This window comes from Bidens hawaiensis, unplaced genomic scaffold, assembly GCF_021521415.1.
Source record: "Bidens hawaiensis isolate Kalapana, Puna unplaced genomic scaffold, B.hawaiensis_p1.1 tig00013755_1, whole genome shotgun sequence".
NCBI classification, from domain to species: Eukaryota; Viridiplantae; Streptophyta; class Magnoliopsida; order Asterales; family Asteraceae; genus Bidens; species Bidens hawaiensis.
In genome coordinates this window covers 584,054-656,142 of record NW_027492173.1, presented here as the reverse complement: position 1 = coordinate 656,142, position 72,089 = coordinate 584,054, and the positions used below count along the sequence as shown (strand labels likewise).

Here is a 72,089-nt window from a genome sequence, read left to right as displayed (position 1 = left end):
CCTAGCACTCTTAACCTAAAATTGGGATGAATGGCAAGCAAAAGCACTGCATATTTTTATCTACTTTTTAAAAATTGAAAAGGATGTTTATTCACAAATGTGTATATATAGTAAGCTTAGGTTTATTATTGTCAAGAAAATTTTTAGATTTATTATACGGTATGCTAGGCTGCGTTCAATTTCAATCTTCATAAATATTTTAACAATCACAATTGAAATAACGGATCTTATTTATTTCATTTATTTTTTATTTTTGTTCATTTCTTTCGAATAACAGACGTTATTTATTTTTATCATTTGACAAATCCCGTGTAATACACGGGTTCAAAAGCTAGTTATATGATAAAACAAATAGACATTATACATAGAACGTTGAGTGAAATGCGGTTTCATCCCTCGGTTTCCTTTATGGGGTTTGTCTAAATTTATGGTTTTATTACAATAGTTTTAAATTTGTGATTTTCATCTCTATGGTTTCATTTCACTTGAAATTAAACCCGATCCCACTAACCTTGTAAGTCAGGTCATTAAACACATTAGCGTGTCCTTCATACGAGGTGCAATTTTGTCTTTTTTCCCCCAAATACACCCCAGCCCCTCACGTGAGGGGCTTGCGAATTAGGGCTATGGTTTATTGGTGAGAAAAATGACAAAACTGCCCCTCACATAATGGGTTTAACAACCAGACTTAATGGGGTTAGAGGGGTCGGGTTTAGTTGCAAGTTATATAAAACCACATGGACTAAAATCACAAATTTGAAATATTAGACTAAAACCGCATATTTAGACAAACCACGTGGATGAAAATCGCAGTTTACTCTAGAACGTTTAGTCAACCATTCGACGGGAAGTTCACTTAATAAACGAGCGAACATATTCAAACTTTTTTATCCATTTAGTTAAATGAATAAAGATGAGCATACGGCTTCGTTCATTCTATGTTCATAAGCATTTGTTTACGAGTGTCACATTCATTTATATATTTGCTTTTTTTAATTACCATTATAATGCAATTTAGCTTAAAAAATTAAAATACCACTCATTACGATTAAGTTTTTTTTTTTGGTAGGTTGGTTTCCCAGAGATTGGGCTAATAACAAATTTATTGATTGGTAAAATAAGCATGTGTATCGGTTTTTATTAATTTCAATTATTATTTTTTTTGTTGCTGTTGTTCTTAACTAATGAATTAGCTAACAATGATCCCACGTTTTATCATATTTGTTGCCAATAGTCAGTCAACTAACAGAATCCTAACTTCGTTAGTTGCAGGTCACTGGAAAAAAGTTTTTGGCCTGAAAACTCATATTTTTTTTCCAGAAAACTCAACATTTTCGTCCAAAACATCTTTGTAACCTTGGATCGGATCTTTAGGAACTTCTTTCTAGTAAAAGCCTCAATTATTGAGGTCACCGAACCCCTAGAACCATCGTCGAAATCGGTTGGTGGTGCTCAAGCGGTGGTGGTTGGTTGGCGATGAGTCAGTTGATGGTGGTGGTGGCGCTGTTCAGGTTGAGTTTTGCTGCAAAAAATGTGACTTTTCTGGCAAAAAGCCTTTTTCCGGTGACCTGCAGGTCACGCCGTTAAGATTCTGTTAGTTGTGGACCGTTGGGAACGAATACGTTAAAAAATAGAACCGTTAGAAATCAATTTATTACTTGGGACCCACATCGACTAAAAGATGATAGTTGGGAATAATAAAAACCAATATACCAAAAAATTATACAGAAGAGTCCAAATTAGTCATCGTATGGACACCCAAAATCTTCAAGACCGACACCTAAATGCATCTAAGATATTTAAAATAGTCGTGAGAAAATAACATATATATATATATATATATGTGTGTAAAAAACGAAAGCACGACCCATATGAGTAGCTTAGGGTTTTGGTTCATGTCCACCTATATGCGAACCTTTATTGTGGCCCCAAGTATCCCGGCACACCTCCTCCACTTTTTTTCCCTGACTAGGGTAAGTATACGTTTTCCTAAAAGATTTTGAGCGCACACAACTGCTTGTTTATGAGAACTTTTATATGTATTAACTTTGACTTTTTCGTTTAAGCTTTGCTACTTACTTTGTACGGATTATAAAAAGAGAAAATATCATAGAATAGTAACCAACTTTTAAAAGTATTCCAATTAGGTCACTGATGCATATGTTTCCAGATTGGGTCACTAAATCTTCAAATCAAGTCTCACTTATTTTTTTGTGTGTCAAGAAAGAAATGGAGGATAAGATGGTCGGAATTTGCAATATATATAGTAAAATTTAAAAAATTTTAAAATACGCTAATTATATTAAAATTTAAAAATAAAAAATAAAATTTACGTTGACACTCGGTACCAACTTCTAAAAGAAGATAAAAAGATTTCCTATGTAAAATAAAAAAGAAAAAGACTAAAAAAACGTGTTAAAACATTTAATTTAATCAAACATGAAAGTTAAGTGACTTAATTAGAGCATCTTTGAAAATCGAGTCCTAATTAGAACTTGGTTACTACTATAAAATTGAGTGGCTCTAATTAGAACACTTAATTGATCGGAACACCTCATAGCTTCCTTATAAAAATGCTCCTTGGTAACCAGGTTTAGGGATGAGCTCGGTACCGACGGTACCGAATATCCCGATCCCGAAAATCGTAAATTTTTGGTAACGGTACCGGTACCAAAATGTTCAGTTCGGTACAGTACCAGTACGGTACCGGTCCCGAAAACTCTAAACCTAACGGTACAAAATCGGTACCGATTTTGGTACCGGTACCAATCAATACCATACCTATTTTTGCTCATCTATCTCGTAGGAGAAAAGAAGGCCGCATTAGCGTTGGCGTCCGTTTAATCTAATCTAATCTAATCTAATCTAATCTAATCTTTCTTCCACTCGGCTTGGGTTTGGTTTGGTTTGGTTTGGTTCTGCCGTCATTTTTCACAAAAGCATCGATCGATTCCCGCCAACAGCAACCGCCTCAATTCTCTCCGTTAACTTTGTGTATTACTCAGGTTAACACTTTTGCAATTCTCACTCACTTTTAGTATTTCCATCTTAAATCATACATGTGTGTGTTTAATCACTAAGTTTAATAGTAGTACATTAAACAGGTCTGTGACTAATAAATAGTCTATGTATAAACAACAACTATCATAAATAAAAAGAGAAAACCTCTGTTCCCTCTACTCTAGTGTATGCTCTGTTGTTTAAGAAAATAATAATAATAATAATAATAATAATAATAATAATAATAATAATAATAATAGTCTAAGTGAGCGGAACTTGATCCATGGTTGGTTCGGCGGTTTGTGTATATGAATATGCGTAAAATGTAACAAGGTTATATATGTTTTTATAAATGATATCATCAAATGATATCATCTGATGATATCTTTTGATTTCATGACAACAATTAAAGTTCTAAATGATACATTAAAATAAATCGACGTTATACATAGAAAATTATACACGTAAATGCAAACGAATTAAGCCCGTCTATAGAAAGACACACAATCGTTGTTTGCTTCGCCTTTTCTTCAATTTTGGTGGTTGTAAAACAACTCTGATGGCAGCATCAAATACAGCCTTAACATTCTGCAATTCGACATAACAAATATCAGAAAAATATTTTATAAAAATTAGATCAAGTTTTATAAAAATAATTCCAAACCAGCTGAGTCTTGGAGCTGCACTCAATGTAAACTGCTGCACCAATAGTCTTCTTCAGTTCTTCACCCTGCTCAAATTTATTAAAATTTTTAATCATTAACCGTTGAAACCGGCTGTAACCTAAAAGTCATACAAGATCTAGACAAATATATTGTTAACAGGGTTAAAGATATCATATTTTTGACAGATTTCTTGTGGTTCTAAAAAATTATGGCTTAGGTTATTCATACACCAAGGAGGCTATTCATACACTAAGGAGGCTATTCACACACCAGGAGGGTCTATAAGAGTCATATAGGGCCTGGCCTATACGACTCGTATAGGTGTAGTGTTAAATCATTTTCGGTTAGGAGTGTCAGTTTTCATTTATTTGCATCATATAGCCCCTATACGAGCCGTATAGGGCTATACGACTCGTATAGAGTCTGTTTGACTCGTATAGTATTTTGTTTTAGATTTTTTTAAAATTACAAAATATTAAAAATAACATCCGAGTTGTTTACAAAATAGAAACACGTAATTTAAAAGTAAATATTTTGCTATATACATAAAAACATACGAACAACATGAGCGTTTTGGGTAACGACTTTTTATATGTGGTCATGCATTCCATTTTGGTTGATACCCATGTAAGTTATCTAAGCTTTTGAAATATAATTGCCATAAAAATAATTACGTTTGGAGCAAGAAAAACTAATACCTGGCCTGTACGGGTCGTATACCATCTATACGGCTCGTATAGACCATAAAATAATTATAAATATCTGGCCAAAGTACAGCTGACATGCTGTCTATATGAATCGTATAGACCCTATACGGCTCATATAGGATCTATACGAACAAGAATATCTATACGACTCGTATAGGGTCTATACTGCTCGTATAGACTGCAAAAAGCTGACACACTGTCACCTCCGTACGCATGTTAATAAGTTAGGCCTATACGACTCGTATAGGCCCTATACGAGCCGTATTGCCTTATTCACATACCATGAGGATGGTGTTTGTATTTAACAACCCAGAATTATAGGGGTGATGAAGGAGTTACCTGAGAAGTTGTGATCGGTGTAACATTCGGATGATCACTCAAATATTGTTTGTCTTCGCGCAGATCTAACACATTTCAAAAGCAAAACAAATGGTTATTTACTTGCAATATTACTTGAATCCAACAAATTACGCATGTTGAACGGGTCATGTTGGCGGGTTAAAGAGTCTTAACATGAAATTTGTTAATTCTTTTACATATTAAAACCCGAAATTTACAATTTAAAAAACAAACAAACAAAAGTGCACAAGACAATTATGTTTAAACTACCAAACCTATGAAAATCTCTCATTTTAACATAATTTTTTCAACACAAAATACCCACCCACTTTGAGCTATGGCATAAAGCACATTTTAAAAAATGTAGTAAAATTAAAGGATTAAATAGACTAAACCCGCCAGGTCAACTGACCAGGCCCGCTTAATTAAAGGTATTCACTGGTTCGACTCGAAGCTGACTTGAACCTGTTTGGATTAAACTCATAGATGCAAATTTCATGTCTAGCTCTTGCTAGGTGTGTAAAGTGTAAACGAGCCAAGTCGCTCGTGAGCAACTCAAGATCGGCTCGTTAAAACTTGAATCGAGTCTAGCTTAAACGAGTCCGGGCCCTAGCTCAAGCTTTTATCTATATAATTTTTATTTTGATATATTTTTATAATAACTATAATTTGATAAATAAATTATTATATATATAAAATATACAACAAAATAATTATATAAATAATAAATATAAAACGAGGTGAGTCCAAGCCAAGCTCGAGCTTGACTAACTACTCAGTGGACGAGAGCTCAAGCTTTAGAAATGAGGCGTGTTCGATCAAACGATCCAAGGCTCAACACCCATAGTTGATGCTAATAAAAAGAAAGTGATCATGGCCGGCATTAATATTAAGTTTGATCAAGAATAATAAAAGAAATGATGTTGGTTACCTAGTTTAGTTCCCACCAGCACAATGGGCACAGTTGGGGCATAGTGCCTTAGCTCTGAGATCCACTGAGCCACAAATGAAAAGTCAAAACCGCATTTGAGCATTCAGTGAAAGAAAGTGAAAAGGAAAGTACCTTCTTGGAGATATTTTCATAGCTGGGCCTGCTAATTAAAGAAAACGCCAATAAAAACACATCTGCACCTCTGTAACTCAGCGGCCTCAGTCTGTTATAATCCTCTTGGCCTGATCATCATAGAACTATAATATTATTTGACTCACTTAAAATGATAATTAGTTGAACAATAAGTTACCAGCAGTATCCCAAAGGCCGAGATTAACAGTGCTCTCTCCGACCACCACATTGGCACTGAAGTTATCGAATACCGTCGGCACATAATCCTACACAGAAATCAAGCATCCGTGAATGCAATGATATCATTCAAAATCAAATCAAATCATACGCTGGGGAAGGTGTTGCTGGTGTAGGAGATGAGCATGCAAGTTTTGCCGACCGCGCCATCGCCTACGGTCACACATTTAATAAATCTTGGGGCAGCCATTTCAATTATTTTTGTGGCTTCTTGGAAACGAGGGATGATGATAATAAGGGAAAGAAAGAATTGTGGGAAAAGGCTTTTAAATTTGAATTCAAATGGAGGGGATTATATTTTTAAAAAGAAAAGAATTAAGTATTTGTGAACAGGGTCAATGAAATGTTTATAAATATTAAAGTGATATTGTATTTGCTTGCTTTAATTTCCCTTTTTTCCTACTTTAGTTGACTTTGTAATCATTAGAAGGTGGATATAATGTTGCTTTAAGTGGAAGGACAGATTTTGAAGATTGTGGTGTTTTGGTGTTGGGTGTGATGATAGATGATGATGGTGGCATTCGTCATTTGTTAATTAAAAATTATCCATAGTTATAAATTATCCTATATATTAAAGAAGAAAGGCTACTATAGTGTTAGAGGAGTGTAGGTCCAATCGTGGCAGCCACAAACTTTCTTTTTTTTTTTAATATTTCGGAATCTGTTATGTTATTAGAGCATTCTCATCCCATCCCATCCCTTATCCCCATCCCTATAATTTAGCTAAAAACTTATATTCCTTAAATTTATTTCTCACTTTTAAAAAACCTTCCATCTCCAATCCCCCATTTCCTATCTCTATATTATTTTTTTATTATTTGTTTCTTCTTTTTTCATTCACAACCTTAACCACTATCTATTTTGTCTTATTGTCTATTTTGTCAAACAATCAAACCCATGAAACCGACTTGCGCTACTCATAAAAAAAAAGATATTAGAGCATTCTCATCCCACCCTCTATCCCTAAACTAAAAATTACACTAAAACTCATTACATTTTCTCTCTCTATTTTAATTAAATAATACTTTTAATACCTTTTATTATTACCTTTTCTCTTTCCTTCACTCACAACCACTCTCAAAATATATTAAAAAATTATATGGGATGAACAGTAACTTTTCAGATATACAGAAAAATCACTACTTTCCCTAAAATATAAACACTTTTCACTCACAACACCCTGAATCACCCTCTAAATTATAAAAACACCCCTCACATAAAATGAGGGGTGGGATGAGAATGCTCTTATACTTGCTATTAAAATTTCTATATAAATAGGAAAACGGATCATTGAAAGGCTAATCATTCAAAACCATACAATTAAAGTAAAACTATATCACAGAACGCAAACAATTAGATCATAACAAAGCATTAATACTCAAAAACTTAAATTCGACAACATATTATAACTTCACCAAAAGAAAGACTGCCTTTTTAACTTACGGTTATCTAAATTCGTCAACATCGATTAACGCTTCACTTGATGACGCTTAAAAAAACCACCAAAAAATAGTTAGCATCAAGTAATTACTAAACATTCAAAAAATAGTCTTCGGTCTTCAAAGTTGATTATCTAAATCATGGTGATGCCTCATTATGATTTCCCTTTGAAGTCCCTCAAAATATAATCGTTGAATTTTAGACATGACACTCACATCCATCATCATAATTCTTTGATCTGAATCCTTCTTTGCAAGCTCCGCTTTCTCAGCTTCAATCCTCAACTTTTCTTTCTTTAACTTCAACCTTCCATCTTCAAGATGTAACTTTTTTTGCTCATTTGCGTTGTCATGCTCCATCTTCTCAGCCTTAAGACGATAATACTCTTTCTCTTGAGCACTCGACTCCTCTAAAAGGGTATACTTCATCTTTCTAAGTTGGATTATTTCCTCCGATTGAATGCTTTGGGCCTTTCGTTTTGCTTTTTCAGCTTTCCTACCCATTGGTCGGTCCAACTCGATAACATTCTCTGTGGGGGATGAGGTTGTGGTCGGGGTCGGGGATGGTACCGTCGTCTTCTTTTTAATTGTGTCATCTTTTGTGGTATATGAAATCCACTTAGGTTGGTCCTTTAATAGGTGCCAACAATGCTCGAACGGATAGATTTTTTTACGTATTGATTGGTACATAATCTTTGCCCTGTCAAACTTTCATTTAAACCAATAAAATTCATGTCAGAAAAAACAAAATATAAATTAAAATACTCTCAACACAAGTAAGAACGAAATTTCTACCTTATCATGGTCAGTCAAGCCACTTTGATTTAACCGTTCAACTTGATCTAGGTACGAACAAAAGTAATTTGTGGCCTTTTGAATACATGACCATCGATGTGTTAAAGACTTCAATGACCGCTCGGTTGTTGTTTTTTTATATTGGTCAAAGTATTCCAAGACTTTTTCCCAAAATTGAGATTGCTTTTGATCAGTACCTTGAATGGCATCAATGCTACAATTTAGCCATGCAGAGACAAGCAACTTGTCTTCTTCAGAGACGAAGTTAGTACCCCTCACTGATCTCTTGACGTTGGTTGGATAAGTAAGAGGCAAGGGAGGAGAGTCATCTAGGGTCATATGAGAGTTTCCAGTAAGAAAGTTGGTGTAGTATTGGCTTTGTGAGTCCATATCTTGACTTTCCATATCTAAAAGATTCACACACAATATATATGAAATGAAAAGATAAGACTATATTGTTTAGCAGGCTACCTAATTGACATGTTTAAATTAGTTTATAGTTTATAACATGAACAGCAGACGACCATTTTATCATTTTCATGTTACTCCAACAGGTGACATATAACTATATAAGTATAATAAGGACCTATATCATTTTCATTTTCATATAATATGTTTATAAATTTGTAATTTTGGCCCATTTGTTTAATGTAAAGTGGTTTTAAAAACTATCTTTTGATGTCCGGTGTATAAATGTGAAAACTATATGAAGTTAGTTGCTATTTATTGATATTTTCCTGTAGTAAGTTTTGGATTAGTTGAAAGGTGCTTACTTGTCTTACAATTTACCAAGGATTCAGGGAATAAAGTGGAAGAGTGCAAGCTAAAAGTGGTATATCTACTTACAACTTACAAGTCCATGAACTTCATATACTGGTAAGTTAAGAAAACTTTAGTGACAGTATATTTACACATAATCATACAAGGTTCGGTTCAGTTTCAGTTAAAGTCGAGCAACGAAGACACATTAACCATAACTGAATTCACATATATTTACACTCAAGTCACAAGCATAATGAAATAATTCAACAAACATACTCATTCTTCATAATGCAATAATACAACAAACAGAATCATACTTCATGGCATGATAGTCAACAATGTTTGGTTCAGTTAACTCTTGGTTACTTTAAAGCTCAGGCATATGCAGTTGCAGCATGAATTCAAATTTTGGTAAAATACAAACATATAAGATTCGGTTCAGTTTCGGTTAAAGTCGAGTAACGAAATCACATTAAGCGTAACCATAACTGAACAGTCATTTCGGTTGGTAGCGATTTGGTTTGGTTCGGTTTTACATATCAACGGTTTGGTTTTGGTTTATAATTATCAAAAACCATTACTAACGGTTTGATTCACGATTAATATATCAAACACCTGGTGGGCATCAAAGTATTATGCTATATATAATTTTCAGTGGACAACATTGCCCTATACAAAACCCTAGAAATTGTACTATAGGGCTTGCATCGAATTGGGAATATATAAACCAAGAATACGAATTAAATACAAAGGATATATGAAACTCAAGATGAATTACCCGTGAATGAAGACATTTTTTTGAGAGAGTGGACCGTTTGATCGATCACTGGCCAAAGAACGAAGGTGTGAATTCGATTAACACTATCCCATTTGGTGAAGTCCTATCAGAAGACAATTTGGCGAGGTAATGTAAAAACATTGAGGTGGAGAAGATAAAAGAGAGGAGATAGGCGGGAAAGACGAGCGGGAGTTGGAAATAGGGGAAAGCTTTCTTGTTCCTAAATATGGGGTCAAGTTTGGTATTTTCTTAAATTTCAGAAATGGGGTAAAGGGATAGAGAATAGGATGGAGTAGCTTTTTAACTAATTTTCTTAAATTATAAGGATGGGGATGAGTTTAGGGGATGGGATAGGAATGCTCTTAAATATTTAAAAGTAACAAATATAACATATATGAAAGTTGGTGTGGTGGTAGTGCAGTGTTGTAGTGAATGGATAGTCACGAGTTTGATCCTCAGCTCAAAGTTGGTTTTTTTTTGGTTCAATTATTTTTTATTATTATTATTTTTTTAATAGAAATAGATTTTTTTATTTATAGATTTCTTACTAAATCAAGTAATGGAAAGGGTGGTGTGGTGATAAAGTTATTATAACGTACTATGCTTCATATATGTTTGGATCATGTGACCGGTGCGATTGTTGCAAGGTGGGAGATAAACGATAAGCGTTAGTGTTAAACGTACATCAAATTGCCTAGCTAAACGTAGCACCATAAATGGAAGGAGCTTTTGTAACAATTAATAAATCGCACCCACTACCTAGCTAAACAGAGAAACAAATACAACGAAGGTACACCGACACAATCGCCCGCCAAACTAAACGGAGAAACAACTATAACAAAGGTACACCGAACGCGCCGGGATAACACCTAGTTTCATTTAAAGCACAAACACCTAAATAAAGTTTTTATCATATTTTTTTTAACGGTTAAATTTTAATCTTCAACATGAAATAAGCTTTGACTATTTCTTTCTTAAGAAAAATTAGCCTAATAATTATCGGTTTAATAATCGATCGTCTAGATTTAATTAAAACTATAACTAAATAGTTTATTTATAGAAACATAAGGCTAACAATTTTTTTTCAGTTAACATTTTTTTCCTTTTGGATATTGTGAAGTCTAATGTTTGAAAATTCCTTGTAAGGACTTTTATCATAATAGTTAAGGTGATATATCATATATGTAGAGTCCAAAGTTATTATATAAAAAGAGACAAAAATGAGAAGAATAAAAAGGATTTATAGTCACATAAGAAAAACGTTTTAAAAAAAATTATAAATAAATAAATGAAAAATTATAACTCAAATTTCATATAAAAAAGTAAAAACACAAAAATGTTTCCACCGTCTTCCTCGTTAAAAATAAAAAGACTCCAAAAAGACACAATGTTGAGTGAAAAAAACCATTGTGTTTTGTGTTTATTTTCGTCATTGATTGTGTCTTTTTTCCTTGACATTGTGTCTTTTTTTCTTGGTATTGTGTTATATTTTGTTGAACATTGTGTTAATTTTGTGATTTATTGTGTCTTTTTTAGTTATAATTATGTCTTTTGTTCATTTTCGTCATTATGTTTTTTCGTAGTAATTTTTTTTTTGAACGAGAATGACGAATGAAACATTTTTGGTTTTTAAACTTTTCCGTTTTTTATTTATATTTTGAGTTATGATTTTTTTATTAATTTTTTAAAAAAAATTATGAGTAGTTTTTTGTGTGACCATAAATCCTTCTTACACTTTTTATTTTTGTTTTTTTGTATTTTAACTTTTCCCCGTATATGTAATAGAGAAAAAAATATTAACACTTAATTATCACAAACTTATAAACCATCCATATATAGTTTATCTATATAAAGTTATTAATTATTCTAGAAGATTCTTTAGGATTTTTTATAGCTTTTTCTTCTAACGTTTTATTAAATAAAAATATATATTTTTTTATCATTAAAAAAAATAAGTTATTATAGATTCACCAAATTAATCTACTACTAGTACAATATCCAAGTTGAAAACGATTTACAGGTCAGGGCCTCAGGGGTGTTAAGCATTAATCCGAGTTGATAATATTAGTTTAGCAGCCTTGTAAACCTAAACTGAAAATATTAATTAGTAGAAAAAATGTACGAAATTTTTTGTGAATATTAATTGTTTATTGGATTACATCGAAACAGAAGGCAAGCGGGCAACAAGCTGCGCCGCTATCCCTTTTTGAATCGCAAAACCTAATTTTTTAAAAACTATATTTGCTGATCTTGGAGTCATAACATTACTATCCATGACCCGCTGAACACGGGTAAGTAGCTCCACAGCTTCAGGCGCGAGGAAACCAAAAGTGTCAATAGCAAAAAGAATAAATACATGTTGGTTGTCAAGACACGCCTTTTCATGTTTTGTCACCTTACCTGAAGCAGCTTTTAATGCGGCTTGACCGACCGCGAAACCACTACTCCTTAAGCCCACCAAAGAAGAAACCCCTGTTTAATCCACACACACGTGTTTCCCTCCTATCCATCCAAACACCAAAATGTCAGCTGGTCGAAGAGATGATCTTCCCTCCGACGGGTCAGTCAGGAAATTCACATGTGCTTCTTTCTTAACAGAAATTCCAGCTCGCCTGAATATATCAAATAGCACATCCCTAACCAGATCGTGTCGGTACTTGAACCCCGGGAGCTCTTTACAGTGCACCGCGTGCTCCCCATATGAGTCTAAACACGCTTTACGACAAACAGGACATATCTCATCAACCGGAAATAGAGGAATCATAAGGTGATACTTAAGGATACTACGATACTCCACTGGAGACATATGCTGGCCTAATCCATCTATAGGGATAGCAAGAAGAAAATCTTGAGCATGTGGTGCTTGTAGACACTCAAAAATGGCTTTTTGTCTGCTTGTCATGTTAAAGTGTGACTCCATGTCGTGAACAATTTTACTAAAAAGAGTGCTCGCCAATGCATGCTGGGCTTTAAAGGGGGCGGTCTCTTTGTTAGAGAAACTGCTAAAATCGAAGCTTGGAATCATATCACGAAGACAAGCCAGAGCACAAGAATAATCAGAATCCATCCCACATATACCATTGTCTCGCAAAATATGATCCTGAAGCACCCACGAAATTTGCAAACTAAAATAAAATTGTAGGCAATGGCATCTTTTTAAATAAGTAAAAATCACGTAATGCAATTTAATTAGGCTATATTTTTTACAAGTAGTGCAATTAATGTAAATAAATTACACTACTTGTTTTAATTAAAGTAATTTTTTTGTAAGTAGAGTAATTGTTGAATATGCTTCTTCCTTCTCAAATAATCTGCTTCAAAATCACAATTGACTGGCAAATTGCACGCTTTATTGTTTCAATTGATTTGCCATCTATGTAATTACAAGTGATCACTTGATTGATCGATTGAAAGTAATTTCAATTAGTCACCTTCAAAATCAGCGTTGTTTCAAGAAACTTTGCAAGCACAAAATTAATTGGCAAACAAAACTGATGTTTTGATTTCTTCAATTGGTCGGTTGATTAGGTATTTACAATTGATCGATTGGTTCTATTGATCGATTGATTAGTTGCTTTGAAAGCTTCAATGATTGATAAGAAACATGGATGCTTCAGTTCATTCGATTCAGATTTGCGATGTTGAAGGAGCTTCAACTAATTGATTCGAGAAGCAAGGGAAATCAAAATCAAAAGAGGGCTCAAATCACGTTTATCATAGTGATCAATCTGTATGCGTATTTATGACCTGCAAAGCTTCGATTGATTGATTCCACGTGATTTGGTCATTTCATTCACTTATCGTGTTTAGCACGTTAATTTAAATTGTGTTTGATCTAAACCCATATCTCAACATACAATCTTCCAATTAAAGAAAGTTATTGTCATCCATGATAGGGGGTCCTTGAGAAATGCTTAGTGAGTCTCGAGTACAAGAGCTTCCACCATTCTTGGAGGTATAGATGTATGAATTAAATCAAGAATTTTAATAGATGCATAAATTGAATCCAGAATTTGACATCTTGTGCTAAAAGCCGCATTTAAAGCAACAGTGAAAAACAAACATACAATATCAGTCGTATTTCGCTACCTTAAGTTTTGCAAACTTGTCACTGGTGCCATTGTTGTGGTCACAATATGTTACGATCAATGTCAGGACTGTGAGTCGGGTGAAGCCTTAGGAAAGTTTGACAAGAACACACTGACTCAGTTACCCAAAGGCCTATTGAATATCCCGGCGGAATCAGGATATCCAACAAGTGGGAACGAAGGTGTGATATAGCAAACACGAAACGATAATGAATAATCAATAAGAACACAATCAAAGACAAAGATTTACTGTAATAAATGAATCATTCAATGAAACAGTAAAGGAATGTCTAGGGTTTCATGTATGATGGCGGCGGACATACGAGAAAAACAAATAGAATATTCGCTAAGAATGTTTTCTCGTATTCCGTGTCACGTCTATCCGTGCCCTAAATGGAAACCTAGGACCCTATTTTTAGACCCTGACATTCTTTCTAGAAGTTCCTAATCATTACATAATGAAAGACAAAATAAATACAAGTGTAAGAGTCTTCGAGCAAGGTAACAATCTTGCTCGAGCAGACACTATGCTAGGTATGCTCGATGAATGTCCTCGAGCATACTTTACTTAGAATATCTTCAGTGAAGATATTCCCCTCCAGCAAGCTTCATTCCTCTTGACCAATCCTTGCTTTGCTTGAACTAGTCCATCGAGCAAGCTCATTCTTCTTGATGTCTTCAGTCTTGTCCTTAGACTTATTGAGCAATCTTTAGCATGCTCGGATGTAAATCTTGCTCGGGGAACTGAACTGTGCTCGAAGTCCTTGCTTTGATCACATGACATCTTCTTATTGCATCCATGCTTGTCTCCATGTGCTCGACCATCCTGTGCTCGTAACACTTGGTTAAAGCTTGTATGATCAAGCTGTTTGCTCGATTGGCAATCCATGCTTGATAGATGAATACTCTTGCTCATTGAAGTGTAGCTTGCTCGAAGCCTTAACACTTAGAAGAATCAACCACTAAAGGTTCCGAAGGCCTTGCTCGAATTAGTAAAACCATGCTCGATCGTCTAGGCTTGATCGAAGTCCATACTTAGCCGTTTTCTGAGGAGGTTGAGAAGATTCCAATCTTCCTTATAGAAAATCCGACCCAACAATCAACATCAGGCCCCATTACGCATTAGACTACTGATGTGGTGTGGACAGGGTAGAAAAAGTTGTTAAATTTTTTAAAATTTTGTTCACACAATGTCTAGTTTTAAATTTATAAAAATGATTATTATCTTAACTAAACCACACACAAATAGGCAAGTGTACCTATCGTATATGTAGTTAAGCATAGGTAAGAACCAAGTATCGATCTACAGACAACTTGTTTGATTTTCACTACTAAATCGTTGTATTTATTTTAACTAGGAGTAAACATCATAGTGGTTTTGTGTTGATAAATAAGTTTTAAAGATAAAGTTAAGAGCATAAATTAAAGAGAATATTTTTGGGTTTTTATATTTATAAAGAGATGATCAAGGATACAGGTGTATCTTGGTTAAAACTCCTCTTAACTTGGTTTAATAATTCTTTAGTAAACATGTGATATAAGCTTGCTAAGGAGATTAAATGTGGGAATAACACATTATTTCTAAGTCATGTTATTCCATGACAATTAAAGAAAGAATCATGCATAACTTCAAGACCTCCACTAAAACATCATTTTATGTAAGCAAGTGGGTAATAATAAGATGAGAAAATCCCTTAAATTTCAAATTGTCCATGATATTTTAGTAAAAATAACCTTTGTATTATACTTAAAATACCAAATAAGATTAGTTATGTTGTGAATGATTAACCTTGAATTATCAATTATTAACTGTAACATCTCGAATTTTTCGTATTTGTTTAAACTGATTCGAGAATCTAATTCGGATCTTTTGAACTGATTAAAACTTGTATTTAACTTATTTTATAATTCCATAACTTTCAATCATGCTAAATAATCCTTAGAAACCTTTAAAATCCCTTAAAACGGCTAAAAATCGCATTTTCTGGAACTACAGGGACTAATTTTGTCAATTCTTTCTTATTTTCGAATAAAATAACGAAACTTAAACTCCAAGAAATGTTATAGCTGGTCCAATTTTGTTTTCTTGGTGTCCAAGCCAAATTTTGTTAGTTATTGTACTAGATTTTCTCATTAAATAGCTTATTTTGTTTCCCAATTTGTTTTTAGCATCCAAATCGCTTATTTTTGGCATAAATCGAGTAAATTAAGGTCCAAGAAAATGATTATAACTAAACTATAAGTCCATATTTATAAATTAATGATCATGCACGAAATCTACAACTTATTTCATTGATTTGGTCATTAATATCGTATTAAGTTACATAAACGAGTAAATCTTCCAAATATGGTTCGTTTTTGATATTCTTATATAAACAAGACTCATAATCTCTGTCACAAACTTTACCTAAACCCTAAGAAGCATTCTCAGTCATCAACCCTCTCTGCCTCATAAAATCCTTTGGTTTTGCATTATTGTTGAAGATACAAGCTTGTTCGTTTGACTTTGCTTACGTGTGGACCTTTGACTCATCGTTTCTGTTGATTCTTTCACTTTCCGGGTAAGTTGTAAACATAGAAATCATTCATATCCTAGTCAATAAACTTCATCAATTTCTGATATTGAAGGGTGTTGACTGGTCAATTCTTTAAAACTTGATAAATGACAAAATAGTCAACAAGTTTGACTTAACGTTTCCTCATACTTCTAGTCGGATTCAACGTTTGGTACAGAAAACTTTTATTCTCATAAAGAAATTTTAAGGTTACTAACCAAAACCCGACTTCCGACTCGCTGTTTGGATTCTGGTCAGTACCAGCTCGCTTAAACTTAAATATAACATAACTTGAGTTCTAAACATCTGTTTGGATTGATTCCAGCGGAAACGAGTTCGTTTTCATTTATATTATCATATCCTAAAATCTCAGATTCTGAATTGTTTATATCGTTTGACATGTAGTGGACGACTCGCTTATTCATTAACTCTCTTAATCGTGTTTATATTCGTTTGTCATTAATCTAAGGTGAGTTTATCATTCCCCTATTTTACCAAGTTTTCTAAACGTTTTGGGGACATATGAGTACCTATCCGTATGTTGTACTATATATATATCAAACAAATGCATACGTGTAATTGTGAGTGACTTAATCAAATATACGTGTTAGATGCTTACTTGTGTTAATATTCATTCATTCGTATATTGCGTCAATATTCATTCATTCGTATATTCGGAGGGGTCCATCATACTCCCATGTATAGGGTTCTATGCTATTGACCAACGCCCGATTCGCTTGGCAACGGTCTACATACTTGTTTATGGTTTATCACATTATGCTTATTTATATTGACATGCAAAATTGGTGATATTCTCACTCAACTTTATGTTGACAAACTCCATTTTCTACGCATATGCAGGTTGCTTGTATTGAAGATTAAAGTTTGGACACGTAGACAAGACCTTAGGATATAATCAAGATAATCATTATTTAGGCTTATATTCATGTATTTAAATTGCTTGTTGTAATTGAATAATGTGTGCATACTCTGAATAAAATAATTAATTAGATATTGTCACTTTTATATTATGATAGTATCCTCGAGCTGTGAGCAATCGAATCACGCCCCGGCATTTCCGCCTTAGGTTGGGGTGTGACAGATTGGTATCATAACCGAAGGTTTTAAGATAGGTCATTAGAAATTGTCCTAGACATATGTTAGGAACCCTATACGTGCTTATCTAAACTGCCTTATGTGCTATTTAAATTGTTTACAGCTTAATTAGATTAATTATTTTATGGTATTGTATCTTATCTATTTATTGCACACACACACACAAATTCCGAGGCTATGCCTCACATTCAAAATATTTTTCTAAATTTTTTATTTTGGTATATTATCTTTTATTGTGGGAAATTCCTTAAGAATTATCGTGTTTTGTTTGGCTTCTTCACCTTGAAGCATGGGGGTATGACAAATGTCGTACAACCATAACTTTAAATGGTACCCGTAATCCGCTAAACGGATGCGTGGTAAACATAACCGGCTAAACGGTTATACTTCCAAATTGTGTTTTTTTAGTTATTTTAAATTTATTTGATTCGTTGATTCGATATTTAGTTTGGTCGGTTAAATGTCATGTAACGCTCATGGTCCGAATAACTCCATTGATTCGGTAATTCGTTAATTAATTGGGTTAGTTAAATGCCATGTACACACTCATGGGCTGAACAACTCAATTGTTTATTACACGTTATTTGAATTGGGCCATCAAAATGTCATAGAACGCTCATGGGAGGCCAATTCACAAACTTTATGCTGCTTTATTTAGTTGGGCCATTCAAATTGTCATGGAAAGCTCATGGGAGGTCAACTCGTTTGAAATGTTTTATTATTTTATTTGGAAATTTTGAGAAAAATTGTTTATTAAATTAAATGCCTCAAACTTATACACATTATTTTAAATTCCGACTCGTCCTCGAGTCATCACTTGCACAATTCTATTACACTTCTCTATTATTCCACATTGACTCATTTCAACAACTTACCCATCATCTTATAAAGTTTCATCTTTGGTCCTCATAGAATGTCTTTCCTAAGAATCAATCATCGTAATCAACGTCATTCGCCTACTTCTCGTGATTGCCGTTCGACTGCTAGAATCGACAAGGAGTTTGCTGCTGTGTTCCATTAACCAAACGACCGTAAATCTCGAAAAAACTAAAATACCTCGAACAAGAAATCTTATACTAACTCATATCCGTTAAAATACTATTTAAATCATCCTTTCTTATTTATTTCCATATTCTCAAACTATAGATTACTAAGTGCATTTAAATCCTTACCCTCAACTTTAAACTATAAATATTTTATTATCTCTTGTTTTTCATCATGTTGCTTTTCACAACTTACTTTCCATTATCTCTTGTTTTTCATCATGTTGCTTTTCACAACTTACTTTCCATTTTATTTTTTATAAGTCTTTATTGTTAAAATTCAAATATTATAAAATTTATTGAAATTAAACTAAATTTTTCATCATCCAAATTTAATTCTCATTATTAAATTAAATCTTTCATTAATTAAATTTTTACCACTAAAATTGACTTTTTGATAATCTCCATTAAAACCCATCACTCACTTTATTTATTGATTAAGTTCGTTAATTAATTAAAACTAAACGTTGGTTCGTAAATACTTCAACCCCCTAATTTGATTTTTTATACCCTTTGAGAATCTTGAATGTTTTAAATGATAAATTCGTAGTTATTAGAATAGTCATGATGGTTCATGCATTTCTAGCCTCGCATTTATCTTATTTTATTATATGCTTCACTTTAATTTTAAATTTCTTATTTACTTAAATTTCCATTATCGATAATTCAATTTACTTAATTCCTAATATTTATAACGATTTTGTGAAAAAGGAAAAATCCACGAATTCCCAATTTAATCTAATATAATTAACTGCTTTATATTTCATCTAATTTTAAATTTTTAATTGGAATAGGACTATCTCGGTGATTCGGGAATATTCGCTACCCAGTTTAATTTGTTAACAATTTAATTCAGATATGTATATTTTTGCATTATCATTAGTATTTAAATTATTAATCAATAACTATAATATTTTAGAATATCTTAATCGAATTAATCTAATCTCAAAATCACCAACTTGAAAAGATATGACTTTATATTAACTTCTATTTAATCTCATAAGTTCTCAAACTAATGAAACTCGACTCATCATAATTTTCGTTAACTACGTTTAAGCTTATACTCTCGATCTTAAGAACTATTTCACATGCTATTAACTATTTTAAAATTTGTTATAAATTAAACCTTTGCGTATTTCATCCCCTGGATAAAATTCCTTTCATCAAGATAGACTTATTAGAATCTCATACATATACCTCAATTTCCTTAGTCTCGATTATCACGATTTATAGATAACATTTATTTCACGAAATTTGTTTCCTTCATAAGCAAAAGATATTTTAAAACTTACCTTATTTTATTAATCAAACATGAATGTTTATTAATTATCTCTTGAATTTATATTTAAAATTATTAAGACGTTTGTTTCTTTCAAAATAATGGTTTTAAATGTTTTACAACCCATATGATGAAAACGAGTTATGCGGGCAATCCGACGATAAGAGTAATCATGGTCCGGAACATAATTATCCAAGTCCTCGCATGGAAATCATAACGCATACAATTATGTGTCATGATTTAAAACCTAAGATAGCTTGGGTAACAATACAAATAATGAGATGATAAGGAGATGGTGGATACGCAGCTGGTAAATCCTACGCATGCTATGGTTTGATTATATTTACCGCTTTTATCACGTTATGCTTATTTATATTGACATGCAAAATTGGTGATATTCTCACTCAACTTTATGTTGACAAACTCCATTTTCTACGCATATGCAGGTTGCTTGTATTGAAGATTAAAGTTTGGACACGAAGACAAGACCTTAGGATATAATCAAGATAATCATTATTTAAGCTAATATTCATGTATTTAAATTGCTTGTTGTAATTGAATAATTTGTGCATACTTTAAATAAAATAATTAATTAGATATTGTCACTTTTATATATGATAGTATCCCCGAGCTGTGAGCAATCGGATCATGCCCCTGCATTTCCGCCTTAGGTTGGGGTATGACATTAACCCACCCAAATCTTGAAAAATTATAGAACTCATCTAATAATCACCCAAGAGTTGTTAAAATAGGTTATGATGCACACTCACTTCACAAGTATTTAACCAATTTAGTGGATGAATGCCAACAACCGCTTTCACAACTTTGTTAAACATTCCCCTCTTAATATGATCAATTACCACTAATACTTCACTTGGTCCACGTCAATATTAGGCTTTATGTTTTTTTCACCATCAAACCCTTACAAGAAGGGCAGTTCCCCGACTTATCATCAAGCTCGGTACTTGATGTTTCTTTTAAAGTTGTTTAATTTATCAACCAAGCCCTTACAAGAGTGGAAATTCCTCGGCTTATCGTCAAGCTCGGAACTTGGTGTCTATTTTAAAGTAATCCAAGGCCTCACAAGCAAAACAATCTAACCAATTTGAATGACTAATAAAAACAATCTTCAAGGTTGGATGGATTGGATAATTCCTTTATTAATGGTGGTGAAAGGAGGTGGGTGAAGTAAATTTAATGGTGTGTAAAGTATTCTAAGGTGTATTAAATGTGGAAGATAAGCATTCAATTTATAGGCTGATCAGGCTGTCAAAACGCAGCCATGTTAAGCAAAACACAGCCATGGTGACTTTTTTTGTCATATTGTAATTAATGTTTGTTGTCAAATCGTACATCAAATGGGAGCACGGTCGTGGTGAGTTGGGCATGGCCATGGTGACTTCCAGAAGAGTCTAAATTAGTATTTTTCTCTTGTACTTTCAACATGTGGTGTGTTTTGATAAAACATGGCCATGGTTAGCTTTAGAATCTTCTATTTTGTCCTTTTCTCTTATACTTTTAACCTGGGGTGTGTTTTGGTAAAACATGGCCATGTTATATCTTCATGAATTTTTGACTTTCTTCGTACGCTCTGGGCATGGCCATGCCTTGATTCACCATGGGGTGTGTTGAGTTTGTTCTTTGCCATTTCTCTTCGTATATCAGCTCATTTTATTCTTTAAGGCTATATTTACCTATAGATATAAATTATGAACATTAGTGGTTATTTATTCAAATATAATTGCCGATATTAAAATTATTTGGAGATATTTTAGTGCCTAAAAGATGTATAATTATTATATATCAACTACCTGCAACATGAGATATGTATGGTCGCTAGTCTTTGATGTTGAACACCTAGCATGCAGCTCTAAGGCCACACGTAGGCACGTACGAGATACAAATGACTTATGTAGCATCCCGAAAATTTCGGATTATTTTTGACAATATGTGAAAGGTAAAGGGCCAAAATATTTACAAGAAAAGATGTAACATCCATATTTTGAGAATAATAAATAAAAGGAAATTTTATTATTACATGTGTGTCGTTGTTTAATTTTATAAGTAATAAAAGAAGTTTCGTTCAATTAGTGGTGTGTCAGTGTTTAAGTTATGTTGGGTATGGATATCAGTTTGGGCTTGGGAATGGGTATGGGCCCTTAAGGCCCAAAGACTAGGAGTATATAAACTCCAAAATCTTCTCCCTACTCATTAACTTCACCCTCTTTCCACCCAAACACTCTCAACCTCAAGAACACACACGCACGAGCTCTCTTCATCTTATATTCTTCTACAAATTTAAGAGAGCCAAGAAGGTTCGTGTTTAAGCATCATCGAACAAAAAGAACTCGTTGAGACTCGCGGCTTAGTCCAGATTCGAACCAAACCAGAGACCGTAAGGTAAGTTTTGTTAAAAAAGAAAAAAAAAGGTTAAGTCTTTGAGGTCGATTTTGACATGCAACCTGAAAAAAGATAGATCGGGCTTTAAGATGTAAGAAAAATATAAACTTTATGAGCCGTTAGCTAATGGGACCGATATACGACAAAAAAGTAATGTTCGGGCTTTGAAAGACACGGGCAGACAAAGTTGGTATGACCCAAAACCCATAAAAAGGATAAATCAGTCATAAGGAAGTGTCACGGAGGAAAAATGACTGAAAATGGTAAAGTAAAGGAAATGACGATTCTGATCGCACAAAACAAACCGCATCGCACATGCATGCGATGCGATTAGTTTGAAGAAATGCGATGCGATCAGAATTCTCCATGCGATGCGATTTGTTGAACCATGCGATGAGATTAGTTCATCCATGCAATGCGATTCGTTGAACCATGAGATGCGATTGGTTCATCTATACAATGCGATTCGTTGAACCATGCGATGCGATTAGTTCATCCATGCGATGCGATTCGTTGAACCATGCGATGTGATTGGTTCATCCATGCGATGCGATTCCTTTTAGCCATGCGATGCGATTGGTTTTTCACGCAATCCAAATTCTTGTAAAGTTTAACCCGAATCGTTTTTCTGATGAATTTTCAATAAAGGCTTATTAATGAAAATAAATTTTTTTCCAAGTTGACCTGGCAGCTCGACCCCCAGCCAGGGGCTCTGCCCTTTGGACCCTGCTAAGGGCCGCCGTCCCTAGACCCCGCTACCAGGGGCGCTGCCCCCGGACCCCTGTTCGTTAGGGACTTTGCTAACCTAGACGTATGATTTCTTTAGAGTTAGTTAATTAATACTTGTAATTATTGCGCAGTTAGCCGTGCACAACTAAGGAAGGGTATTACCATTAACTCCGAGAGAAACCGACTACCGGTAAGTTCTAGCCTCTTTACTCTGTGATGTTTTTCGGGGCTGTGTGCATACTACTATGTGATAGTTAATACAATACACTTACCTTAAGTGGTAAGTGTATGATTATGTATTGAATGTTATTATTATAGAATTTTTATATGAATGAATATGTGTATATTTATATACATAAGATATGCAAAGAATGCACGTATGATAACGAATGTAAGGATGATTGACGAGACAGGTATGGTTATATGGTTATTTGAGACAGAGGGACCAGACCCTAATAATATCTAAGACAGAATGGACCAGACCCTAACGATATCTGAGACAGAAGGGAGCAGACCCTAATAATATCTGTGATGGTAGAGATAGAAAAGCTTATGGTATACCATAGGGAATTATGAAAGAAAGTATGTAAGTACGTATGCATGTATGAAAGAAGTAACCGTGAGTAAAGTGCGAAATACGTACCTTCGGACACGTATGAGTAAGAATATGAATGTAATGTAGGTTAACTGATCAACTAGAACTCACTCAGCGTAGCTGACTTTTAGTATGCACGCAGGTGAGTAGGATGAGGCAGGTTGCTTGAGACGAGACACAGGGCATTGAAGAAGAGACTAGCATTGAAAGAAGAAAGAGACATGTGATGTCTGAGTATATGTCGAGACTATTTATTGTGTTTTAAACTAGATTTGATGTTTTGTAATGTATGTTGGTTGAAGTTTTAAGTATTCAACGAAAGTTTTAATTAACTCTGATATTTGGAACTGTGTTTATGAGTAAATCCAACGCCAAAGTAGGGCTCCCAGGAACGGGGCCTTACAAAAGAAATGGAGAAAATGAGATAGGAAAATGAAAGCATCCAATGTTAAGAAAATACGAAAGTTCATCCCACATTGGAAGAAAAAATAAAGTGGAGTCATTCCACATGGGTATAAAGGAAGGAGAAATTCCTCCCACATTGATAAATTACAAAACTTGAGAACTCCTTAGAAAAAGATGAGTTCATATAATAAATTCTTATGTGGCAAGACACATTGGGTGGTCTTAAAGAGGGTGCGAAGCACCCGATGCGCACGTGCACGCGAACAGCCTCGGGCTCGGGCGACGAGCCCAATGTGTTGCTTTGATGGCGCCCTTTGCACTTCGCACGCTGCTTTGATGGCACACTTTGCACTTCGCATGCTCACATCGCCGTGGGTCGTCTTAGTATTTTTGGAAAGTAGAAGGATCAAAAATGAAAATTTTGAATTTTAAAGCCCTTAGTGCTACGCGACGGGAAAAAGACCAGCCCCTCGCGATACGTGATGGAGATTCACACAACCCAATAACTGAGCGGTTTCGCTCTATGTGACGACCAAACTTCTCGGGCCATCGCAATACACGATGACCCCATTAAGTAATCAGAGACATGTGTCACACCACGTGTCAAAAACACTGAGTCATCGCGCTACGCGATGGACACATGAAAGGGCCGTCGCGATACGTGATAGGTTCCAAAATTTGCCGATATAAAGGGGTTCACAGCATCATCTCCCTTCACACCAAAACACTCACAAAACACACAAATAGCCTCATTTTGCGTGCCAAGCCTCGTAGTGCATTCCAAGCCCCGAAGTTCCGACGGTTTAAGACATGATATGCGATATAGACTAGAAGTGCTGCTCATACAAGCTTAGGCGTATAAAATCCGAATACCCATTTAAGGTAGGGATTTCGCTTAAGTTATTATTTTATTATTATATTATTTTGGGGTCAATCCTTGATATTAATTATGTTTACATAAGCTTTATACATACGAAGGTTATAGCTAAACTATTGTTTCTTTATGATTAAGAAAAATAAGCTTTTATATACAAGAGGATATAGTTAATTATAGTTTCTTCATGATTAAGAAACATAAAGTTTTATATGCAAGAGTATTGTAGAGTACCACATCTAGTAACACCTGAAACCAACAAAGTAACTCGTTATATTTGGGGGTTACCTTAGGAAATTAGAGACATAATGAGAACTCATTTGCCTCAAACCGCTGATCCAACCATGGAATTAGCCGGTTATGTTATGAATGGTCTTATTAGAAACCAAGAAGAAGAGAACAATGGCAAAGGAAAGAAAGAATAAACTGAGGAGAAAATAAAGAAAAACAAAGAAAATGGGGAAGAGTCATTTAAATTCATAAGACCAATCTGCCAGAGTTGTGGTAGAAGACATCATGGGAAATGTTTAAGACCAACCGACATTCCCAAAAACAATCCATTGGTTGCGTGTGCCTTCTACAAGAAAATTGGTCACTCAAAAGATGACTGCAGAAGAAAAACAGTTGTATGCTTCAACTATGGAGACAAAGGGGCATTTCAGTACAGAATGTCAAAAGAAGACAAGTAACGCAGATGGAAGCAGTAATAAGAAAGGAAATGCCAAAGTATTTATGTTAAACACACAAGAAGCATCTGGCAATCAAGAATAGAAGCAGGTAAGAGTATGTTAGAAGAATATCCAAGATTCAAAGATATTATAAATAAGTAATAGTTTAGTTAACTCTTGCAAACTGCTTTTAAATGAGAAATTTTGTAACAGTAAAAGGGTATTTAAATCAATAATGTCTATAAAGAATGATATTATCATACAGATCGTGTCTTTACACAAGAATGCATAAATTCATTAGAAAAGAAACAATTAAAAAGTTTCATAATATAACAGGCTGTATGTCCATCATCTTCAGAAGGATGAATATAAAGAAAATGATGAATTAAAAAAGACATAGTAACATGGTTTTTTTTCAAAGAAAATCATTTATACGAACTTCGAAAGTTCAAAGAAGCAACTGATGAAAATAGATAGAAGAGGTCTACCAAAGTTTATCAATATCAAAGAATAACTTGATTTGGGTATGAATATCTCAAAAATGATGAATAAATTTAAAGGATTCGATAGACTGAACCCAAGATGCATTGTAGATAACATCGGTAAATGTTTAGAATACAAAAGGTAAGGTAAATAGTTAAACACAACTGGCCACTATGCTTAGCAATTTACAATTGCTTATGATGTTCTAAACTATTGACCGGTTACATCATTTAAGATGTAAATTTAACTGCCCAGGAAATTCAACATTCAAAGTTAAACTCAAGAGCCATATTAGATAGAATCTAATCATACATCCACAAGTAAGAAACTCCAACACATAAGAAGAGGAATCTCGAGGAAGAGACTCATTCCAAGGTGGGGAGGATGTAGCATCCCGAAAATTTCATATTATTTTTGACAATATGTGAAAGGTAAAGGAACAAAATATACACAAGAAAGTAGTGGAGAAAATGAGATAAGAAAATTAAAGCATCCCGTGTTAAGGAAATAATAAATTTCATCCCACATTGAGAAAGAAGAAAGTGGAGTCATTCCACATGGATATAAGTAGGAAAGAGAAATTCCTCCCACATTGATAAATTACAAAACTTGAGAACTCCTTATAAGAAGATGAGTTCATATAATAACACTCTTGTGTGGCAAGACACACTTAGTGGCCTTAGCGAGCGCACGCGCACGGGCATGGGCTCGGGCACGGTTGATGGGCGCAATGTGGCGCTTTGATGGCGCACTTCGCAGGCTCGCATCGCCGCGAGCCGCCTTAGTATTTTTGGAAAGTAGAAGGATCAAAAATGAAAATTTTGAGTATTAAAACCCATCCCCTACACGACGGGTAAAAGACAAGCCAATCGCGATACACGATGGAGCTTCACACAGCCCAATAACTCGGCAGTGTTGCGCTACGCGATGACCAAACGTCTCAGGCCATCGCGATACGCGATGACCCCGTTAAGTAATCGAAGACACGTGTCCCACAACGTGGCAGCATGCGCAGATGCTGAGTCATCATGCTACGCGATGGCCACCTGAAAGGGCCATCGCGATTACGATGAGTCCCAAAATTTGCCTGTATAAGGGGGTTCACGGCATCATCTCCCTTCACACCCTCATAAAACATACATATAGCCTTGTTTGCGTGCCAAGCCCCGAAGTTCCGGCGATTTAAGCCTCAATACGCGATATAGAGTAAAAGTGTTGCCCGTACAAGCTTAGGCGTATAAATTCTGAATAACCGTGTAAATATGGGTTCTGCTTAATTTATTATTTTATTATTATATTATATGGCGTAGACCATAGTTAAAGGTATAGCCCAAATCTTATCATAATTATGTTTAAATAAGCTTCATACATACAAAGGTTATAGCTAAAATATTGTTTCTTCATGATTAAGAAACATAAGCTTTTATATACAAGAGGATATAGTCAAATATAGTTTCTTCATGATTAAGAAACATAAAGTTTTATGTGCAGGGTATAGTTAAATTAATATCTCTTCATGACTAAGAAACGTAATATTATGCGTACAAGGGTTATAGTCAATTGACGTTTCTTCTTGAAGAAGAAACCTATCATAAATGTTTCTTCATGAAGAAGAAACTCAACACATGATTGGTAAATAAACAGAAAGACCGCAGGCCTAAATATTTTATTCAAATAATGATCAATCAACGTTTAAAGCAATCAAAACCATACTAAAGATCTGTAACCGGATCAAAAGACGATCCAGATATTAGTGTAAACCTATTTTATTATAGGTTGCGCATCATTCATTCATAAGGGTTTTCAAACAAGATCATCACATTATTCGGAACAAATAATCACAGGTGAATATGTTAAACCTTTTACAATCAGTCATTAAGATAAACGGGTTGTTTATCTTAACAAGTCATTTAAACTTTTATATGAGAATATATGATCTCTAACATATAAAAATTTAAGGGATTACGTGATCCCTAAATTACAAGATAGAAAATAAAAACAACTCAGATCAAGTACACATGTGTCTGGATCCAAACATATATGTCTAGCCTATCATGCAAGACTAAGTGGTCGCAGGTTAGCAGTCATAACAGTTCTCCAAAGCGCATCAGTTCCCAGAGAACAGTAACATCTCGGAAAAAAAAATCCCATATTTATTTTGGGCTAAAATGTCAACTTTGAAAGATGAAGGATTAAAGTAATGGGAAAAATGAGATAAGAAATAAAATATCTCATGCTAAGGAACTAAGAAATTTCATTCCAAATGGAAAGAAGGAAGAAAGTGGAAACATTCCACATAGGTATAAATAAGAAAGAATACTTTCATCCCATATGGAAAGAGGATAGAAAATGGAAGCTCTTTATAAGTAAGAGAGTTTCCATAGTAATATTCTTATGTGGCTAACCACTCTCCCTAGTCCTAGTGAAGGGTGCGAAGCACCAGACGCGCACAGGGCGATGGGCGTAATGTGGTGTTTTGAGCGCGCACTTTGCAATTCGCACGCTCGCATCGCCGCATAAAGGGCCGTATTAATATTTTTTGAGAGTACAAGAATTGAAATTGAAAATATGAATTTCCTTCCTTCGCGCTATGCGAACGGATCAGGTTTCTAGCGCGAAAGACAAAATAAATAGGAAGGTGTACGACACTTTCCAATTCACACCAATCACATATCACTTTCACACGTGTACCTCGAGAAGCGTGCTGACCTCGTAGAACGTAGCCTCCGAAGCTCTAACAATTTAAGCCTCAATACGTGATAGAAAGTAGAGGTGATGTTCGTACAAGCTTAGACATATAAACTCCGAATACCCGTGTAAGATAGGGGTTCCGCTTAAATATTATTTTATTATTATATTTGACTTAGACCATAGTCAGGGGTATAGCCCAACCTTGATCATAGTTATGTTTAGAAAAATATTTATGCATACAAAGATTATAGCTAAAATAATATTTGTTTATGATTAAGAAACATAATCTTTTACATACAAGATGAGATAGATAAATATAGTTTCTTCACGATTAAGAAACACAAAGTTTTATACATACAAGGGATATAGTTAAGATTTTTGATTCTTCATGATTAAGAAACGTAAGATTTTACATACAAGGATTATAGTTAATTGACGTTTCTTCTTGAAGAAGAAACCTATCATAAATGTTTTTTCATGAGGAAGAAACTCCGCACATATCTATAAATAAAGGGAAAGACTACGGGTTTAAATATTTTATTCAAACAAATGATTAGTCAAGGGTTAAAGCTATCAAAACCAGACTAAAGGTCTGTAGCTGGATCAAGAGACGATCCAGGTATTTATATAAACTTATTTTATTATAGGTCAATCATCATTCATTCACAAAGGTTTTCAAACGAGATAACCACATCATTCAGAAAAGATAATCACAGGTGAATACGTTAAACCTTTTACAGTCGGTCATTAAGATAAACGGGTTGTTTATCTTAACAAGTCAGTCAAATGTTTATATGAGATTATGTGATCTCTAAATTTAAGGGATTACGTGATCCCTAAGTCACAAGGTAGAAAATAAAATTAACTCAGACTGAGTACACATGTGTCTAGATCCAAACATATCTGTTTAGCCTATCAACCAAGGCTACGTGGCCACAGGCTAGCAGTCATAACGAAAGTTCTCCAATGGGCATCAATTCCCGAAGAACCTTAGTTGTGTGTGTATGGAAAGTGGCACAAGTTTCCATAAATAAGAAACGTTTCTGCTGAGTTTGTTCAAGAAAACTATCTTGTCAGTCAAAGATTTATTAAATGTTTTTAGAGTCAATGATTCACCAGCATATCGCTGACGTATTTTTCCCCACATTACAGGAAAGTAAGTATAATACAGATAGCAAGGAATTAGAGTCACTCATGAAGTTAGAAGCTTGCTTATGGAGATGGCTCAGTTTTTAATCATTAAAATATTATAATCAAGATTAAACAAGGTTTGTAAATCAAACACTTGGATATTTATTATCCGAGAAGTTTTCAAAATAAATTTATATTTTATTATAACTAAAGAATTCCGCTAATAACCTGCAGCTCTGATATATTTACAAAACAGGTATCAACTAACGGGTGTCACGCGCAGACCCTAAGCCGGGGTGTGACAAGAACCTTTTTGTATGTGTATGGAAAGTGGCACAAATCCCAGAAATAAGAGACGTTTTGCTAAGTTTGTTCAAGAAAACTATCTTGTCGGATAAAGATATATTAAATATTTTTAGAGTCAACGATTCACCAGCATATCGCTGACATATTTTCCCCCCACATTCCAGGGAAGCAAGTATAGTATAGGTAGCAAGAAATTAGAGTCACTCATGAAGTTAGATGCTCGCTTATAAAGATGGCTTAGTTTATAATCATTAAAATATTGTAAACAGATTAAACAGGTATTGAAAATAAAATACTCAGATATTTAATTATCCGAGAAGTTTTGAAATACATAAATATTTTATTATTAAGTGAAGTCTTCCGCTAAAATAACCTGAAACTCTGATATATTTTCAAAAATGTATTATCTATTGATCACACTTCTAGGTCCTAAATCGTTGTGTGAAAGCTTATGTTGGGGCCCATTTCATATTAAATGTTTCTTTTTATTCCAACGATAAGTTGAATATAATAATAATAATAATAATAATGATAACAACCCCAATGGTTAAAAAAATACTCACTACAAATACAATCACATACTACTACAATATTCAAATCCTATCTTCATGCATCTTCGTGCAATAGTATTTTCAATCCATACATTTCAAAATAAGCTTAGGTGATGATGAAATCCCAACAAGTATTCTGCAAGACCCTCGCTATGAGGCTTCCAAAGGGGCTTAGTGGGCCGCGGAAGCCCCTCCACACCATCGAGGGGTGCGATAAAAGGAGGCGCGGTGGGCTTGGGCGCGATCTAGACGGCCGACGTGGAGAGGAGAATTAAGGGGAGGCCCAACGGCTCTTTGACCGTTAGAAAAAAAAATTAATTTTGATCATTTTCTCTATAAATTCAAACTATTTTCATTTTTATTCAAACAACCCTAATTTTAAAATGTTCAAAAAAATTAATTTTGAACATTTTACTCTAAAACTCTTAAACTTTTACAACCATGAATCTGAGCTCGAACCCAGACCCAAACCCAAACCCAAACCCGTGGGATCCGAGTCGCATGTGGTGGGCTAGTTTGCTGGCAAATAACGTCGACCCTAATAACCCTTTATATGCAAACCAACAACGACCCATGATGCCTCCATCCATGCAATCGTTTACCCCCGATATGTTCTTTCGACCGCCAATTCCATATATGTCTTCGAAAGTATCCAAAATCAAAATACTCGAAACCCAAATTCTCGAAACCCAAATACCCGAAACCCAAATACCCGGAACCCAAGTACCCGAAACGCAAGTTCGTCCTAAATAAAGAGGTCATAAAAAAAGAATTCGGTTGACAATCAAACAACTATCGAAAAGGCCGAAAGACAAAGGTGGGAAGCGGATTAGGAATTGGCGTTAGCGCGTGCGTGGATCTGACTCATCTGAAGACTCAATTCAAGGTGAACTATAAAAATATTTATATGTTTTCCATGTTTTATTTTTTTGTTTACTAATACTAAGCTTTTATATGTATCGAATGCGCCGGTAAACACACCCCTGAGTTTTGGGACGAAATACGCACTAAGTTCTATGCTACAATGAGTCGAGGTGTCTACCGCGGGAATGATTCCGTCTACAACAAATGGAAAGCAATACGCACAAATATAACCAACTTCACCAACATTCACATCCGCGTTAACAACAATAGAAAAGGCGCCATGAGCGATGCCAATATGATGAACGCTTGCTTAAAACAATATAAGGCCGTTTATCATGGAGATTTCAATATGATAGAAATTTGGAGACAATGCATAAGCTTGCCAAAGTGGCATCCGGTCCCAACATCATCACCGCGACTGTCCAAACGGTCAAAGACAACGTCTACTTCGACCAATCAATCGCCATCTCAACCCATATCGGATGTTCGTTGTTAACTTAATCTAAACGAGTTGGATCCCGAATTTATTTTTTATGGACCGGATGAGTTGCCATTCCCGGTAGGAAGAGATAAAGCAAAGGCGGCGGCTAGAGGTGGAGGATCTTTGTCTAGAACAACATCCTCGACGAGTTTCGAAGTGAGCTCGTCTTTTGACAACTTGGAGCTCAAACTAACCGAGATTGCCGATGCTAAAAAAACACAAAAAAGATGAACTCACAAGAATGCACGAAGAAAGAAAGGCGATGCATGAGGAATACAAAGCGATGCATGAAGAAAGAAAAAAGTTCACTTGGAGTGGCAATGAGAAAAAGAATTCGAGCTCTTCGCAAAGAATCTATCGGATCTAGATCTGGAGACGTAGGCGTTTTTGGAAAAAAGAAAAGCAAGGATAATTGCCAAATATGCAAACGAGGATGACGAATATTAGTTATATGTTGGTTATGTTTTTTATTTACATTTTTTTATTTGTATGTTTTTTACTTTATTTTTATATTTGTATTGTTTTTATTTTTATTTAAACTTTAATTTTAGTATTACTATATTATTATTTAATATATTGTTTAATTTTTATTATATTGTGTTTGGGCTTTGATGCCCCCTCACCATAGAGGGACATTATAGCTTGGGGCTTCGATGCCCCAATGTCCACGTGACACTATGAAAAGGTTTCGAAGCTCCCCACCATAAAAACCAGCCTAAATGCCCACACAACAATTTCAAATTTTAATTTTTGATGGTGTGGTTGATGTTGTTTTCGGTTAATTTAATGCAACTTAAGTTTGATTTTTTGAAATAGTGGTTATAAAAACAGCCATTAATTAATTTAGTTATTTAAAATGTTTTTCAAACAAAAGAATATATTTGTTAAATTAATAAAAATTAAAAATTAATAGAGATATGAAATAATAATAATAATAAGGTTGAATGTGGGATGGATGAGTAAGACAATGTATGCCTAATTTGGGTAAAACGAGCATGTAGGAAAGATAAGTCGTTGAGAAACCGATGTGGTACGCTGACTAGCCTTATATGAGAAAAAGAAGAACGGGTGACCTAATAATAACATATTCACATGTGACGTAACAATAGGCATGCATAAGCGTAAGCGTAAGCGTAAGCATAAGCATAAGCATAAGAGATTCTTAAACAAGGTGACAACCTATGAACTACTTTTCAATCATCATATATCATTATTTGATGCACCCTCATACTTGATTAGCTTGTTGACGTAAAGACCACCTTAACAACCAAATTCAAGATATCAAGTGGCACACCTCATCCACAAATATTTACTCCGCAACCCCACCCGCTACATCATACGATCGTAGGCTAAGCTAACCCACGAAGAATAGTTAGTTGTCTACATCATATATAACGATCTTTTAGTTTATATTCTAGCTTCTCTTCCATAATAGTAACGCTCTCCAAGAGTATATGGTTTAAAGTGTGGAGGGAATTACATCTTCGACACCATACTTTGCACGCACTATGAGATCCCTTATGTTCAACGAAATGAAATAGTAGCTCGTCTATTATATATTAGCAACCGCTTCATCGTCAAATGATCCATCATCGGTTCAAAAGTAATATTTTATCATCTTCCGTATAGGTTTTATCTTCGGTAACACGTTATGAACACACCATATCATGTTAGGAACCGTATACACATGAAACTCAACCAAACGAAAGCAATAAAAAAGAACATGTGGATTTAACGTAGTTAGGTTTAGACTAACCTATATCTACCGGGTGTTAACCAGGTATTCTTTATTAGTGAAAACGATTACAAGCACATAACGTAAGATATATGAAGACTAAACTAAACTTTGTAACTTATCAAACAAGAAATCTAAACCAGGCTACTAATTGGCCTCTTTGACTTCAACTAATAAACCGAGCCTAAACAAAAGGTCTACGAATCTAAGAATTCAATTTTCATTGATCAAAAAAATCAATGTAACTTAGTTTACAATCAATGTAACTTCAAACACTATACACACACACACATACACATACGTGTGTGTGTGTGTGTGTGTGGGGGGGGGGGGGGGGGGGGGCTTATTTAGATAAAGCTAAATAGCTGCTAAGATTTGGTTTCATTTCTCTTTGAATAGCTAGGGTGCTCAGTAAACATTCAAACCATTAGAGTTATTTTAATTAACTAAAGCAAGTCGGCCAGGCTCGGGATTTAACTGTCTAGCCGATTGTGTGGAAATTGAAGTGGCTCGTTTAACCTTGTCTTGGTAAGTAGGTGTACGTTCATAAAATGTTTAGATCGAACTTCCACGTTTAATGTTTTCTACTTATTTATTTTGGTTTTCGAAACATACAGTCATATTTAAGGACGTACAGGTTAACTAACATTCACTATATATCTTGATTAACACAAAATAGAATCATGAATCTTGAATATATATATATATATATATATATATATATATATATTGCTATCATATACGATACCACATAAAACGAAAGACAAGTTGAATGCAAACATTCATTTTTTATTCTTAATCTTAATTTATCAATTACACCAATGACCGACTATTTGAAATTAAGTGCAAAGCTTAATTTCTTGGATAATTAGCTTAAAATTTAGTATCGGTGAATAGCCTCCTCATCATTGACAAAATTGACTAGTAAAGATGTTACTTTCGTTGGAGCAATGACAATAAGTTTAGGTGCATATCATTTTGCATTTCTCATTCTTCATATTTATCAATTACATTGATCGTTATTTACGTTAAGATTTAATACGAATTTCGTGAGTTTCACATTTTCACTGGTTAAAGTTAAAAGTTTATGTTAACTTCTGCTATTTTGTTCTTATTTCTTATTATTAAATGATATTATTTTCTTTCCCTTTAGTTTTCATTTTTCTTTCCTTTTTCTTTCTTTCATTCTTTTTTTTTTTTTTTTGCGTTTACTTGAAACTATTAACTGTTTTATGGGTGTAAACGAGCCAAGTTGAGCCCGCCTAAACTCAATATAGGCTCATTTAATTTGAGAGTACATTGAGCTCAACTCACAATTAGATAAATGATTAATTGAGGTTGTTAACGAGCCAGGTTGCTTATAAGCTTAAACGAGCTTCATCTTTTATAGGAGCAGTTTTAAAAAAGAGCTCGAGCATGCATATCACGTTTGGTTAGGCTCAAGAGCTTAAATGAGCCACAAACAAGCTTAATATTTACATAACTTTTATTTAAATACTTATTTACATGATAGCTAACTTTTATATTACATTATAGTATAAAAGTGGTGAAAAGAAAATAGAAAACGGAAAGAAAATAATAGTAACCATTACAAATTTCTTCCTATTAAAAAAGTAAGAGTAAAATAGTTATTTTATAAAATATTAAATAAATTCTAACGCTAGTTAGTGGGAAGAATGAAATCTTTGACAACTTAATATAAAGGATGATCGATATAATTGAAAATAAGATATAAGTTGATATTTATGATATTTGTATTTCGCATTTCTAAAACTATTGTTAAATACAATATTTATGATCATAAATAATAAAAAGAAAGAGAATCCCTTCGAAAGGTTAATGAAATTAACTAACAAAATTTTCTACATAAAAAAAATAAAAATAATAATATGAATAATCTATATGTCATGATAACACCACACCATAAATTGATCTTTCTTACTGACCTACGTCCGAACAAAGTATATGAGAGAAGAAACACAAATTAATACATCTGTCAATACAAGTCCTACAACATCAAAAACAAATTTTGGAGCAAACAATCCCCATACCTGCAGACACACAGATTTGAAGCAGTTAAATAACTAAAGCTATTGTTTACTAAAGTCATTACAAATTTAACCAGCATACCATCAAATGCCGTCTTTGTATCATGACACAGAGAACAGTGAATGCAGTTGTAACAGCCATGATAAGCCCGTATATCAGATAAACCTGTATCAGAAGGATTAAAGAACTATTACTAAACACGGGCTCAATAAATTAACTGAAAAAGATAAAGGGAAAAATAAATAAATAAATAAATAACCTGAAATAACTGGATTAAAGATTCCCTTGTCTGCCTAGTTTTGTTAGACACACGTCCATATACAACGAGAAACGGAAGTCCAAGAGTTGGAAGAATGTGAGAAAAACCATATGTCTCGATTGTTAGAAGGATGGCTTGGGGTATTATAGTAAATTCATCAAACCTGAAAACATTGTAAAGAAAGGTCCTTTCAAGGATGCTTAATGAAAAGAGAAATTGCAAGTAGGGACGTAAAGAGCCGAGTCACTCATGAGCTACTCGAGATCGGCTCGCTAAAAGCTCGAAACAAGCCAAGCTTAAACAAGCTCGAGCCAAAATTGGAGTTCGTTTAATAAACAAGAATGAGCCCAGGATTCACATCCCGAGGTTGACTAGGTTCGTGAGGCTATTATTTATATAAATATAAATATAATAATTTCTTTTATACATAAAACTATGATAAACATAACTAAATTTTACATATACTTTTATATAGATGAACTGTATTATAACTATGCATGAAATAATTATATACTATATAGAAAAATAATTAAATATTTGATAAATAATAAACAAGCCAAGCACAACCTTGAAACTATTAACAAGTTGAACTCAAGCGTTAGACATAGAGCTCGAAACAAGCCGACCTTGAGCGCGAGCTCTCGTAAATTAAACAAGCCGGGCTAGGATTCCGCTCGTTTACACCCCTATTATACGCCAATAGTATTACCAAGACAATAATACTCAAATTAAGGTTAAGAAAAGTAAAAGAAAATGGACTAACCCAATGAACGCAGCAGCATACCGAAGGCCATCAAAAGCACACCTGCATACAGTAACAAGCTTCGGTCAGTTCTTGATACTTATAGGTGATAAAATGGGCGGGGTTGTATAATGGGTTTTGGTTCAAACGCGTTGCTTTAGTTACGAGTCAAAATCGGCCGTGCCGGACAGGGTTGACCAGAAAAGTTTTTTTCAACTCATTCTTATAGATAGTTAATACTGGCTACAGAAACTATCTAATTGCAATATTGATTCTCTTAAAAACAATTTAAGAATTATACACTTTAGGAGACTTTAACCTATTCAACCCAATTGACCCGTTTCCCTTTTAGCTAAATTTGAGCATCAGAGCATGTGATCCGCTAGATAAGCCAATAACGGCATAACCCGAATCATCAGAGCATGTGATCCGCTAGATAAGCCAATAACGGCATAACCCGAATCATCAGTTCATAAATAATCAAGGAAAACCAAATTCTTTTACAAGTATGAATTCCACAACAGAAAAACTTCTAAAAATCATTAAAAAAAATAAATTAATTAATAAATAAAAATTTTATATAATTGCTTACCAATGACCAGTGCAAAAGAAGAAACATGATGCTAAAAAGCTCCACTGTGCAACAGACGAAGAATAACGAGCTAACAGACCAGTTGAACCATTCTTATAATCCTCGTCCAGACCTTTCAACCTCGTTATCAGCCAGCCTGCGTAATAATTAGAAAAGTAAATTTAAAATAAACTATTTTTATGTGCCTAAGAAACAACCAAATCAACTCTCATTCATAAGTAACTGGGTCAAAGTTTGACCCGAGGTACCTCCTATAACTGATGCCAAAGCAATCCAGGGTCCTTGTTTTCCGGACAATATAACAAGAGTGGAGCTCCATACAGATAACATAGCAACTGCTTTCATAAATATTATTTCTTCCCACTTTGAACTTTTGTCTTCAAATAACCGAAAAACCGCAAGGGACAATAGTTGTGCAATACCCGTAACATATATTGCACGAGGAATAAAGTTGCCTTTGATCCCATCAAATACGGGTGGTATCATATGTGATAAGCTATTACTTGCTAAAGTGAAATGGAATGCAACTAGAACATAGCTAAATATGCTTCCTGTAATAACTAATTTCAGAAGACGGTTAGAAGAGCTGCTTGATATGCTTTTGTAGAGTAGGAATGCTAATATGATCAAGGGTAGTATTGGAAATAAGTCAGCTGCATACGCCCAGCTTTGAAACTCTGATTCTTTAGGTGAATCTTGCTTTGATAGCCCGACTTCGATTGTGAATCTTAAGATGAAGATTAATAAAACAAGTGCGGCAGCCTGTAAACAACAAAAGGTCTGCATATATTACTTGATAAGCAAAAATTGGAGGTGGGAAATGGGCGGGCCAGGTAATAGGTCAAAACGGGTCACTTTTTGTATGCGTCGTCTTACGTTGAACCAGAAAACTTTTCTAGAAATTTTATTGATGAATAGTGCGTCAAATATGATAAAAAAATAATAAAAAAAACTAATATCAATAATATGACTTAGAGGTTAGCGAATGGTTTACGAACGTTAACGAACAAAAAATAGATGAACAAGTATAACTAGGCTAAAATAGTTTAAGGTAATGTGGAAAACAATGTGTTGGACCTAAAAGTTACTAAAACTATACTGAGTTGTAATGGGCCAAAATACTTTAAATGAATATAAACGAATTTAAATGAACGAACAATACTGAGTTGTAACCAGCCACCGAAAGGTTTACTGAACGTTAAGTTCATTTACAGACTTGATTCAACCCCTTTAACATGTTTCCAGCCAGTTTATTTGATTTTAAGCTACGTTATATTAATTTAAGCTAGTTTGGTTAGAGATAAAACATAAACCATATTGACCCATTCATAAGTAAACGGGTTGGCATTGCCACCTGGGCCACCTCTACAGAAATAGATAAATAAAGTAAAGAACATCATATGTCATACTGAATACTTACTTCAGATATCATCTTTTTTGTCATGATTGAATGGCGCAAGGCCAGCATGGCAATAGAGGCCAAAAGAAAACTTGTCATTTTTCCTTCTTCCACTGTTTCAGTAAAATGAGTCAACCGTTGATCGAAGAAAGAGAACAAAAGTTGAAAATATAAAATCACAGTCAGGACTTACATATGTAACTATTCGATAAGAAGCTACACGCGCGTGCGGCCACTATAATGCAACTAACAGCCAGCCCAAATGAAACAGTTTTAACTTCATGGTACTGAAAATCGGTTATGTACATGTCATCAACCCGCTTGATGACAAATAAATGGAAGAATATGGATGCCAATAATATGCCAAAACCAATACCCATCTTCCTTAGATCAAATTCTGTGAACTTAGTTCGTGACAGGTCAGCAACACTTGCCAGAAAATTAGAATATAAATCTATTTGCTTTTTCAGAGCATCAAATGATGACATGTCATCATGTAAGGAATCTGTTGACCAATTGACTGCCTGAGAATACATTTCTTGCACATGCTTCATATCATCGATTGAGAATCCTATAACTGATAAATCTGTATAAACATCTATGTATTTCTTCACCTACATGTGAAGCTAAGTATCAGAAAGAAGAACAAAAGAGATTAATGGTATTTTAAACTTAAGAATATTTGTCACACTAACAATTTAAAAAAATGTTCTTTACCTGCCAAGAATTGACACACAGTACTTTGGCATAATTATGCATCCATTTTTCCATTTTTAATTGACTGTTGTTACTGCTCATATCATAGCTTTCAAGATTCCATGTACCAGCAACTAAAGCAAACAACATTGGATTAACTCGACCGATGCTGTCAACAAAAATCAACAGCGTGTCATATATTTCAAAATAAAAAATAACTGAGGGTACAATAAATGTACTTTTAAGTACAAAAGTAATGGGATGTGTGAAACATAACACACCTTCCGAAAGGAAACGGGATTCCAAGCAATGCCGACACTGTTGCTGCAAAATCAAGCTGCAGATGAACTTAAGTGAGATTTCAACACAACTAAAACTCAAAATCATTAACACACACACACACATAATAGACTACCAAACACACACAAAATAGACTACCGGACCTGTTCAACAGAACTAATGCACAACTTTCTTCCTTCCTGTGAATACAATAAAAAGATTAGTACTAACATTTGGGATAAAAAATATAATCAGAATTAAAATCATTAATTATCAAACAAATAATATTCTAATAATATATAAAATAGCATACGCATACCAGATCAAGTGTACAAGATGAGGTGTCAAACTCTGATGGAACAGGAAATGAAGGCTTTTTCATGCTCATTGCAAAGATTGATGTTTCGACCTGCATTATGACAATATTTAGCTTGACATGAAACTACAATTTTCCAGCATACTGAGATTAAGAGTATGCTGAGTAGATACCTCTTCAGGGGACCCACCACCATGATCACCATTTACTGTTTGTCCATGATCACCCATAACAAGAAGTAAAGTATTTTCATGCAGACCGCCTTTACCAGACTGACTCTGTAGCACTTCAACAACTTTCTGAAGTAGAATGTCGGCATCAAATATCAAATTTATCACCACAAAATATAAACTAATAATAACTTGAGGGATAATTTCATGCATTCCTTCATAACTTGGTATAATATCAACTTTACCCAACATAAATAATATAAAAAATATACCCATTTTTAGATTTATGACATTTATGCCCTTCTCTTAAAACTTGCATTAGGAGATGAGAGTTTGGAGAGCAAAGAGAAGGGTATATTGGTCAATTGGTCATATTACAAATTGTAGTCAATGGAATAGGTAATTATGAACTTTGAAGTATTTTGGATGTGTATATCTGATATTAACTTTTATGGTTGTGAAAATATGGTATTCGGCAAGTTTTCAGGAGTGTATATGAAATTGGTCTATAATTTCATGTAACCTGATTTGCAGGACAAACCTCTAATTGTTCATTATATTGTTGCAGTTTGTCAATCATTTGAACTGAATCCACACCAAATATATGACCAGCATGATCCTAAACGAATAAAACAAATTAGCACCATGCTTATTGTCATATAATTACAAGTACTTTTACAGACTTAGAAAAACATACTCAAACCTTATTTCCCAATTGAGAGACATACCACGCCAAGAAAATGTGCTATAAGAACATCCCAGTCATCATCATACAAGGTTGGAACTAGGTGACTGATGCAACCATTATCCACCTGCCAAATAAATTAATCGCGGCATAAGAACCGATAAATCTCGAATAATCAAATGCAGTAACTCTTTAAAGTATGTATACAAAGGATACCGTATCAAGATCTTTAACATTAAAAGAGGGGTAGGGATATGACTTGTTAAAGTGATGAGGAAACAACTGTGTCCATGTATCATCTCCCATCATCACTACACGTTTTCCATTTTGAACAAGCTGTAAATAGAAGATAAGATAAATGAAACCTATATCAAGATAAAAAACAAACTATCTAGAGAGAATAACATATCTCAAATTCATAACCTACCTGATGTATGAGATTGTCTTCCACAATTGCTGGAGCACCAAAGCTATTCCCTATATCAATAAAAGTTGGAAGTCCACCAGTTGTCAAACCCTGCATAATAATAATAATAATAATAATAATAATAATAATAATAATAATATCCGAATTCAAATTCTCTCGCCCCCAACCTAAGTATGAACTATTTATTATTGGCAACAATGATAACCACCTTCAAACGCTGCAAACTTGTTGTAGGTGGATCGGCAATAGCTTTAAAGATTCTAGCACCTGATTTTAATTCCAATTCTGATGCAAGTTTATGCAGCACTTGCAACTTGTCCATCCATGGTTTCTTCTCTGTAACATTCACACAAAACCAATAATTCTATAACCACCTAAACTTTAAGTTGTGCAATATGAGCTTAACATAAGTGATTCAGTAACTTACCTTGGAAGAAAGTACTGGGAGCAACAAAATCAAACCTAAAAATCAAAATCAAAAAACACATGATGAGTATACAAATAATAATATGATGAATGAATGAAATATGTATGTACCTGAGAGCATCGAGAACAATGATAACGATACGATCAACAGCAGGTTTAGTCCAACAACTATCAATTGATTGTCCACAAGGAGATTGAGATACGTCTGAACAGTGACTGTAGTGAGGGAGTTCGGTTCGTGTGAGAAGAAAGCCGTTGATGAAGAGGAGTATGGCGATACAGTGAAGAAGTAATATGGAGAAGAAGAAGAAGAAGACAGTGAAGGCTGATCTCCGCCCACCACACCCCATTTCTGGAAACTTGTGACCGGTTGTCAGACCAAATGGCCACGAATGCCCTTGAGTTTTTCTTGCCTACAACATACAAAACCGTTATTATATGTTTTGACTTTTCAGATCAAACTTTTGACTTATAAAATTCAAATGGATACGTAATTCATCCAGATATGTTACCAGAATTCTTTCGAAAATATTATATTTGATCCAGTGTATGATAAGTTACTTCTAAAATTTCATAATTGTCGAAGATTCGTGCAAATTAAGATCTTGGAAGTCCGTGATTCTGACCTTAAAAGTAATATTTTGGTGGTACCAAATTAACAAGCTCAGATCAGATTAATGCTCTAGAAAATCAGGAAAAACCCTTTATTATATGACAAGACAATTAGATCATTGCTTGTATTTCATCTATTCATTACGATACATTGTTACCTGCCCAACTTATACTATACTTAACCATACCGGTGTGTCTCATAACAAACCTCCACAGCTCAATCTGTTGACTTTCCTTTTGACAAAATGACCAACGTGACCATATGTGAAAGTGTGAGAAGAAGCCAAAATAGTCCAATTTCTGACAAAAATAAGTGATATACATCGAAAAACGAAAAACTGACTTTTTCAGAGTTATTTGATTGAGTTCACGAGCGAACTTGTTAACTCTAGTAAAACGGCACTCTTTCCTAACATTATTTGAAGTATTGATCCAATTTTAATTTGCTGCAAAATTGCAAATGATAGTTAAAATTTATAACCTCCTAACCAACCTGTTTTTTTGTAACATAATGCCACCCACAGCACCTGCTGCAAAAACTATCCCGGGTAAAAGGCCAAATACCAAGTTTACAGGTACGATCAAACACGTACCCTTAGTCAACTAAATACATACTTACCGACCACTTTTTTGTCAACTTTTCAAATAAATAGTGATCCCGCCTTATTACTATAATGATCTTATTTTTTAAAACGATGGATTAAAGAGGTTGTTTGCATTAGTTTGTGTTATTTTGGTTCGGTTTCAGTTTCTTTGGTTTTGGTTCGGATTTAATTTCTTCGGTTTTGGCAATATGCACAGTTATCTGAGTTATGCCTTAAAAGAGGAGGAAAATTAAATATAACTCTAAAATGATGTTTGTTTCGTCTTTAACCTTCCGGTTTAGATTTAAACGCAACAACATAGGTAAAATAAAATTGAAAAACAGAACAAACAAAATTAAGATCTAAAATCAAATGGCAAGCATATGTAAATCTAAACTATTCAGCTGTAACTAAAACCAATAAAGAAAATAAAAAGGAAGATAAATTTATTTATTTTATTTTATGACAACTTTAGAAAAATTATTATTATTCATATGGGATTCTGACCTAATGTGAGAATGCGTATGGTGCAAGCTGTTCACATATCTTTTGAATCTGTGCAGAAGAACAAACATAGTGTAAGTGTATCAACAATAAATTATAATAGTTAAAAAAGTAAGTATATATCAGTTATCACCAAGTAGCCATACATAGTTATTTAACTATTTGTAGACAAGTGGCACTTAAAACCAGCAATGTGGAAAGCGGTGATATATTGCCAGCAATTATGCTTCAACTGTAAATGTGCATTAATTTTAAATTAGCTAAAGTTAAAGAAAAAGAATAATCAAAAATAGATACATAAGACTAACATACCTGCCAGTCAACATGGTACTTAATAGCGAATATTGCATGTCTTTCTTTTTCAACCCGAGAAGCAAATCTGCAAAATCTGAAAATTTTATCAGAATCCAAAACAGATGGAAGTCGATATTCATCGGAATCCTACTTAAATGAAAACTGCAAAATATAATATGTAAAGAATGATAGAAAGACTATATGGGTTTGTATGTTCAAATTTAACAAAAAAAGGTCTAAAATTTAATACTTGTAATGAATAAATAGGTGAAATCTTCAATTACAGAACCTGCATGAAAGTTGATGAATGAATATGCGGTTTGTAAGGGAGCTAGGCTTGTGCTGTTTACAAGTAGGGTTTTAGAAGCTTATAATAGAAACTAACCAGCCAGCGTATTAGTTGGATCTGAAGCATTTAAAAGTATGCTGCGATTTGGTAACTAATAATTGGTCAACTAAATTGTAAACCGACCACATTAAATGTTGTTCCTGGCTACTAAGAGCCGGAAATGGCTGCTCGAAAGAGGCGGAATCTCAGAGGTTACATCAAAATGGATGGATGGCATGCCAGTGAACTCACAAAGGCAGTCTCCTTCGATGTGGAAGAAAGAAATTTGAGATGGTAAAAACTCTTACTATGTTTGACTTTTATCTAAGTCAAACTGTCAATTTGTGAATCTCACTGTATGCAACTTTGAATCTTAACCTACAAATTCCAAATTCCCCAATTGCCCATTCGTTGAATTAAAAAAAGATAATGACTTTCAAAAATCAATTCGTATCAGAAGCTCAGAGCAACATCGATAAATTTTGACTTTTATAGTCTTATATCAACATAGTATATAACTATTTGCATATATTATAACTAATATAGTATATATTAATTAATTAATTTTTTTTTCATATTTTTATGTTTAATAACAGTTAATACATCATCATCATCATCATCGTACTCAGTATATCCCACCAATAGCAATGCTATGGTAGGGTCTGAGGAGGGTAAGATGTAGACAGCCTTACCTCTATCCCATAGGGATAGAGAGGCTGCTTCCGGTGAGACCCCCGGCTCGATAAAAAGCTATGTTAAATAAAAAAATTATATATAAAAAGCTCGTTTAGGCTCATAAGCCGGCTTGAGCTCAACATATGAAGCTTCGGCTTGAACTCGTTTATTAAATGAGCCTAAACAAAAGCTCAAGCTCGGTTTTAAATCAATATTAAACCAAGCTCGAGCTATTAACAGTTACATCTATACAAACATAATCGATAAAGAAATAAAATTTCAACTCACCCCAGTCTCACCAGCGGGCAGCAGCTACTGTATTTGAATGTGCAATGTCCATTTCTCCGTTGTTTAGATAAACAGCACACTATACACACAATATAACAAAAACAGGTTAAATTACAATTTGTCATGGTTCTAAAAATTTTTTAATCTTCTTTTAAAGGTGTCAACGGATCATCTTTTTCTAGAACAGGTCAATAGTTACTCAAGGTATTTTTTTAATGCATTGCAAATACCCTTAGATTAATACAGTAAAATTTATTGCTTCTATAATATATGATTGTTTATTGAATTACGTCGAAACAAAAGGCAAGCGGGTAACAAGCTGCGCCGCTACTCCTTTTTGAATCGCAAAACCCAATCTTTTAAAAACTATATTTGCTGATCTTAGAGTCATAACATTACTATGCATGACCCGCTGAACACGGGTATTAATCCACTAATATCTCTACTATATATAATGAAGGAGTCAAAGACCTCTTAAATTTTAAGAGGTCCAATATTTAATGCTTAATGTACAATTAACAATGCAAAAAAATTTGGAAATCTAGGGGCAATATTGTATTTTAGTCATATGATCTACATGGTTAACTATTTTGTTTCAAAAATAATAACAGTGGTCCTTCAACTTTAACCATTTTTTTGTTAATTTGTAATATATTATACATTTACACATTTATCCTATATTCTAAACCAACCACCCCAACGATTTTTTAACGGCAATAAAATTTTCACACGTTAATATATTTTTTTTAAAAATATACCATAAAAACAAGCATTTTATTCTCTTTAATTTGAGTGTGGTTTTGTTATACTTTTTAATTTTAAAAAGCTAACATGTTACGAAATTACGAGTTAGGACTGACAACAGGTCAGATAGGGTGAGATCTGGTCCTGTATAAGACCGTATTATGGTCAGAGCGGGTTGATGCAAAAAATGGTTGATTTGGTTCAGGTCGGGTAGGTACGGGTTTGGGTCGAAAGGGGTCAAGTAAGAACGTTTTGAGTAAGAACGTAGACGGGTCGGAACGGGATTTGAATCAAAACAGGTTGGGATCATGCATCTCGGCTCAGCTCGGTTTTTAAACGAGCCGAGCCCAAAACATCAGATAACATATAATAGTCATCATAAACGCAACCAAAACCATATTGCATGATGTGCCTTTGTTTTAATGACCAGTGACAACAAACAGCACGTTGCCTTTCAGGGTAATATTTATTATAAACCGAACCGAATCGAATCGAACCGAACACATAGTTTTTCATTCTAAACTTTTAATGGTTAGTAATTTAACAAAAAGTACGTAGATAATTTAGCCCATTTTTTTAATAGTTAATTTTTCTGCAGACAAATTTCAGGCTTAATTTGTAAAATCAAAGCTGAACCAACACAAAAAAAATCAAAACTTTTCGAAAACTTAAATACAAATTTATTTTTTTTGTTTCTTTGAAACCAACAACCCATGGTTAATCAGAGAGTTTCGATTTTACACAGCCACCACATGCACATGGTGGTATGTAGCATGGCTCTAATGGTTCCAAGAGCTGTATAATATTTTAAAAATAATTATATACATCACAAATCAATTGACATTATAGAAAATCAGTTTATGTAGTTACAGAATAAATATAGAAAAATGATCCTAACGAATTAGATAACTGGCCTAAACAGTCTCGGGTTGGACATCAGTACAACGCCACATAGACATGTAAGAAACACGATGTTAGATTAAAATCAGTAATCATTAATCACAATAAAAAGATGCATAAATCTGAAAAAACAAAAAAAAGTATTCAAATACCTTAAACATTAGATCCGCTGCGTTTGCTCAATTATGGTTGTGAACTGTTGATTAATTTCAACAAACGTACATAAAAGAACATGTACTGATGAACATTAACTGAAACCTTTGGAGGGAGAGCGAGGAGAAATGAGCCAGCTGTGGGTTTGAGGAATGAAAGAGGCACCTGGGTTCAAATTATTTCAACAAATTCAATCCCGCCATAATGAGTTTCAACATTTAAGGTTTTTTATGTAACAAAGGTTGTACATCTCTTAAAATTTTAACATTTCATTTTCTTTCTCTTATATGTATAATAATAATAATAATAATAATAGCTTTTGAACCCGGAATTTGTTAAATAATAAAAATAAATTGAAGTAGTTTAATAATTATTAACTAAAAATAAGCACTAAGTAATATTCTAAACTCGACTAAACTACTAACCGGCAAGTGAACCGATCAACTCTAGTAAAGCTAAGTAAGTCCGGATATTAAACCCACGAGACTCTTTAAATTACGTTTATTAGCTAATTAGACTCGACTATAAACACGACTTATTAATTATATTTGTTTGGGGGGTTTTTATTTAAAATACTAATTTAATACTATAATTAAAAACTAATTAAGAAAACAAGTAATTTAAAACTAAAGCAAAGTTTGTTGTGAAAATAAGATGATAAGAAAACTACCTAGGCTAGACTCCCCTAAATTTCAGTAATGAATTGACTCGGGAAAATATTTAGTTATGGACTGAGATCGTAAAATAGACACTTATAAGAAAACCCGAACAGGACCCCTGACCCTTCTCAAGAGAAACCTATGGATTTCTAACAAGTTTAAACACACACCAATATTAAAAATCAAGTTCGCTTACGGTCACCCAATTGTTTATTATTTAGTTCCTTTATACGAAATCCTACCTTACAGTGAGGAAATCAAAGGCAATTTACTATAGTTAATTGATTTGATAAACAATAATAAATAATCAACCCTAGACGGATTCCTTACAAAGAACTAAATCTAGCAAGATTAAATAGTAAAGACTTATCAATAACCTAGCACTTTACAGATTTTAGGTTAGCAGCACACTTAGGTTTATTTGACAATATTATTTTTACGATCTTATCATGATATCAATCATAAAATAATCAAAAACACAAAGTAATTGACCTAATAGCAATCCTATCATATGACAAACAATAATCAAGGAAAACTATGGAATAAAACTCATCAAACAATCCTAAGCATCCATATGCATCAACTAATTATAAGCAAATCTTTTACTAAATCATAAAAACCATAACGTAAATAAATCCCAAGTCAAAACAAAACATCAAAATAGGTTCATCATAAACCTAAGTAGTTCATGCAATTTAGCCTAACATCTCAAGTTTAAACGAAACAAACAAATAAGAATTCATGGCGGTAAATAAACGAAAACGAAAGAAACAAAAGATAAAATCCGTGTTCTTCGTCTTCAACTAATACACGCACCACCAGATGATTCTTCAACTCCAAAGCTGCCAAAAGCTGCAATCCTAAGCTCGGTAACTCTCCAAATTCGGCTGGCAACTTCTGATCTGATTAAGGCTTAGATTAGGGGTGTTTATATAGTGATTAAAACCCAAAACCCGGAATATTCTAGAAATTAGCTTGCTCGCACCACGCTACCAAAACACCCCTCCTTGGCCACGCAGCGTGGGCAATTGGTCGCGCTACGCTACCAAAGACCCTTATTTGGCCACGCAGCGTGGCCAATTAACTTGGTCCCGGTCCGGTTCACTTCTGATCTGGTCCGGTTCATTTCCTGATGGTTAGGTTCTCCGGTTTAGCTCGTTTTCGCTCATTTTTCTCCCTCTTTTCACCACAATTGAAACCCGGAACCTAAAATACAAAACCATGTTAGTAGTATACAAATCTTGCAAGAAACCGAACAAAACTAATAAAATATTATATAAAAGATACACGGGAGTTAACGAATAATAAACGTTATATCAGGAACAAATATTCGTTGTACGTCGAGCATGTACTAGAATGTGTACCAGAGTACAGTGGGAGACAACTGTTCTTTTCGCTGTATGCTCGAGCAAGGGAGGTACATTAAATTTGAATTAAGAGACAACTGTCGTGCACTAGATGACAAAATCATACTGTACCAACCAAACGTTAGGTATAAAAGAGGGACTTAGAAACGTTTTCACACATTTCACTTCTCTCTCTTAAACCTAAATTGCAAAACCTCTTGCTCGTGCATCCCCTGTCTACTCAAATCTTCGATTACTGCTCGATTTTACTTCAAACTTAGCCATTAGCTCTGTTTCGACTTTGGTAAGATATCGATACTTGATTATCGTCTCACCGATCTCGAAATTAGGGTTTCCACTTGGTTATCTTACTAATTGTTTACTTATTTGTGCAGGTACGCATATTACTATAGAACAGGTTACTGAAGACATTATTTCTTTTTAACTACCCTCGACCTTGGTTTATGCATCTATTGTTACTGATTATCTTCTTGTTTTGCAGAACTGATGGCGTTAAAATTCGAAAAAGGCATAATATGTGGGCCAAGTTGGAGGTAGATGGTGAAAATCGAGAAATGGAGCACATGATAAACTTCCTTCTTAATTCCAACTTGAGGGTCGCTTTGACTGAGAGCCCGACCATCTACCGGAATCACATATCTGATTTTTGGGGATCGACCACATATGTAAATGACATTAATAGACAAAGACTTGAGGCCTCAGTTTTAAATCAAGACATCGAAGTTACTGAAGCTTCAATCAGACAGGCATTGCAATTAAATGATGATCATGAAGTACAACCTTCATACTCTGTCCCAAGACTTACAAGAATTTTTCAGGAAACCATGGGATATCAAAGGATTGCCAGAGAAGGGCAATTTCAGAAGGGCAGTTTTCCCTTAATCTACATATTCCTAATTCATCATGTCATCTAGTCACTATCTCCAAGGAGAGGGACTTGGACCTTACTGAGCAAGGAACTTGCTACCTTGACTGTGGCTATACTATACCCGCAGCCATTCAATGTTTCAAGACTCATCTTTAATGGCTTGGTGTCGAATGCTGAGAAGGAGGTGGACCAATGGTTCTTGATGTATCCCAGATTTGTACAAATTCTCATCAGTAGGTCTTTATAGAACCTTCAACTGTCGGGAGAACTATTGAGATTGCAAGACCCGAAAATTTGTCAGCGAATGAAGGATGCCAAAAGCAAATTTATTGACAATGCTGATTGGGATGTTCTCCCATGGCTACTTGTTCCTGCCTTAGGTGCCATTGATGTACCTCGCACTCCAGGAAACAGTGATGATGAAACTGATGATGAAGGTGAAGATGATAATGGAGGAAATGATGATGACAATGATGGGGATAATGATCAAGGTGATGGAGGTACTGGACCAATCGTTGTACCAATCGCACAAGAGGCTATGAATGTTGGAGGAGATAGTGATAGTGATGAGCCGGTTATTGAACCAATTGCTCATGAGGCTGAAAATGTTGAAGGTGGAGATAATGATGCGGAAGTGGATAAGCCAGTTGTTGTTCCAGTTGGAACTGAGATGGTTAGCTTTACTGGTGATGGATCTGATGTTCAGACGGAAAATCAGGAAGGGGATAAAGGTCCAGAGGATAATGTCACTAACCCGGTTGAAGAACCAGTCATGGGTCCAAGTCATGTAGCAACAGAACATATTGATGAAGATGACTTTATTGCAGATGTAGTGGCCAATGTGACTAGAACCATCAGAAAAATCACACCACCTGATTCACCAGGTCCCGCAATAGACAACGATGAAGATACTGAGTCCGTTGACTCTGAACCTGTAAATGATGACTTACCTTCATCTCCTGCCACCACTGATCCAATTAACTCGGAACCTGAACAAGATCTAGAAACACATGTACCAACACCACTCACATCTCCCATCAAGGAAACCATCATATCAACACCTCTGTCACCGCCAGCCGAAACTACTGAAAATGTGCATATTCCAACCCCACCAACTTCCCCTATTAAAGAAACACATATCACACCACCAACCTCACCTCTACATGTAACCATACCAACTGAACCCATTCAACCTACCCAATCCATCTCACATGAACCTGAAACTTACCAAATACCTTTACCTGAAACCTCCTCACCAAAACCCTTTCTCAGAACCAACTTCTAAACCTACTCAAGAAACACCACCATCCAGCCCAAATCTCTTTGACATTGTTGTTGAAAATGCAAGTCTGGAATTTGAAAAGATTTTGTTAAAAAGAAATGCTGTGCTGGAAATAAGAAATAAAGCACTTGAAACTGCACTACAGCAAGCCTTGTTAAAGATTCAAACCCTGGAGCATTCTGAGGTTGAGAAGACCTCAGATGCACCAAAATAGGGGGAGAATAATGAAGCTGTAGAGGGTTTGAGAATGATTGAAAATCTATATGCCAGTTCGAATGAAAAGATTAAGGAAGCTAGACCCTCAAATGCTATAAACATGATAAATCAAGAGTATGAGGGAGACGCTAGAGATGAGGGGGAGTCTGATGGTAAAGATGAAACTGAAGAAGAAAAGCTAAGAAGAAAACAGAAAGGGAAAAGGATTGCATACACAGATAATGACTTACATCCCAAATCCCTACACAATGTGCAATCTGGTGATAATATACTTTTAAAAGACAATGTGATTGATTAAGACATGGCTGAAGTATAATCAGTCAAAACAGCCATAAGACTCATGAATGAAGATCTGGATACAATAAATCAAAAGGATCAAGAAGATGATGAGGAAGTTCCTCAAGAAGCGCTTGAAGCACTAATTTTGATGAAAAAGAAACATGACGAGGAAGAAAGAATGAGGAAGGAGGCAGATGAGGCAATTAAGGCTACTTTGGAGGCATTAAAAGTAACACAAAATGATGAACAAACTCCAATTGCACAAAAAGATGATGAACAAGAGCCTATACAAACTGAGCCGGTTATTACTGAACTCAAAACTGAAGAACCTGAAACTGAAACACCAAAAGAATAAGAACTTGGTTTGGGTGCAGTAAATCAAACAGAAAAAGAGGATGAAACAATTGAAATATCTGCAAGCTCAATGGTAAAGCTAGTCAAAATGAAAGACCTTATAGACATCTTGAACAAACCAGAAGGACATCATCCTGAGATAGTGGAAGCTGCTAAAAAGACACAGAAAGACTTTATAAACTTAAGCAGAAACTCAGAACCAGTGGTTGAAGAGCCAGTTGAAACTACCGAACCTATAGTTCAAGAAGTGACTGAAGAGGATGAAGATATTCCTGTGAAAGAACCAGTGGTTGAAGAAATATTTGATAAAGAACCTATAACACAAACCAATGAACCTGAAATTACAGAAACTGATGGTGATGAAGTGCAAAAGACTGTGAATGAAGAACCGATTATCACTGAGCCAGCAGGACCTGAAATTGAAGCTGAAGAGGGAGTAAAAAGAAAGGAGCCAACTGAAGTGGAACCTCCAAAAGCAAAAAGACAAAAATCTGTGTACAAAATAGGTCTAAAACCCAAGTTTGTATTCAAGTCTCCTGAACCTGAAATTGAAGAACCAATAATTTGGGCACTTCACAATCTGGATGAACAGCTTGATGACAATGAAGAAGAAGAAGAAGGATCGAAAGATGATGAGAGGGAGAATGAAGATAAAGCTTATTTGATAAGTCTTGACTACGACTTGAAATATATTCAAAGACTATCAAAAGAAGCCATTGCCAAAGAAGCTGAAGGATGCAGGAAGAGGAAATCAAGGAGAGAATTTCTAATCAAGGCTGGACACAAGCCTGCCTTCCTAAATCTCCAATCATTTGATTCTATTGACAAAATCTACAAGAGAGCTCTTGTAGATGACATTGCTAATTTTGTTGAAAAGGCAAACAAAAGGAAGAGGACAAGTGATGATGCTGAGTATGAGTCTGTAAAGGCCAAACACAAAGACATCCAATTTCTGCAAGTACATGGTTTTGAATACAACTCATTAATCAAGCTTTCTCTGGATGATCTAAAAGGAAAAGTACAAATGATTAAGTACTCACATAAAGCTCAAAAGAACACAGCTGACAGTGACAGAGAAAAGAATATGAAGATGCAGATGGAAAAGGAAAGTGAGGAGTCTGCAAAGAAAGAAGAGGAGGTAAGTGTATGGTTTGAGGACCCTCAAAGGGTGGAAACTTTGAAAAAGGTTGTGATGGAAAAGGGCATGACTGAGGAGGAGTTTGATAGAATGCCTCATGCTCAACTCCTTGATATTTACCATAGAGAGCAAAGGATGTATTTGGAAACACAGAAAAAGTTACAAGACGAATGAAGGAGAATGGATGAGGTGGTTTAGAGCTAAGATGATGAGTGCATTGCATAAAAGGGGCCAACATGGGAAGGCTTATAGTGCAGACTGATGATACTATGAGAGATGGTTTGAAGAATCTGAGATAGAAGAAGCTAAAAAGAAGAAACAAGGAAGCACTAGCAGAACCCCAAGGTCAGAGATTGTAAGGCCAGAACCATCAAGAAATTTAAACTTGCCTACAAATCTCTACTATGACAAAAGATCCAAGACCTTGAGGGTGATTACTAAAGATGGGGAAGAGACTCTGATCATCTTCAGGGATGATTTGAGAGATTTTTCAGAAGAACAGTTGAGGAAGATGGTCGAGCTAGATCTTTATGATAATCAAAACAGAAGCCAAATGGCTGAACAACAAAGGAAGGATCTATCCAAATTCATCAAGGAACAATCTGAAAAAGGATTTCCATTTTTGAAGCAGAAGAGAAGAGAGATTCACAGCCAAGCAGAAAGGGAGAAAAGGCGCAAAAGAATTAATGAAGTACATACTTTGCAGCTCTCTCTGTTTGAATCAAGAAAAAGAAAAACTCAACATGCAAGCAGCTCAACACGAAAAAGAATGACTTTGAGGGAGTGCTTTGCAATGAGGAGGGAAATGTTAGAACCAAATTCCATTGCACAACAAAATGGAAGGATCTCTCATCTTACTTACAACAGACATAATGATTCAATCACTTTGAGGAACGCATCTGGAGGAACAATTGCAGTAATCTTGTATGACAAAGACCTCCACTTCATGCATCCTCAAGATCTTCAAGATATAGTAGATGTTGAGTTTCCCCTCGACTCCAAAGATGCTGTGAAATTAGACATGATTAAACAAAAAGCCGCCCTTGTCAAACTGAAAAAGGAAAAATCTGACACAAGGAGCAGGAGGAGGAGATAGCAGAATAGAGATTTAATGATGATTAATTTGATTCTGTTTATCTTTATATTTTTTGATATATTTGTATTTTGAAATGTAAAATTGATGTGTAATACCCAAGTGGCAGAATTCCTTTATGTAATGAAATGATGATTTAGCCTAAATTGATATGTTTGTAGGCTGATACATTTGTAACTATATGCAAGTGTACTTTGGTGCATCTGAGCTTGTTCCAATCTAGAGGGAGATTGTTGAGTCGGATTTTTGATACGGAAGATTGAAATCTTCTCAACCTCCTTAGGAAACAGCTAAGTATGGAATTCGAGCATGCTTAGACTATCGAGCATGGTTTTACTACTTCGAGCAAGGTTTTCAGAACCTTTGCTGGTTAATTCTTCTAAGTGTTAAAGCTTCGAGCAAGCTACAATTCAACGAGCAAAAGTGTTTTTCTATCGAGTATGGATTGCCAATTGAGCAAACAACTTGATCATTCAAGTTATAACTAAGTGATTCCGAGCACAAGATGTTCGAGCACATGGTGACTAGCATGGATGCAATAAGAAGATGTCATATGTTCAAAGCAAGGACTTCGAGCATGGTTCAGTCCCCCGAGCAAGATTTACATCCGAGCATGATAAAGATTGTTCAATAAGTTTGTTAAGACAGGACTGAAGGCACCAAGAAGAATGGGCTTGCTCGATGGACTAGTTCGAGCAAAGCAAGGATTAGTCAAAAGGAATGAAGCTTGTTGGAGGAGAATATCTTCACTGAAGATATTCTAAGTAAAGTATGCTCGAAGACACTCATCGAGCATACCTAGCATAATGAGTCTGCTCGAGCAAGATACTTATCATGCTCTAAGACTCTTACACTTGTATTTGTTTTTATTTTTCATTATGTAATGATTAGGGATTCTAGAAGGAATGTCAGGGTCTACAAATAGGGTCCTAGGTTTCCATTTAGGGTAATGTTGGCACACACGGAATACAAAGAAAACATTCTAACGAATATTCATTTTGTTTCTCGTACAGCCGCCCGCCGCCGCCATTCACGAAACCCTAGACATTCCTTTACTGTTTCATTGAATGATGTATTAAATACAGTAAATCTTTGTCTTTGAATCTTTCCTTACCGAATATCATTTAGTGTTTCGTTTATAATTATATCACGCCTTCACTCCCATTCATTGGATATCCTGATTCCGCGGGATATTCAATATGCCTTTGGGTTATAAAGTCGGTGTGTCCTTGTCAACCTTATTAAGGTTTGTACCCAATTCCCGATCCTAACAAACACTTTAGTTTAGATGTATTTAAAATGATTTTATTTAATTGTTTTATATTAATGACCATAATGTTTTTTTAAAATTAATGTAAATAACAAAAAAAAATGTTAAAGTTCATCCATCTTGTTCATGTAAACAACGGATCTAAAGTTTGTAACATTTTGAAACTTCGGACTAAATTTAGTTAAAACTCAAGAGCCATCCATGTAATTAATTTTAAATAAATTCACAATTTTGTTCCAAATTTCACAATTTTGTTCCAAAATAACATGTATAGTGACTTTAATGTGCAAAAAATTGTTAAGGGACTTTTATGAGAAAAAACAAAAAATACATTGGTTTTTTATGGTATTTGCCCAATAAAGTAAATCTAGAAAAGAGGATGGCATGTGAAATAGGTGTGTATATTCTCACCTGGTGATGAGTTTAATCCTATCATCATTATATGTCTGATTTTAACAAGACGCTGCTTTACAAGCATGAACAAATAAACACCAATAGTTTTTTGACATGCTATTCTATAAAGAGAACAAATCAAAGCGTAACTAAAAAGGAAAAAAATCACATGAGCCTAAAACACATATCATTCGATTCAAATTACAGAATAAAAATTAAAGGCTAAACCTTAGTTCTCACAAGTTTAACCATTTGACGAAGTCAACTCATTCCTAAACAAGTGGGCCAAATTGTCACATCAAATATTTACCTGATTAGAATGTTTAACATGCGGTAGAAAAAAAAGACCAATAAGATGACCCTTGCCACCTGAACAAGTTCAAACCCGTCAACATTTATCATCAAAAGGACATGTTTACAATATCGACAACGATGGGTCATAAAACAAACAAGCGTTACCCCTAAGATTTTGGTATAGATCCGCCACTGGTTGCAGCCACGGTTATAATCCATGGGGCCGTGTTAGTCACAGTTTGAGGATACAGGCCCGAGTTCCCACAAGAAGAAACCACCGTTATCCCACGAGCAACCGCATGAAACGCACCAATGGATAACGGGTCATCAACATAAGTAGAAAATGGTGGAGACGTGCCCAAAGAAACAGAAAGCACATCCACGCCATCATGGACAGAATCATCAAATGCAGCAAGAATATCAGCCGAGCTGCGACCACCCGTGGCCCAACAAACCTTATATACAAATGAGATGATGGTGCACCACCTCGGGCTAACTTGTGGGCTAGCCCGAAGAAACTGGTGTCTTTTACTACTGCCCCGGATGCAATGGAGGATGTGTGAGTCCCAAGACCATATGCGTCGCACGGTGAAAGAAATTCAGAACCGTCACTTAAGTCCAAGTCTCCAATTTTGGCTTCATATCCTCTAACATACCATCATGCACCGGTGATTTTCCTATATTAAATTTAAAAATGGTAAATTGTAAATAACAAAATACACTCATTAGATAGAAAAACTGCATTAAGATGCCAAGTTCTACTATCTAAGTCAAAAGATAGTCAAACTCACAAAAACTCAATGCTTGTTATGAAAATCTTAAAACAATGCACTTCAACTTTAAACAAACACTACTTATGTCTAAAGTTTACTTATTTCTAAAAATTAGCCGAACCGGTTGCATTTGGACTTGTTGAATTGTTCTCCTTGACATACACCTTTCCACCATGACGGTGCCCTCTTCCTACCGACATCATCAAAGGTTTTAGATTCAGGCCATACGCCTGGTAGAAAAAACAAGTCAAAACTGTTTGACATTGGAGGTTAAACTAACTTTTTTTGAACAAGTGTTGGTTTATAAAGACTTCATAGCAACAAATTTTTTTATTAAACTACTTGTATATGATGTTAATTTTGTTGTAAATACTTTCTTGGAAATTTAAAGAAGTTATTATAACTTTCTAGGCAGGAACCATTTCGTTTGACTTGAAAGATAAAGTCAAAGTCTAACTTACCACTATCAAGGACGCCAATAACAGTCCCAACACCCGATTGACCTTTAGAGAGTACACTATTGACAAAATGAGGATTTATTTTTGAGAAAATCCCTTCTTGTTGAGTGAAGTTTATAAATTCAGTTAGGAATCACATGAGCAACGTCTGGAAAATCTGCATACATTATAAATGAGAACCATTTTGTTTGACTTCAAAAGTCAAACTATAGTTTTGATGTCAAAGTGTACAAATTAGGGTGACTAACCTAAATGAATAAAATCAAAATACCTGAAATCAATGAGGCTTGAGTTGGGGTTAATACTGCAGCAAACCCAGAAAATGCGTGCTTGTAAACTATACACAATCGATTTAGTCCCGGCTTCTTTGCTATAAAACTAAACAACAAACAGTTATACGGGCCACTTCTCTTCTGGCCATTTTATTTCATTTTTAGTTATATTGGAATTAGTTTCTTGTTTTGGTTTTTCTGTCTTGAGATCAGGTTGTCAAGACTAAAGATATGTTTTGACCTTTCTGGTCAAACAAAATAGATTTAATATACAAATTAGTGGCATTTACTTACTGTTCGAAAAAAAAAACAAAGAACGTTGATACAGCGTATACATAAGCCTGTAAAATGCTACCATGATTGTCGTTTTGATCTTGCCACTTACAAATAAAATAACTTAGAATTGTAATTTGATTATGGAAGTCAAAATTTATTACTAATAAGTCAAAATTTGACCATAAAAGTCAAAACATATCTCTAGTCTTAACAACTTGCCACTAATTGGTAGTTTTAATACTATCAATTACAAAAAAATTCTGTGTTGTAATCTTTTCACATTGGAGCAATATACATAACCGTAATTAATAACTAATGGAAGGCAGTCAAACTTATAAATTATGTGCATAAGCCGAAAAAAAAGCCCCTATAGGGGTGTTAACGAACGGGACCGGCCTCGAGCTCACCTAAGCTTGAGCTCAACCCATTAAACTTATGAGAGCTCAACCTCGGGCTCACCTCGCTACAGCTTTATTTCTAAAGCTTGAGCTCAACACAACGGATAATGTAATTCTCTGTGATTCTTCAATGTATATACACCTAAAATGTAAATATGCATGGACACACACACACACACGTTGCTAATAGAAAGACAGACCTCAAGTAAGCAATATACGCCAAACAACATGATGTTTAAAAAGTTACTCTTCATACTGACCTTAAAAGCTTTTGAGTCAAAACTTCAATAAAATTTTGGTCTCCTGTCAGCTGGCTTCAAAATTTGGGAAGAACACATCAACACTCACCATTGCACCAGCATTATCAAATTCACCACAATAATTAGAGCAGAAAATATTGTGACAAGCTGCCATAAGCAAAGAATTCATACCCATCTTCTACAACCTAAACAAAATAACAACCAAATCACATCAGGCTTCAAAAAGGTAAATCAAGTACTAAGTTTTTAGGCGCAAGCACATTGTCTTTATAAACCTCAATCGGATGTCCTCCAAATATGATCATGAAGAACACAAATAAGCCCTCGTAATTCAAAAAAAAAAAAATCTTTAGAACTCAACTTACCTTTGCAATTTCACATGCTTTGATCAAAATGAAGTCATTTATGTTGTGTAAACCAGGAATTCATCTTCCAATGAATTGAATGAAATCTGCACATATAAAATCAGTTAACATGGCTTTGCCCCTTTCTAATTTGGCTCAAGCATGAAATAATCAACCATAAAATGAAGAGAAATCAAACATAACGTAAGCTGAACCAAACATATATCTGCATTATAACGTAATATAGATGAGAATCTACAGCTTCTTCCAGGTTGGCTGCGTGTGCACTTAAACCTGGAGTCAAATATAGAAGTAATCATTATTTGTTCGATGATCCTAATAGAATTGTTTGTGTGCACTTAAACCTGGAGTCAAATATAGAAGTAATCATTATTTGTTCGATGATCCTAATAGAATTGTTTGAGTACATAGAAGAATAGCACATAATCTTTTTTTTTTTTTTATTATTATGGCCATCTAACAAATATGCTGATTCTCATGAAGCTAAATAGCATGAGCAGGATACTATGTTGTTCGTAAACAACATATAAAAACAAGCAATGTTTCTTCTTAATTAGCCATTATGAAAAGCACAAAATTGAAAAAATGAAAATAACTATTACCTCATGTAATCTAATGCTAATTAAAGGACATTAAATGTAAAACTGAGGATGGATAGTTAGTGACCTAAATTTAATTTTAGCGGTGAATGACAAAATGATTTTTTTTGTCCAAATAATCAAATTGCATATAGCGGAACTTGGAAGAGAAGTCAGCTAGTTGGTTGTGGCTTTCAGGTTTAGAAAATATAAGAATAATGACAAAAGCAGAATTTTGAAAATATTTTTTTATTTTTAATAAAAAATAATTCTTTAAGAGTTTTTAAGTTTTCTCTTTAAAGATGAGTTTTCTCTTGATCCCACCCCTATATATATATATAGGGAGAGGATCAAGAAAAAACTCACCTTTTGAGAAAAAATTAAAAAACTCCTAAAGAATTATTTTTAATTAAAGATAAACAAATATTTTCAAAATTCTGTTTTAGCCATTATTCTTATATTTTCTTATATTTCACTCGAAAAATATAAAAAAATAAAAAAAAAACCCGCTGTAATGCCCATACGTATTACTGTGCGATACCGTTGTATTACACATGTGTATTACTATGTATTTTTGAGTTTAATAGTGTTTTATTGCATATATTCAATATTTGTGTATTGTATATGTGTAGTAGTGTTGTATTATATGGAAAAATAATAATAATAAAATAAAAGTCGATATGGTGCACATGTGCGTTAATGTTGTATTACACATACGTACTAATGTGTATTCAATGTGTGTATTAGTCTTATATTGCATATATACAATAGTGTGTATCAAATATGTGCAATAGTGTTGTATTCTATGTAATACAAACACTTTTGCATATATGCAATGCACACTATACCGACGAGGTTACCGACAAGTTTTTTTTTTTGAACCAATAACAACATATAAGAATAATGGGAAAAAAAGAAACTTCAAAAAAAAATTTAAAAAAAAGTTAAAAATAGTTTTTTAGAAGTTTTTAGGAGTTTTTAAGTTTTCTTTTTAAGAGGAGTTTTCACTAGAACCCACCTACACACACACACACACACACACACACACATATATATATATATATATATATATATATGTTATAATACTTATGATTTGTTGAACAAATAAAATGTGATATAACATAAGTAATATGCAAGGGTAATGAGCCTTATATATTGTTATTTAACCAACTTAAATAACATTATGTAACGTCTTTTCTCAAAATATAAATCATCCATGTGATTTTTTATTTCACAAGTATAATGTATTCAGAAACCCTTTCCAAATATCATAAGTGTTAATATTTATATACTATATGATCATATCATCTATAAACAAATATTATTGGTATTTGTTTAGCTGGTTATTGGGTATGACCCGACTTGGATCATAACGTACTAGCCACATCAATTATAATATGTGTCTTGGGCAGACCGAGTCCAACAATCTTCCACTTGCACAAGATACATAGAAAATTGATGCAAGTTGCAAATACCTTCTAACTATGGTTTATTACCCTAATACGCATGACAATGTGCCATTCAATAACATCATCCCCTTCAAGTCCCTTACTTGAAATGATTTAGGTGAAACTATCATTTATCCTTTTGTCTTAGATGTCATGTCATCCAGAGACATAGAGTGATCATTCTCTATTGATTTAACTTTACAGGCCTTAGACATATCACTCTCAACGAATAAGAGGGACAAATCCCCTTTTGACTACATATGTCTCTCACAATCACCTTGTACTATACTTGACCTTAGTCTTATGTACCATCATGTTTCAGAGCAGCGAAGAACTAAGTCAAAGTATAACATTTGGTGAATATCAAGACTTAATATGTATCTCAGGTTGGAGGATACTATGATATTCGCCTTTACTCAAATTTACTTATGATCAACACAAAGATTCCGTATAGTAACATTTGAGAGCGGGTCAGTCCAATATTTATATCCCATAAATATCTATGAACCTTGGCAGCAACCTTTTGGTCTATATTCATAGCTTATGAATATCCACCAATCCAAGTTCATAATAATCTTATCTTCATATTTGTTCCCACAAATAGGAGCGACTACCGACATTTAGAATAATTAACTTATTCATGGATTGGTGGAAATAACTCAAAATGTCATAATCATAAACCATAATCATATGAATGAGTGAAAATAACAATTATTCCGATATCCAAATACAAAATAGATCAAATCCAATCACTAGAATATCGAAGTCCTAAGGCACAGGTATGACTTTCATGTTTTGGCCTTTCAAGGAGCTTCGTGAGTGGACCGCAATGTTTTGATCAGTGTGAACTTTGCTAATACATATCTTTCCTTTCTCAACTTCATCCCTTATGTAGTTGAACCTCCGCTCAATGTGCTTCGTCTTTTGATGTGCACGAGGGTCCTGAATGGTACGGACCACCCTTAAGTCAGCAATGAACTTCCTAATCCACGCAGCTTCTTGTGCTGTCAATGAGGCGGCGACGTATTCCGATTCTGTGGTGGACAATGCTACCACATCTTGTTTTGAGCTCTTCCAAGAGACTGCCCCACCATTCATAATGAAAGCATATCCCAATTATGATCGAGAATCATCTCGATCGGTTTGGAAACTCGCATCCGTGTAACCCTTTACAACGAGTTCCTCCTCACTAGAACCGTATATTAGAAACATGTCCTTAGTCCTTCTAAGGTATTTCAATACACTTTTAACCGCCGTCCAATGGCTACTACCCGAATTTTGTTGGTATCTACTAGTCATGCTCAAAGCGCATGACACATCTGGTCTAGTACATATCATTACATACATGATGGATCCTATAGCCGATGCGTATAGGATTCCTTTCATTTTCTCTTGCTCATCCTTTGAGCTTGGACATTGAGATGCACTTAATATCGTTCCTTTTTTAATATGTACCAAACCTCTCTTAGAGTTCTCCATCTTTAACCTCTTCAAGATTTTGTCAATGTATGTACTTTGGTTTAAACCTATTAACAGCCTTGATCTATCCCTATAGATCTTTACTCCTAAAATATAGGCGGCTTCACCAAGATCTTTGATGGAAAAACAACTCCCAAGCCAGGCTTTTACACCTTTCAGGGTTGGAATGTCATTTCCAAATAGTAGTATGTCATCAACATACAATACTAAGAAAGTGATGATGCTCCCACTAGCTTTCTTATACACAAAAGCTTCATCAGCGTTCTTGATGAATCCAAATTTCTTAACTTCTTCATCAAAACGGTGCTTCCAACTTTTAAATGCTTGTTTCAATCCATAGATTGATTTCTTCAACTTGTATACTTTATTAGGATGTTGTGGATCAACAAAACCTTCGGGCTGAACCATATAGACATCTTCTTCAAGATGTCCATTTAGAAAAGCGGTTTTGACATCCATTTTGCCAAATCTGATAGTTATAATATGCGGCTATGGCAAATAATATCCTAATCGACTTTAGCATTGCCACGGGAGAGAAGGTCTGATCATAATCAACCCCTTGAGTTTGAGTAAAACCTTTTGCTACAAGTCTTGCTTTATAAGTATCCAAGTTTCCATGCATATCGGTTTTCTTCTTGAAAACCTACTTACTTCCAACCGGTTTGGAATTAAGAGGTGGTACAACCAAATCCCATACTTGGTTGTCATGCATGGATTGCATCTCAATGTTCATGGCTTCAAGCCATTTGTCACAATCGTATTGTGACATTGTAACACGGTATGTGGTGGGTTCATCTGAATCTACCACATAGCATCCATCCATGAAAAATCCATATCTTTCAGGTGGATGACTAATTCTACCAGATTTGCGAACGTTTTGTGTGTCTTGATTAACCATTTGATCATACTCAACAACCTCTTGCTGATTGCTAGTTTCAACCAAACGTGTATCGGCTTGTGGTCCTCGATCCTCCTCGAGTTCCACCGTTCTACTAGTACCTTCCATAAGGAACTTAGTTTCCAAGAACTCGGCCTTTCGAGTAATGAACACTTTTTGCTCGGTTGGGTTGTAGAAATAATATCCCACAGAGTCTTTGGGATATCCTATATACACTTAGTGGATCGACTTTCAAGTTTGTTTTGGGTGTTGTTCTTGACATAAGCCTCACAACCCCATACCTTTAAACATGATAACGATAGAACCCTTCCATTCCATATTTCAAAAGGTGTCTTGTCCACTTTCTTGGTTGGGGCCATATTTAGAATACGGGCCGCGAAGAGCAATGTGAAACCCCAAAATGATTGAGGCAATGTGCTTCTAGCCATCATAGATCGAATCATATCCAATAGAGTTCGATTCCTCCTCTCGAACACACCATTATGTTGTGGTGTTCCGGGTGGAGTAAGTTGTGAGATGATCCCACAACTCCTAAGATGATCTTGAAAAGCATCACTAAGGTATTCACCTCCCCTATCCAAACGTAGTACTTTGATGGTTTTATTGAGTTGATTTTGTCATTTTGGAAGACTTTGAACATTTCAAAAGCTTCATCTTTGTGTCTTAACAAATACACATACCCATAACGACTATAATCGTCAATAAAAGTAATGAAGTATCTTTCACCATTCCTTGTTATTGCCATAAAAGGACCACATACATCCGAATGTATGATACCTAATAAGTCTTTTGCCCTTTCGTTTGTACCACTAAAGGGTTCCTCGGTCATCTTTTCTAGTAAACAAGACTCACATTTATCAAATGAATCATCTTCATTTGATTCCAAAAGACCATTCTTTTGAAGTGTATGTATGTGATCTTTGTTTATGTGACCAAGGCGACAATGCCAAAGATAGGTCTTACTCAAATCCATTTTAAGTTGTGCTTGATTGGCACAACATGTTATCAAAAGATGTGTTATCATGAACTAATTTATAAATGCCATTAAACGGCATTGCCTTAAAATAAAAGACATCATTCATAAAAACACAAATATAATTGTGCACAAACTTTAAATCAAAACCACATTGTTTAAAAGAGAAACGGAGATAATATTCCTAGTTAAACTAGGAGCATATAAAGTGTTTTTCAAAATAACTTCCAAACCATTTGGAAGCTTCAAAGTGTAGTCTTCTCGGGCTTTGACATCAACCTTTGATCCGTTGCCCATGAAGAGACTTATCTCTCCTCTCTTAAATTGATCACTCCTTTGAACCCCTGCAACAAATTGCAAATATGAGTTCCACAACTGGTATCCAATACCCATGTGTTAGAAGAAACAATATTAAGATCAATGTGTATCATGAAAGTTGTACTTGAGGTTTGCCCTGCATCCCTCTTAGATTTCAACTCTTTGAGATAGGTTGGCCAATTCCTCATCCAATGTCCTATCCACCACAAACCAAAACACAGGTCCTCCGCGCAAACCTTTGGCTTCTTTTCTTTTGGTTTGGGTGGTTCCGCTTTAGCCTTCCCCCTTGAACTTACCCTTGACGTGTCCCTTACCTTTGGCAACCTTTGCTTAGGGTTCCGGGTGATGCCTCTTCCTATTTCCACCTTCATTGATCGTGAGAACCGGTAAAACCTTTTTACCCATTCCCGTTTCGGCCGTTTTGAGCATTGCGTGAAGCTCACCAGTGCTCTTATCCCATCCATGCATGTTGTAATTCATAACAAAAGTCTCAAATTTCTTAGTTAGGCCCTTTAGGATCAAATCCGTGGCTAACTCTTTTGAGACGGGACAATTTAGTTGTTCAAGTCGATCAATGTGGCTTTTCATTTTAAGCACATAAAATGAAACCGATTGGGTTTCTTTCATACGACATGCAGGAAGCGCTCAAACCGTTTCGAAGCGTTCCACCCTAGCTTGTGTAAGGAACATTTCCTTTAGTTGGGTGATCATGTCATATGCCCCATGATGTTCAAAATCCTTTTGAATCTCGGGAATCATAGTTCCCAACATGAGGCAAGAAACTTGCACCGCATCCTCGGTGTATTTTACCCAATCATTATGGTCTTGAGCATCGTAAATGTTAGGTTCATCAGGAATAGGATCATCTAATATGTTGGTTTTCTTTTCTTGCTTGAGAACGATTCTCAAGTTTCGATACCAATCCATAAATTGTTATATTTGAGACGATCCTTATCGAGTATGGCTCTTAGTGATAGGTTATGAACGGGTGGAATAATTGTGTTAGGTGGATTGTTGATTGCGGCCATCTACAAATTTAACAAAGCTCAATTTTAGTATTTTTTTGATATCATTAATCAATTTTAATCGTTAATACCCTTTATGGATCCTAGACAATTAATGATTAAAATCTAGAACCCAACGTTATATTCAAATAGTAGTTAGGTGACCTTTATCCTACTATTTAGATTAACAAGGTAATCAATGTTTGACGATTGCAACCCTTTGCAACTTCTAGTTTTAGGGATTGGTCAAACATCTTATGTTTAGTTGGCATGTTTAATCCCATCAACACCATTGTATGCCATGTTTCGCTGACCCTATTCACAAGGTTTCCAATTTAAGTCGTCCTACTTACACACACATGTGAGTTTACACATACAAGTGGTTAGGTGACCTTTATCCCACAAATATGATAAACCCACCTCAAACTCGCAAGTTTCCTCCAATGTGGTTATGTAACACCCCGGCTAAAGCGGAAACGCCTGAGTGTGACGTACAGATTGCTCAAACACATGTGACACTATTAGGTGACCATAATAATATTATTTCATTTAAATCTTTATGTAACACAAGTTTATCAAATAATATAAGTTGTAGAAATTAGTAAACAAATGAAAAGTTGTTCTTTGAATATCCTATAGGCATGCTATGTGTTTTCTAACTTTCATCCTCGTATCTTTATACCTGTAACATATGTATAAAATAAAGTCAGTTATGAACATAGCTGTTGAGATTCTCACAGTTTGATATAATACGTAAAAATCATACAATTCATGGACAAGTGATAAACGAGCAAGTAAAGTCCTTTCCAGTTGGTATCAACCAACGTACTCGGGTAATCGCGCAAGTAAGGTCCTTTCCAGTTGGTAACAGCCAACGTACTCAGATAATGAGGCCCTTTTCCACTCGATATAAATGGACCTGAGTGCAAAGGGGGGCGTATGATCATACTTATTGAGGCTACCACGTGCAAGTAAATTCGAGCAAGTAATCAAGTAACACAAAAGTCCATATAGTGAATTGTAATTTGTAATCAAAATCATAAATACTTGAAGTTTTGTAGGATACATATGCTACCCCAATATATGAAAACGTTTAAAAAGGGGTTGTGAGAAACTCACCTTGAAGTCGAAGGTAAACTATCAATATAAACCGAAAACATGATAACGAAGCCGAAACAACCGAAAGTGCGTTAAAGAACTCGAAACGGTTGAACTTCTCGAACTATAAAAATAAATACGAACATTTAAAGGCTAAGTAACGGAATTAATAAAGTTAATTACTTGTTGGGAATAGATATTATTTTATTATTTTAAGGCACAGATTAGTTAATATTATTTTAAAGCTTAAAGGAATTTTAACGATTTGTAATATTTTAATAATATAACAAACGCTAATATGGGGGTTATGGTATTTACAAGGCACGGATTTTATCTTGAAGAATAATTATGTTATTGGATTAAAGTTAACGAATTAAGGTTAAGGAATTATAAACTAACAAACGGTTTATGGTTAACTAAATATGAGTTAACGAATTAAAACAAATGATTTAAAGCTTAACGATTAAAAGCGAACGAATTTATATTAACGGTTTAACGATTTATGTGTTTTTTAATATTACTTAAGTTTGAATATAACGTGTACGGAATTTTGGTGCTAACGGTATATTTTATTTTGAAAACGAAAATGTTAACGAATTATAAAGCTATCGAATTAAAGTTAAACATATTATAAATCTAATAAATTCAAGTTAACGAATTAAAAATCTAATGATTTACCGTTAACTAATTATAAGTCTAACGAATTAAAGTTAACGAAAAGATATTTAATAATATATTAACCGGATTTTTACAAAACATAACGAATATGAAAAAGGGTGAGTTTTTGAATGAAATTTTGTAAAATTAATTTATAATTAACTTAAAAATAATTTTATTTGTTTTAATATGATTTTACTAAATTATTTGAGTAATATATAAAAGAAAAAGGTCTTAAAAAAATAACTGCCATGATCCGGGTTCGAACCCAGGTCGTCCTGGTTATACAAGCATGTCCTAACCATTGGACCAGTCTAACAATTTGTTATTAGTTTGAAACAACTTAAAATTACAAGTTCTTCATCTTCATACACAAACCCTAATTCTTAATCTGTTTAAATCAATCCCTGTTTGCTAAAATCATGTCAGGGGTTTTGTTCTACGGCTCAAGACGAATCCAATACCTGGAAATGCACCAGGTTGATGGTGAATGGCATATGGCCGGAAAATGGTTGGAAATTTCATGGTTATGGCTACTGAGTGTATTATGATGTTAATTGGTGTTTAGTGTGAGTTTAGGCTTACGGGATTACTCTATTTATACTATCAATTGGGTCAAACACAAGTTAATTCTAGGGATTTGATCGCGGCTAATAATACGGCGGGTCATACGACTTGAATTACCCACGGATTAGTAGTTAGAATGCGTTTACCGTTGATTATACGTTTGTTATGGAGAAAGATGTTACAATTTTTTTTTTGGTTTAAACATGCGAGATTTAGGGGGATTAGGGTCGCCGAAAAGTCGCGGCCGTCGCCGACCGGTGGCCGGAATTTCTTGACGGGAAAGCGTGAGGGTTAGGGCTGGTGGGTTGGGATTTATTATTTAATATATTAATTTAAATAATTTTCATATTGGCCCCTTGTAGTTTCAGATTATATTTAAAACAGAACTTAAATATAAATACAATTTAGGCCTTGTACTTTGATATGGTTTTAAGATCAAAAATTGACAAATTGGATTCCAAACTTTAAAATGTGTTATAAACGTAATAAGAAATTATAAAACTTGGACATTTATTATATTATAACCGTATAGTTTTGCGGATTTATTAAACATTTAAAACTTCAAATCTCGGGTTCTGTTAAAAGAGCAAAAGTAATGAAATTCGATCGAACGATGAACTTCACTCGTTGAGAAGTTTAAACCAAAAAAAAGGAACCGATTTTATGCAAGTTGTTGATTTTAAGTTGTTAATCATCCATATTGCAAAAAGATAAAACAAAATTTTAATCAACCAACCAAGCATAAAATAAATAACCACAAATTCATAACCATAGCCACCTAATCTTGGCAACACTTGTTTACCGTAACAAGTGTGCCAAAAAGTCTCTCCTAAGGACCAAAATTACATAGGGCTTGTGTCGGTGAACTCCCACTTGATCCCGCATCCAAATGCTTCAAGTGTCCACTTCGTGTTGTGTCTCCTTCACTTTATTTGGGCTTCCTTCCTTGCATCTTCTTTTACAAAATTATATCCTAATACAATTTTCTATAGTAAAGAAATACAACCTATCTATTTATTATTACAAACCAATATGAAATAAAAGAATAGATTACAAACCCAAATAAAAGAATATTACAACCATATTGAATAAACAAATGAATCACAACACAAACTTTCAACCAAACACAAGGCCATGGCTAGGTTATGAACATCCAATACACATCCATATATGCAAGCAATTCAAGACTAAAATAGTTCCCCTTTTATTCGTAAAACTTTTGGCCAAGAGCTAAACAAACCGAAAGTTTCAAGTTTTGTCCAAACAAAACAATCAATCAACCAAATGACTTAATTTTTCAAGATTACCACATGCATGTAAAGTATAATCTTGAAAAACCAAGGGGTAACCAAAACCCTAAAATTTTCGGCCAAATGGTGAAGCACACCATAAACCCGAAATTTTTTGGGTTTAATGAAGCATACATTCGTATAAGCGGCTCTTGATACCATTGTTGGGTTTTAACAAGATTATCAAAGTCATAAAACCTCATTTTTATGAAAAAACGCAGCGGATAATATATTTAAATCTTGTTAACTTGATGAATATAAACCGATTTTTACATGCAATACCCAAAAACCCGGATCCAAATACGAAATACATGCTTACAAAACATAAAACAACCATAAAAATACACTTGCATGTCAACCTTTTCAAGTGCTTGAGGATGTTGAAGAGGAGACGTTTGAATGACGAATCTCCAAGAGAGAAGACCTCAAGCTTGTATACCCTCAAGCTTGCAACCAACACCTTGTGTAGCTAGGATTCGCACTTGAAAAACTCTTCTTCCTTGCCTTTGTTCTTGGCCGAAAATCATCAAGAGAAAAGGGGGAGAGAAAAGTTTTTATGGCTTGTGTTTATTATGTGAGAGAAGAGTGACCCTTTTGTGTCTTGTTATTGAACCTTTCTTTTAACCAATGATAACACATGCAAGCATAATTTGAAATAATAATAATAATAAAGTAGAGGAAAAGAAGGAGAGGGGGGGGGGGGGGGTGGCCGGCCCTTCCTTCCCTTTCTTCTTTTTATTATTTTTCAAACTTTCTAGCTATATATATATATATATGTTATAATACTTATAATATGTTGAACAAATAAAATGTGATATAACATAAGTAATATGCAAGGGTAATGAGCCTTACATATTGTTATTTAACCAACTTAAATAACACTATATAATGTCTTCTCTCAAAATATAAATCATCCATATGATTTTTTATTTCGCAAGTATAATGTATTCAGAAACCTTTTTCAAATATCATAAGTGTTAATATTTATTTACTATGATCATATCATCTATAAAAAAATATTATTAGTGTTTGTCTAGCTTGTTATTGGGTATGACCTGACTTGGATCATAACGTACTAGCCACATCAATTATATTATGTTTCTCGGGCAGACCGAGTCCAACACATGCAACTTTAAAATTAACAATGTGAGCAAACCACGGGTTTTGGGAAACTGCCAAAATCTGTTCATCAGAAAAGGACTCGTTAATGAGCCCGTCCCGATCTCCATCTTCCAAAACAATCCGGGACAGATGATCTGCAACAACATTTTATGTTCCCTTCTTGTCCCGAATCTCCAAGTCAAACTCCCGTAACAACAAAACCCATCTGATTAAACGCGGTTTTGCATCCTTCTTATCCATGAGGTACCTAACAGCCGAATGATCAGAATAAACAATTACTTTACTACCCAAATATAAGAACGGAATTTGTTTTAGGCCTATACTACCATGAGTAACTCCTTCTTGGTTGTGGTATAATTCAACTGAGCGTCCGAGAGGGTTATACCTGCATAGTGTATGGCAACGAGTCTCTTTTCAACCCATTGACCCAAAACAGCCCCGACCGCTTAATCACTCGCATCACACATTATTTTGAAAGGTAAATTCCAATCGGGTGATTGCAAGATCGGGGCTTCAACCAATTTCTATTTCAAAATGTCAAAGGCCTTAGCACAATCATCATTAAAGTCAAACGAGGCATCCATTAACAATAAATTACATAAAGGTTTGGTAATGTCATTAAAACCCTTAATAAACCTCCTATAAAACCCGGCATGCCCTAGAAATGATCTAATCCCCTTGACATTTGTGGGATGAGATAGAATACAAATAACTTTAACCTTAGCTCGGTCCACCTCAATCCCACGACTCGACACGACATGGCCCAACATAATCCCCTCTTGGACCATAAAATGGCTCTTCTCCCAACTAATAACCAAGTTTGTTTCAACACATCTTTTCAAAACTCTTTCAAGCTGATTTAAACATGACTCAAAAGATGTGCCGAAAATCGAAAAGTCATCCATGAAGATTTCCAAAGACTCCCCCACCATATCTGAAAATTTACTCATCATACACCTTTGGAAGGTGGCGGGGGCGTTACATAGCCCGAATGGCATTCACCTATACGCGAAAGTACCGTATGGGCAAGTAAACGTGGTCTTTTCCTGATCCTCGGGATGAATAGCTATCAGGTTATAACCTGAATAATCGTCTAAAATGAAATAAAATTTCTGACCTGATAGCTTTTCAACAATCTGATTGATAAATGGAAGCGGAAAGTGATCGTTCGATGTTGTCACGTTCAGTTTTCGATAATCAATATAAATACGCCACCCGGTTACTGGCCGGGTGGCAACCTCGTTACCTGAGTCGTTCTTAATGACTTGGATGCCCGCCTTTTTCGGTATCGTCTGAGTCGGGCTCACCCACGTGTTATCAAAAATGGCAAAAATAATCCTTGCATCGAGCCACTTCAGCACCTCCTTCTTCACGACCTCTCGCATGTCCGGGTTCAACCGTCTCTGTGCGTCATGAGCGGGTTTCACATCCGGATCTGTCAAAATTTTGTGCATGACAATCGATGGACTAATCCCTTTTAGATCCGCGATGGTCCACCCGATCGTCTCCTTATTCATGACCAGCATCTCCAGCAAAGCAGATTCCTGTTCCAAAGACAAGTTAGAAGTTATAATAATAGGCAATACATCATTCTTACCCAAAAACACGTATTTCAGATGCCTTGGTAGCTCCTTCAGCTCCACCTACGGTGCCTCCTGTAGATATGGTTTAAACCTGATATCAATCTTTTTGGGTAACGGTTCCGCCTGAACCGACCACGGTGGTCGATCTCCTCGCAAAGG

General features: G+C 34.7%; 2 protein-coding genes across 2 annotated transcripts; both read right to left on the bottom strand.

The window, feature by feature from the left end:
* Window positions 1–3,444: 3,444 nt before the first annotated feature.
* On the bottom strand, window positions 3,445–6,204 carry LOC143544807 (rac-like GTP-binding protein RAC2). The gene is made up of 7 exons (XM_077036810.1): window positions 6,103–6,204; window positions 5,953–6,040; window positions 5,775–5,884; window positions 5,643–5,706; window positions 4,712–4,776; window positions 3,665–3,730; window positions 3,445–3,588 (listed from the first exon to the last, which is right to left on the bottom strand). Exons 1-7 carry the CDS (start codon window positions 6,199–6,201, stop codon window positions 3,490–3,492), a joined length of 591 nt encoding a protein of 196 aa, XP_076892925.1. The 5' UTR covers window positions 6,202–6,204; the 3' UTR covers window positions 3,445–3,489.
* Window positions 6,205–35,703: 29,499 nt separating this feature from the next.
* LOC143544816 (uncharacterized) lies at window positions 35,704–49,945 on the bottom strand. The gene is made up of 24 exons (XM_077036815.1): window positions 49,895–49,945; window positions 45,116–45,183; window positions 43,832–43,975; window positions 43,706–43,745; window positions 41,931–42,232; window positions 41,821–41,855; window positions 41,602–41,729; window positions 41,394–41,483; window positions 41,183–41,302; window positions 41,010–41,093; window positions 40,823–40,900; window positions 40,285–40,410; window positions 40,115–40,204; window positions 39,960–39,995; window positions 39,798–39,853; window positions 39,538–39,685; window positions 39,014–39,434; window positions 38,842–38,933; window positions 37,670–38,183; window positions 37,422–37,557; window positions 36,851–36,892; window positions 36,088–36,250; window positions 35,910–35,993; window positions 35,704–35,830 (listed from the first exon to the last, which is right to left on the bottom strand). Exons 1-24 carry the CDS (start codon window positions 49,943–49,945, stop codon window positions 35,726–35,728), a joined length of 3,153 nt encoding a protein of 1,050 aa, XP_076892930.1. The 3' UTR covers window positions 35,704–35,725.
* Window positions 49,946–72,089: the final 22,144 nt, after the last annotated feature.

Coding starts and splice junctions, on each gene's coding strand:
- LOC143544816 (XM_077036815.1), bottom strand. CDS start 49,945: ATGAGTCTTGAAACATTGAATGGCTGCGGGTATAGTATAGCCACAGTC. Junction 45,184..49,894: donor ATAGTATAGCCACAGTCAAG/GTAGCAAGTTCC, acceptor TTGTGTGTATAG/TGTGCTGTTTATCTAAACAA. Junction 41,484..41,601: donor CAAGTTTGCAGCGTTTGAAG/GTGGTTATCATT, acceptor ATTATTATGCAG/GGTTTGACAACTGGTGGACT.
- LOC143544807 (XM_077036810.1), bottom strand. CDS start 6,201: ATGGCTGCCCCAAGATTTATTAAATGTGTGACCGTAGGCGATGGCGCG. Junction 4,777..5,642: donor GCTGGTGGGAACTAAACTAG/GTAACCAACATC, acceptor GAAATGTGTTAG/ATCTGCGCGAAGACAAACAA. Junction 3,731..4,711: donor CACCGATCACAACTTCTCAG/GTAACTCCTTCA, acceptor AAATTTGAGCAG/GGTGAAGAACTGAAGAAGAC.